Here is a 72089-nt window from a genome sequence, read left to right as displayed (position 1 = left end):
TTTTTTAAGGATTTTATTTATTTATTCATGACAGACACAGAGAGAGAGGCAGAGACACAGGCAGGGAGAGAAGCAGGCTCCATGCAGGGAGCCAGATGTGAGACTCGATCCCAGGACTTCAGGATCAAGCCCTGGGCCGAAGGCAGGTGCTCAACCCCTGAGCCACCTGGGTGTCCTTGAACTCTTCCTTTCTTCATGTAGGTTCAAGTTTCTGACCTATGTAAGTTCCTATCTGCCTAAGGAACTTTAACATTCCTTAAAAGTAAGGCTTTATAGCCATGAGTTCTTTGTTTTTATTTATCTGATAAAGTTGTTACATTTCTCTCATTTTTTAAATAGAATTTTCCTGGAAATAGATTTCTAAAAGCTGGATATTTTTTTCTTTCCACATTTTGTTTCATTTTTCTTTTTATTTAAATTCATATTCATCAACCAAGTATACACTTAGTTTTAGATGTAGTGTTCAGGGGATCCCTGGGTGGCGCAGTGGTTTGGCGCTTGCCTTTGGCCCAGGGCGCGATCCTGGAGACCCGGGATCGAATCCCACATCAGGCTCCCGGTGCATGGAGCCTGCTTCTCCCTCTGCCTATGTCTCTTCCTCTCTCTCTCTCTCTCTCTCTCTGTTACTATCATAAATAAATTAAAAAAAAAAAAAGATGTAGTGTTCAGCGATTTATCAGTTGTGTATAACATCCAGTGCTCATCACGTTATGATGTGTTTTATTTTTCTTTCAAGACTTTATTTTCCTTGTTTTTCTCCAAGTTTCTTGGATCTCTAGTTTTATGTCTTTCATTAATTTTGGACCATTTTTTGGCTACTATTATTTCAAATTTTTCTTATGTTCCAGTATCTCTCTTTTTCTTCTTCTGCTATTCCAATTATGAATGTGTTACAACCTTTAAAATTGTCCCATAGCTCTTGAATCTGTTTTTATATTGTTTTTTTTTTCCTTCTGGCATTTTAGTTTGAAAATTTTTTATTGCCCAATCTTCAGGCTTGGTGATTCTTTCCTCAGTGATGTCCAGTCTAATGATAAGCCCATGAAAGCCATTTTTCATTTATTCTAGGGTGTTTTATCATCTAGTATTCCTTTTTGATTTTTTCCTACAATATACATCCCTCTATGTACATCACCATTCTTATTCTTGCATTATGTCTACTTTTGCCATCAGAGCTCTTTTATTCCTCATGGCTTCTAAAAATTCCCTGCCTGACAACACCAACATTTGTGCCATACCAAATCTGATTATGATACATTTGACTAAATTAAATCTAAGCAATGTAAATGAACCTCAAAATTATTATATAAGACAAAATAATATATCTACAAAAAATACCCTAAATGATGTAAGTAAGACCAGCATTGACAAATCATATTCCAACCTCATGTTGAATAAAGAAGAGATACATAAAAAGGAAGGATGCAAAAATTTTGAATTAAAAAAGAATAGAAATAGAAAAACCATAAAAACATTATCCAAAGGAAACCTGTGTAACTTTACTAAGTTCCAAACAGCAATATCAGTTTTTGGTAATAGAAATCACATCTGTAGCTAACAAGAACAGTGATGGGCAGTAGAGAGGACTGTTTTGAATTCAAAGGAGATGAATGAACAGGTGGAGGTGAAACAAGTACTTTAAATCTTGGTTTAAGTAGTGGCTAACTGGCGCTTATTATCTTAAAAACTCTGAAAGCCATACACAAAATAAATACCTTCATATTGTTTTGTTTTAATTATCAACTCAAAGAGGGGAGAGAGAGAAAGGAGATAAAACTTCTGTAATTCTAGGGATGCCTGGGTGGCTTAATCAATTGAGTGCCCAACTCTTGGTTTTGGTTCAGGTAATGATCTGTGAGTCATCTCCATGCTCAGTTGAGATTCTCTGCTTGAGGATTCTCTCTCTGTCCCTACCCCTACTTGTGTACTCTCTTTCTCAAATAAATACATTACTTTTTAAAAATCAACTTCTGTAATTCTAAGGCATCCTTTAAGAGAGTGGAAGAGAAACCCAATGAGTGGGTAAATTATTTTACACCATATACAAAATTTAATAACCAGGGATATGAGAAATTCTGCCATCATACAGAAAGCCAAGCACAACCAAAACAAAAATAGGCAAAAGACTTGAACAATCCCCCCCACAAAGGAGTAATCCAAATGCCAATAAACTATAACAAGTTGTTTGACCTTTGAGAAGATTGTGAATTCAAAGCACAGTGATAAGCCATTCATCATTCATCCTAAAGAATGGCTAAAATTAAGACCAGAATATGAAGGAATGGAGTTTCACTTTTTGTAGGTGGGAAAATGCAAATTGATTCAAATAGTGCCTTAGTTCAGACTGTTATTTCAAAGTATCACAAACTTAGTAGCTTATACACAACAGAAATGCATTATCTCACATTTATGGAGGCTGGAGTCCAAGAACAGGATACCAGCATGGTGAGGTTCTGGTGAAAATAAATTTGGGGCGACTGGGTAGCTCAGTAGGTTAAACATCTGCCTTTGGCTCAGGTCATGATCTCATAGTCCTAGGATCAAGCCTGGCATTGGACTCCCCACTCAGCAGGGTGTCTGCTTTTTCCTGTCCCTCTGTCTCTACTCCCACTTATGCTCTCTCTCTTTCTCAAATAAATAAAATATTTTTAAAAACGGAATGAAAATAAATTAAAAAATACTTACATTTCATTTGGTTACACATTTGCACCAAATAATATCTAAGTTATTTAAGATCATCTGTCTTAACCCCCATACTTATTTATGTCACATTGTTTTATATTTTCATATTATCAATGAGACAATGACATCTCAGAGAAGATGTAAAGCTTTTCCAACAGCAAGGTACATAATGATGATATTTATCATTATTGAGTACTTACTTTGTTTAGTTTGAATGTGTCAATACCACCTTGCAGTGTCTTGGTTAGATATCTGTGATTATTACTCCTATTTTGCAGAGGTCGACACTGAATCACAAAAATAAATAAATAGCAGTTTCATGAGACATAGCAAAAAGTAGCAAGGCCAGTGTGTGAAGCCAAGTGCAGCTCCACTGCCTTGCTCTTAATTACTGTAATAATCTGTGTGCAAAGAAGTGTGTGTGTGTGTGTGTGTGTGTGTGTGTGTGTCACATGAATATTACTTCCTTCTAAATGAGCACCTGGCTGCAGTGTAGAACTGATTTGTGACTTTAGTTTGTGACTCGGCTCTTTGTAGTGGAGTATTTCTTTGAAAGTTGTATACATTTTCTGGTATTCAATTTCCTAATTAAAAAGATGGCAATGATTCTATTGTATCCTGACCACCTCACAGGATTGTTTTAAGAACCAATATTGATCCTGTATGTATTAGTATTTATATGTAAAAGGCTATAAATATAAACTAACATCATGAAAATAATGATCCCCTGATGTAAAATTATACTTGATGTATGGGCATACGTAGTGTATATACATCTGAAAGAAATACTCTCATAATATTAATCAATCATACTTTACAATCTTCCAATGGCTTCAGATATGATCATTACATTAATACGACATACAAGCAGTATACCTGTTGAGAAATAAAAATATTATTCATGCCTCTTGGCTATCTTTTTTTTTTTTGGCTTAATATTAGGTACTTTATTAATGTCTTGGCTATCTTTACTATGCATTTCACCTTTAAGATATATCTGCACCTTACAAATACCATTGCAACCAACATTTTAACTCTAGTAGACGATGGCTTCTGATTTAACTTCAGAATTAGAATTTTTTTCTTGATAATATACATGTTGAATTGTGATGGATTTTAAAAGAAGCTGCATTCATCTATCGCAATTTATTCTTAGACTATATGAAGTGTGTCATTCTTTTCCCAAGCAGAGTTGATTTTATTCAATGTAGCATATCTCAATGCTTTTAAAATCCAAGGGGAAATTATATTTTAAATTACTTAAGGGAAAAAAAGCAGCATTGCTTGACATCAAGGATTAACTGCTCCCACCTAAGTTAATTTATTTTAAAAATGTGAAATAATGTGCTGATTTTGGCATCTGACTTTACAGCTCAAATGTTACAGGTATATTTTGTGAACATTTTGCAAATGATGACCCAAGACTACTAAGCTGAGAGTATTTATGAAACAAACATAAAATTATTAATTAATTTATCTGATAATCTAAATTTTTTTTACATGTTAAACATCACGTTCTAGGAGATTAAAGCTGTTTCCTACAGTAATACTAATTACCAAAGGCATACATTTAAGTATCAATTGAAAATGTCTATATTGAGGCCCTTCTATATGTAAGAAGCTGTTAGACACCAAGAAGTAAAAAGATGTTCCTCTCCTCTAGTGGTTCACAGCCTAAAACTCAAACAAGGCAGGCTGTACTATGTGTCAACAGAGTTAAAACAAACTGCTCTGAAGATATAAAAGCATAATTCCAGCTGAGATTTAAGAAAGCACCATTCATTCAAACATATGTAATCTCTGTTTATTTTGCCTAAACATGTACATGAGTGACATGGATCATATGAATAGTATATGTGTTCACAGAATCCTTTTGTTTGTAAAATTATCTGGTTCCTTACCTTGATAAGAAAAAATGTCATCTGTGTATTCATGCATAAAATAAGTAGTTTAATTAGATGATTTTTTAGTTATCTTCCAGACCTTATATTCTTTAAAAATTAAACACTATTGGGGATCCCTGGGTGGCTCGGGGTTCAGCGCCTGCCTGTGGCCCTGGGTGTGATTCTGGAGTCCTGGGATGGAGTCCCGCGTCGGGCTCCCGGCATGGAGCCTGCTTCTCCCTCTGCCTATGTCTCTGCCTCTCTCTCTCTTTCTCTCTCTGTCTCTCTCTATATATGTCTATCATGAATAAATAAATAAAATCTTTAAAAAAATTTTTTAAAAATAAATAAAAATTAAACACTATTGCATGTTATTTGACATGAATAATTTATCCATGTTGACACTTAAGGAAACAATCTTATTGTTTTTTTTTCCTAAAATATGAAAAAAAATGCCAGCCTTATTTTTACATTAAGAAATTCTGATAATTATCTAAAGCTTATCAATTATCTTTGGAAAATAATTAGTACATAGAGATATGATATGATTACCATAAAACAACTGAAATAATTAAGAGGACTAATATATGGGTAATTGACCTGATTTTTATTTTTTGATAATCACCAGTACTACAAGAATGAAAATAAACATGCATTTGCATGGTCTTTCATACAGGAAACCACTAAATAAAGTTCAGTTTAATAAATGACTTGCCTAAGGACAACCAGATAATAAATGCTACAGTCACAACCAAGAATTCATTCTTTTGATTCCAACTGCCATGCTATTTCCAATCCCTGTGCTACTGCTTCATTTGTATTCATGGAGTAAGGCTGAAAATAAACTCAATCATACATTTGTTTCTAGTCACACTGATACAGATCTTTTACAAAAATATCAGTATCATACTTGTCATCAAAACCACTAAGTCACAAGTATTTAACAAACATCCATTATATGTCCTATAACTGGGAAAATAATTAGAAAACATCACCTAACTAGAACACAAGTCTCTAGGAAATTTGGAGGGGGGGTAGCTTATAAAAGTCAGAAGAGTTACAAAATATGTGAATTAAAATCCTGCAGAAAACCTCTCACAAATATATTTTTTTAAAGATTCTATTCATTTATTCATGAGAGACACAGAGAGACAGAAAGAGAGAGAGAGAGAGGAGAGGCAGAGACACAGGCAGAGGGAGAAGCAGGCTCCATGCAGAAAGCCCGACGTGGGACTCGATCCCGGGTCTCCAGGATCAGGCCTTGGGGTGTGGGACTGGATCCCAGGTCTCCAGGATCAGGCTTTGGGCTGAAGGCTGCGCGAAACCACTGAGCCACCCAGGCTGCCCCCTCACAAATATTTTAATTAGACTTCAGATCACAATGCTCACTCATTTTTGAAAACTAAAGAAACTAGATAAATAAATTACCAAGGGAAAGTGAGGCTGAACTAGAGGCAGGTATCTTTAAAAACAAAAACAAAAAAGAACACACAAGTGACAGCTTGCTGTTGCTGCTGGAATTCCATTAAACTAACTTTAACTAAATTGGGGCTGAAATGAAATACAAAACAGGGAGTAGTTATTCTAAAAGTACAGAAACGATGGACCATTTTGATTATTACAACATAGTATGATTGCATATATTTACTTTCACCATATATAGTATGAAATAATGCAAAACTATGTAGGGATTCTGAGGAAAACATTTTTAGGATACTTGAAAATATTGCCTAGTAATTTTCAAATGTAAAATGTGTATGGAAGAAAAATATTTTAGATAGTGTGTGCTTTGCACTTCCACTGAAACTAAGGAAAGCATAAGTTCTAAAAATTAATTTTAAAATGATATGACATCCTAAATATAAGACATGGAAAGGAAAAAAACAGTAACGTGAAAGCTGGAGAAAAATCTAGCAGATACCATCCTAACCAAGTGACCAAGGTTAACAAGGTTAGCATCACCGTAATCAGGCTGATGTTAAGGGCTTCCTGACATGTCATCAAACAACATGGTTTTCCCCAAAATATCATAATGCCAGTCAAATTAGAAGAAAGCAGACAAACCCAAATTGAGGGACATTCTATAAAATATCTGATCAAGTGTCTTTAAACTGTCAAGATTATGAAAAACAAAGGCTGAGAAATTGTCAAGATTGGAGCAGACTAAGAAGCCATTTACATTTACTTAATGTAAATCTGCATTAGATCCTGGAATAGATCAAAACAACTTAGTGGAAAAACTGTAAATTCCAAATGAACCTCCTAGCTTGGTTAATAGTGCCACACCAATGTTAATTTCTTAGTTTAAGTACATGTACAACGATTATATAAGACCTTACTATGGAGGAAGATAGATGAACAGTGTCCAGGGACTCTTTACAGGATCTGTTCAACTCTTCTGTAAATCTGAAATAATTTCAAAATAATAGTTAAAACATTTTTAAAAAATGACATGGAACTCTTCCCCTAAGTGGCCTGAGGTAACCTCTGAAAATAGTTTGCAATTCACTTGACCCAGAAAACCCTACAAAATCATGCAAATCAAGAGGTCCAAATTTTTGTGTTTGCTTTAAGAACACATGTGTAACTTCCCAGGCCATCAAGGGTATGCATATCTGAAAAGCCACCAACAAAGATGTCACTTGACAGAAGCATTGTGTGCCACTCTGTTGCACAGGTATGCCCAGGCCAAACAGTGGGGCTGCACATAGGGTCCGAGGCCAAAAAAGTGCTGAATTTTTACTGCACGTGTTTAAAAATGCAGAGTAATGTTGAACTTAACGGTCTAGGTGTAGATTCTTGGGTCATTGAGCATATCCAGGTGAATAAAGCCCCGAGGATGCCGCATAGAACTCACAGGGCTCATGGTCAGATTAACCCCTTTGTGAACCACAGAGATGATCTTTATTGAAAAAGAGCAGACTGTTCCTAAACCAGAGAGGAGGTTGCACAGAAGAAAAAGATATCACAGAAGAAACTGAAGAAACAAAAATTTATGGCCCAGGAGTAAATTCTGCATAATAATAAATGCAAATAAAAATAAAAAGAGAATAAAATAAAGACATAACATGGAGGAAAATATTGTGATAGTCGGTCAGACAATGAAGTAGACACCAAAGTGCACAAACCGAATGGAAAAAACATAGTAAATAGACTTAATCAAAGTTAAATAATTTTCTTTCTAAAAAAACATAGTTAAGGGGACGTCTGGGTGGCTGAGTGGTTGAGTGTCTGCCTTTGGCTCAGGGCATGATCCTGAGGTCCAGGATCAGATCCCGCATTGGGCTCCTTGCAGGTGGCCTGCCTCTCCCTCTGCCTGTGTCTCTGCCTCTGTGTGTTTGTGTGTGTGTGTGTGTCTCATGAATAAATAAATAAAATCTTTAAAAAAAAACACAGTTAAAGAAAATAAAAATGTGGTCCATAGACAGGAAAACTTTTTTGTAAAACATGTATCAAATGAGAGATGTACTGAATATATAAGAATCTCTTAAAATTAAAAAATATATACAAAAACATTTGAACACTTTCCAAAAGAAGATAAATGAATAACTAATAAGCACATGTAACTATGCCTAACATCATTAGTCATCAAGGAAACACAAATCAAGATCACATAAGATGCCACTAATACTAGAATGGCTAAAATTAAAAAGACTGATAATACCGAGAATAGGCTAGGAACTGGGCAAAATTAGAACTCATATACTGCTGGTGGGACTGCAAAATAGTACCATCACTTTGGAAAAAGGTATGGAAATACCTTACAAAGTTTATCACCCATTTGTCATATGATCCAGCAATTACTATCCAGCAGAAATGAAATTATATATCCACCCAAAGACGCTTATGTGAATATTCATTGCGACATTGTCATTATGGCTCTAAATTGGAAAAACACATAAACATCTTTCAACAGTGAATGGATAAACAAATTGTGATTAATGTATACAATGGAATCACTACACAATAATACAAAATGAAATATTAGGGTGCCTGGGTGGCTCAGTCCATGAGGCATCCAACTTGATTTCAGCTCTGGTTATAATTTCAGGGTCATGAAACTGAGCCCTGTGTCATGCTCCCTGCTGAGCAAGAAGTCTTACTTGAGACTTTTTCCCTTTTCCTTTCCCTCATCCTCTGCCCTTCCCCTCACTTATGTGCCCTCTCTCTCTAAAATAAGTAAATGAAATCTTTTTAAAAAGGAATATTAGTACGTGGAATAGCATGGGCAAATCTCAAAAACCTTAGGCTACCTGAAGAAATTAAATACAAAAGACCATGTGTGGATCAACTTATGAGAAATTCTAGAAAAAACAAAACTATAATGATAGAAAGTAGATCAGCATTTCAAGATGCTGCAGGTAGGGACGAGATTTTAGTATAAGCTTTTCAGTGCAAATGGACTATTCTAGATCTTAATTATGGTAGGGTTCACATAATTACATGCAATTGCCAAAATATATCTAATTTTATACTTCTAATTGACAAAATGTAAATAAAACCTTCATAATCAACAAAGAGGGATATCTGGGTGGCTTAATGGTTGAGCATCTGTGTTTGGCTCAGGGCATGATTCCCGTGCCCTGGGATTGAGCCCTAGGTCAGGTTCCCCGTAGGGAGCCTGCTTCTCCCTATGCCCATGTCTCTCCTTCTCTCTGGGTGTCTCTCATGAATAAATAAATAAAATCTTTTAAAAAAATATATGAAAAAAGATTATTTAAAAAATAATAATCAAAAAAGAGCAAAATAATGTACAGACCTCCCAAGAAAATTGATAAAGTGTAACCTGTCAAACAGTAAGCCAATAGGAACTTAAGTCATAAACATATTGACTATTTCTAGGAGAAAAAAATTGGATGTAGACAATTTCAGAATTGTCTCATTAATTCCATGATGTTGGATCCATATCTCTGCAATTCTTTTGACATCAGGATAGCTAGACATCAAACATCATATTCTCATACGGTTCAATAAAAATCAAGAAAAGGTATTATATTAGAGTCTGGTTGCTGCCATGACAAATTACCACAAATTTAGTAGTCTAAACAACACAAATGTATTATTTTAGAGTTCTACAGAGCAGAAATCTGATATAGGTTTCACTCACTGAAATCAAGATGTTGGGAAGCTGTCTTCCTTTCTGGAGGTTCCTAGAGAGAATCCTTTTCCTAGCTTTTCCTTGCTTCTGTGGAGGCTAATTTGTATCTCGTGACTCATGGCCATTTTCATCTTTAATGCCAGCAATGGCAGGTGAAATCCTTCTAAACAGCTACCTGTAGAACCCTTCCTTTATCATCTTTCTCTCTAATAATATGGGTAAAGTTTCTCTGATTTTGAAGACTTGTGATTAGATTGATCATTCTGAATAACCTAAAATAATCTCTCCACCTGAAAGGCATACACTTAATCACATCTGCAGAATTCCTCATTTAAAGTAACATATTCCCAGGTTCCAGGGATTAGGGCAGGGCCATTTGGGGTGTGGAGAGGATCATTATTCTGCCCAGCACAGGGGGGTTGCAATTTGATGATAAAGCTCTTTTACATTGCCTCTGTCCTTTTATTAGAGAGGAGAAATATTTCCTAAAAGCCTCAGGCAGATTTTCTTTTATAAGTCATTTACCAGAATTATGGATCTAATAACCTATTGCAAAGACAGTGGAGAAAGTAATGATCTGGCTTTTCCATTGTCTGTGGTGGGAGATGAGCAAGATGACTGTTCCACCACCACCAGCATCTGTCACATACTGCTTTTCCATGGTTCTTCATCTTAGGGGAAGATGACGGAAATGTGTAAAATACGTAAGTAGTGAAGCTCTCTTAGTTTTGTGGCATTAGAAAGATAAGATACATATGTAATATCTGAGAAATAAAATATCTACAAATTTATCTTGAATCAAAATTTTAAAAATGCACTTCAGCCAACTAAAAGATAGGTAACAAAGCTCAAGGACAAAACCTTACTACGTGTTGGCACTGTTCAAAGAAACTAATTTAGCTAACCCTTACCATAGTCTTATGAAATAGATGCTATGTCATTTCTAGACAAGAAAACAAAAATGCAGAAGTATTAAACAACTCCTTCAAAGTCACATAACTATTAAGATGATGAAGATTCAAACTCAGCAATACCTGCTCTAGAACTCAGATTCTTCATCACAAAATTATAATCTTACATAAAAGTGTGTGGTGACTATGAGATTATCAAATGGAAAGTTCTAGAAATTGGTTGGGTATATCCAGTCTGTACCTCAGAAGTGAGGTCTGGGCTGGAGATATAAAACTTGGAGGGTATTATGCTGAGTGAAATAAGTCAATCGGAGAAGGACAAACATTATATGGTCTCATTCATTTGAGGAATATAAATAATAGTGAAAGGGAATAGAGGGGAAGGGAGAAGAAATGGGTAAGAAATATCAGAAAGGGAGACAGAACATGAAGACTCCTAACTCTGGGAAACGAACTAGGGGTGGTAGAAGGGGAGGAGGGTGAGGGGTGGGGGTGACTGGTTGGTGGGCACTGAGGGGGGCACTTGACGGGATGAGCACTGGGTGTTATTCTGTATGTTGGCAAATTGAACACCAATAAAAAATAAATTTATTATTTAAAAAAACTTGGAAATAGGGAACACTTTGCGGATCTGTATGTCAGGGAATCTGGCAGCGAGATCTGGAAGGAACATAGAAAGGCAGAAGCAGGGAGGCACAAGTATTGTACTGCTGGTCACAGAAAACTAAGGGAAGGTCAGAGCAAGCAGAAGGCCTGGAGTAACAAGAGTTACAGAAAATCACACAGGATGGCTTGACAAGGCAGAAACCACCAGGAAATCTACAGTAACCTAAGAAACAAGCCCGAAAAATTGGGGGTGGAGGAAGTAGAGGAGTAAGAATCAATATCAGTAATTGCACTGCCTTACATTCGTGCAGTACTTTATGTGTTTTACAATTTCTGATTCTATTCCATTTTTTCTCATTGAGAAGACTATGAAATGGGAAATGAAAGCAAATGCCTCCTTGTTGTTTATTCTAGGAGCTTGTATCTGCTTCTCACAAGGCAGCAGTCTGATGTTCACGGGGAGAGTTGATTGAAAATGCCTCTCTCTACTGCCAGAATGGTGGCTAAATATGAACAATTCCAGAAATATACTTTTCACCATAAGAAAAAATTGGCAACATTTAAAGACATACCATTTTATAGCTTTTTGCTAAAGAGAGAGAAAGAGAGAGAGAGAGAGAGAGAGAGAGAGAGAAGAGAAACAAAAACTCCAAAAAAAACCCAAACCCTGGAGCTTCTATAAGTTGTTATTGCTGTTTCTGTTTTAACTGAATTTTACTTTGCATAAGGGCCAGAAATATCCTTTTTGTTCATTTAACAATAGAGTGTGGTCATCTCTCCATACCACATAATGTTGTTTCTTCTTTAATGAAATCAACACATCTAACTCCTTCTAAAAGTCCTACAGGAAACCCACTTTCATATCCTGGCTAATGAATTGAGAAGAGTAAGAACCAATCAGTTCTCAGTGGGCTTGCATTTGGGACATTTCAAAAACTCTCTGGACTTCTCTGCCATGTTTTATTAACATTGCATCCCAGTATTACATTAGAATAGATTTTATTTTCTCTTTATGTCAATTACATTGACTGACAGTCTGCAGTGAGTTTCCTGGTAACACCTAGGGGATGCTTAGGTTTCCTACTTTACTATTCTTCAAAATATTGAGAACCTGTCACTAAAAAGTCACTTTTCTTTCTTTTCTGCTGATGAAGACAATTTTACTCCTAACCTCACGTATAATTTGCCAAATTCAATAAGGTGTTTTAGATTATACAACTGCCTGACATCATGGATTTTTAAAGAGTCTCCCTCCAACCCCTTGGCGATAATCTTGAATTCTCTATGGGAGGTAGTTAAGATTTATTCATTAGTTTAATCATGGCTGTTTTCTCTGCCTACATGAAACCAAATAACCTTTTTTTTAAGTGTATATAGTAAATGATTAATCATGGCATTACCCTTAAAATGTTCTTTGGGCTTAGATGTACACTTCCTGGACATAAGATTAAGCATAGATAATTGATCTGTACAAATCTATAAATATTTACTCTGGGGGTGAGGGGAGCAGAGCAGTACACAAAGAAATTTACTTTGAAAATGATTTGGGATGTTAAACAGCAAATTTATCCCCTGGTAACCTTGAGTGTTCCAAGTAGGTATTATCCCTTTTCTCACAGTCTCAGTATCTGCTCCTCTGCAACCATCCCAGTATCCCTCTGCAGAGTTTACATGTGTTATCCCTTTCTGTTTACTTAATTGGTCTCTAAGACTCTATTCTATTCTGAACTATAGACCTTTTGTTTCACTAATATTCCCATCATTGTGGTAAGAAACCTCAAGGTTTAACCTCAGAAGAGGAAGGACTTTAGGAAAGGAAAAGGAAAGTTTATATAAAGTAAATGCATCGGGACATATATTTTAACTATTTTTGTTAAAAACATATTCAGATCTTCCTCAACTTTTTTTGCTGGGGTTAAGTCTCAATAAACCCATTCTACGTTGAAAATATGGTAAGTCAAAATAGATTTAATACAAATAACCCAGCAAACATCACAGTTAGCCTAGGCTACCCTAAACGCACTCAGAACACCTACATTAGCCTACAGTTAGGCAAAGTCATCTGACACAGAGTCTATTTTATATTAAAATGTTGACTATCTCAGATAAGTTATTGAATACTGTACTGAAAGTGAATAACAATAGGGTATAGAATGGTTGTAAGTCATCAACTGTTTTCCCTCGTGATTGCATGGATCACTGGGAGCTGCAGCTTGTTGTCCTGCCCAGCATCACACAGGAGTATTGTACTGCATGTCATAAGTCTAGGCAAAGATCAAAATTCAAAACTCTATAGAACGCATCTAGCTCCTGCACAGTTGTAAAGTGGAAAAGTCCTAAGTGGAACCATTGTAGTTGGAGACCATCTGTAATACCATACACACCACTAAGACAGGTTATTTCTCTATCAGTACTATTTCCTTCCCCCCATTTTAGTTTGTTTAATGATACAGAGCACAACTCTGAAGCTAGACCACCGAGTTAGACCTCACTAGCTGTGTGATTTTAGGCAAATTACTGTAACTAATCTGTGACTCACTTTTCTCATCAGAAAGATTAAGTGGACTAATCCCATAGTTTTTTTTTATGGGGGAATAATCTATAATTAGATTATAATACACAAAGAATTTAGGACAGTGTCTACCATATAGTAAGCACTTATTAATCCTTATTGCATGCAGTTCAAATAAAAATCATTTTTTTTCAGTCTAAACTATTCCAGAATAATTTCTTTTATTTTCAGAATAATTTCTCTTTTTAATTTCAAATCTATATTATTTCAAGCTTAATTTGACATTTTTGGCAAAAGGAGATATAGCTCTCTAATAATTTGATAGTTATATCATGATGTTAATATTATCATGATATGATAATTATTAAATTATAATCATTGGTTATTGTAAAACAATAAAATGCATGGGGTTTCACAATGATTGTGTTGTTTTCCATTTCTCACCTCTGTTTCTCAGCAGCATTCTACATCCTTCTCTGCCTTGCTTCATGCGAAAGGACATCCAATGCTTTAGAACATATCAACATATCAACTCATGACTCCATCATGAGTTGGCTTCCACTTGTGTTCAGCCAGTGGAAATCACCAGGAACAAGTCAGAAAAATGGAAGAGAGAGAGGTTCCTCCTTCTTCCTTTCTCCTCCTTCTTCCTTTCTCTAGTATGGTTTGGCAAGCACTGGTCCCATCAAGACTACAGTCTTGTGCTCTATTACTTTTGTTTCTATAATCAACCTGTCCTTGAAAGTTGTGCTTTCCCAAAGTTTACAGAAATTAACTCTCTGATTTGTTCTGCAAAAACAATTCTCCCTTGCCTGGAAGGTAATAAATCCAAATTGCTTTCAGAAATATTTGAGAAATAATCATTTCCCTCAGCAATACTAGCCCTTATTGTGACTTGTTTAAGAAATCTGGTGAGTATTAAAGTTGGTGTTCACTCATAACATTGCCTAAAAAGTAGAGGGAAGAACAAATGTATTTAGGACCCCTAGACCAGTATGTGGCACAAAAGAGGCACACAAAGAGAACTTCACATTTCTAATTACACACCAAGTAATTCTTATCAAATGAAAAAATAGGGGATGTGTGTAATTTGTTCTTCAAAGTGGAACCTCTTGAGACAGAAAGGAAACCCTATCCCTAATTACAGCAGGACCATAAACATAAACTGGGACTATTTAGAAAGCCGAGGCTCATACCCCAAGTAATGATAGAATTTTGTCTATAGATTTTTGTCTAGTTTCCTGTTCTATTCAACCAATCATGGAGGTCCCTCTCATTAGACAGAAACAAACCTGATGCATCTGTTTGGCATTTTCACCTGGTTTCACATCCCAGTTCTTGATTAAGTTTCTAGGCATGTATCCATGTATTACAGAACCCAACCACTTTGACCACACTAGGTTTATGAAAAAAATATAAAACTCTTACAAGCCAGTAAGAGAACCACTGATGATACTGAGAGATGTAAAGAGCTCTTTACCTGAAAAACAAAAACAAAAACAAAACAAAAACAACCTAAAAAAGTGTTTAACCTCTTTATATAATTCAAGCCCAAATACTGTGCTTCTTTCAGTCTTAGGTCTTGACCCATGTAAGTACACCTTCACGTGCTCTTCTCAGGATTTGGGGAGATACTTGAGATTTCAACGAAGGACTTTGAGGCTAGCTCCATTATAAAGTTTTGATTATACTAATTTTTGTATTATATACAATTTCTGTTTTTAATTTCTTCATTGTCACAAAGTGATGTAACAGAAAATGTTTAAACAAGTTCCAGTGCTATTTTTTAGTAGAGCTGAGGTTCACAAAGTGCAGTAAGTTAATACTCTTCAGTTAATGGAACTCTACTATCATTTTCTGTGTGTGTGAACACATTTACTTTTTAGATTCCTTAGGTATCTATGTATTTCAATTATGTCCTTCAAATTACTGTCCATCGCAGTGGCCATGGAAGTGCGTCACTGAGGTCTTTGTTTAGGAGAACATAGTGCAGGGAGCACAGCTGCCACCCCGTTATATCCATCATAACCCTCATCCCTGTATGCATTCCCTCAGGCTTCTTCCATCTACTAACAGAACACAGAGGGCTATTAAACCTGAACCATTCCCACCTGATGTGAGATTCCTTTAAATGCAGCACCTTTGGCTTGTTGACTGCCCATTTGCCTGTGGTCCAAGAGACTTCTTAAACCATTTTTTTCCCCTCACCTTTCACAGGAATAGAATTATATCACAGTATTACAACCCTCCCTGAAGACCCCTGCATACCCCTCTCATAATTTTCATAGATATTTCACCAGTAAATCCTGTATATCTTTAATTCCTTCTTGGTTTGTGCTTCTTGAATGATCACAACTGAAACTCAACAGAAAGAGGGAGGGAGGGAGGGAAAGAGACAGAGAGAGAGAAAGGTCCCTGAAAAATATTGTATTGCTTTATGAGCATTTAAGTTTTATTTTTATCAATGATATATTGTGATAAATTGCTTTTAGAATACTTTAATTTTTGTGCTGAATATTATGTTTTTTTGGGGGGATGAATGTCTTTTCATTTTTTTTCCTGACAAAGATGAGCTATTCTATCATAGGGATATATCACACTTTGCTTTTCATTCCCCTTTTCATGAATTCTTAAGCTGTTTTCGGTCTTTGCTAACATAAAACATGTTGCTCTAAAGACTCCAGGTAGCTTTTTCCTGTGAACAGGTGAAAGAGCTTTTCTGGGCTACTTGGGATTCTGGTTGTATAGTTAATTGTACAAATAACTGATTGCAATCCCTGTAAACATTATAAACAGCTTTTCCAAATTGTTGCATCAGCATAGCAAAGGTCCCCTTTGCCCATGTCCTTATTATCATTTGCCATTATTTTTCCCTCAATTTTTGCTACTCTGATGAGTGAAATATCAAACTGCACCTCTCTGATTATTAGTAAAGCTGAGAATATATTTGTAAGTATATTAGCCTTTTGGAATATCTTTATGTGAGCTACTTATTCATCCTCTTTTATAATTTGTTTTCAGCTGGATTTCCTATCCTTTTATACTTTCATATTTAAGTTTCTCCTTTTAAGTTAGTCTTTTTCTTTTATTTTTGTTTTTGTTTTTTAAAGATTGTATTTGTTTATTCATGAGAGACACACAGAGAGAGGCAGAGACACAGGCAGAAGGAGAAGCAGGCTTCACTGGGGAGCCCAATGCAGGACTTGATCCCAGGACTCTGGTGTCACCACCAGAGCCAAAGGCAGACCCTCAACCACGGACCCATCCAGGCATCTCAAGTTAGTCTTTTTGAACATGTTAATGTGTGCCTGCATGTGTACCCATGGCATTTTGAGGTTGTTTGTTACTAAGGTATAAGGCATACAATGTATTGCACATATATAAAATGTATAATTTGACAAGACTGACATGTATACCCCCATGAAACCACACCATAATCAATATGATAAATACATGCAACTTCCCTAAAAGATTCCTTGTGACTGTAACTCTTTGCCTCCACCTATTTCTGCCAGTCTACACTCGTTTTCTATAGGCAGCAAATGTCCTACCTTCTGTCATGATAGGTTAGTTTGCACATTCTTGCCTTTTATGTTAATGAATCATACATGTACTTTATTTGATTGGCTTCTCTCTCTCAAAATTATGTCAAGATTCATCCATGATATAGTATCTACCAATGATCCGTGCCTTCTTATTTCCAAGCAACATTTCATTCCTTTGCATATACCAGAGCTGGTTTTTTTCCATTCACTTGTTAATGGACATTTAGGTTGTTACTAATTTTTTTTTTTTCTGTCTTAAAGCTTTGCCAAGCATTTTTGTGTAAGTCTGTGTACGGAATACACTTTCATTTATCTTGGGTAAATACCAATGAGTGGAATGGCTGTGTCTTGTGATAAGTGTATCTCTAATTTTTAAAGAAACTGACAAACTACCATTTTGCATTCCCAACAGCAGTGTATAAAACTTAGTAACTCTGCTTACACCCCAACACTTCGTATGATCAGTCTTTTAAATTTTAGCCTTTCTAATCAGTATGTATCTCATTTTGGTATTAATTTGCATTTCCCTAATGACTAATAATGTTGAGCATAATTCATGAGATTATTAGCCATCTGCATATCTTTTTTGATGAAGTGCCTTTTCAAATGTTTTACCCATCTTTATTAGGTTATTTGTTTTCTTATTATTGAGTTTTGAGAATGCTTTATGTATTCCAGAGACAAGTCCTTAATCAGATTCACAAATATTTTTATCATTTCTTTTTTTATACCACTAGTTCACATTCCAAGTTTATTTTATCCTCTTTTTAAATTCCTTTATATGTTTCTCACAGTTCCTTTCTGAGAGAAATATATTGTTTAATGTTAATTTTGTTGAATATAGGGAGTATGTTTATTTAATTTCTTAGGATAGTACTCATCTAGGGTACATTCTCTGGGTCTATTTTTGTTTCTTTGTTTTGTTTTAAAGTATATCTTTATATGAGTTTAATTTATTTTATGCATTTTTTTAAAGAAGTTGGGAAATACCTATTCAGTTTTATCACTTGTCTAAAAACAAAGTGGAGGGGCGTCCAAGATTGCTGACTTAGCCAAAAGATTCGTTTTTTAATGTAATCTCAGAGCATTTGATCAAAACTTATGTCTTGACATGTCATATAGACATATACATCAATGAAAAAAAGTCGAGTTCAAGAAACCCATTTATATGATCAATTGATTTCAATAAAGATACCGGATAATTCAATGGAAAATAATTTTTTTCACCATAAACTGTTGGAACAGTTAGTCCAAACTTTTTTAAAGAAAAAGAAGACAAATAAATAAAAAGACAGACCTTTGACCTATCTTGCTCTACTCACCATACATAAACATTATCTGTTATTAGATTATAGACCAAAATGTAAAGCTTATGATTAATAGCATCTAGAAGATAATATGTAGAGAAACTTTGGATCAGGCAAAGTTGTTGTTTTTCTTTTTAACTTGATAGAAAATAAATATGATAATATCTTTTATATCTTTGTAAAATTTAAAAAGCAGTGTTGAGCTGAAAAAGATCTTTAAAAGACATGTAAAATAAAAAGGTAAGGCACAAATGAGAGAAAATATTTTCAAAACACATTTCAAAATGGACTTTTTAAAAAAATTTTATTTATTTATTCATGAGAGACACAGAGAGAGAGGGGCAGAGACACAGGCAGAGGAAGAAGCAGGCTCCATGCAGGGAGCCCCACGTGGGACTCGATCCCGGGACTCCAGGATCACTCCCTGGGCTGAAGGCAGGCGCCAAACCGTTGAGCCACCCAGGGATCCCTCAAAATGGACATTTTAATGAATATATAAAGGATTATATGTCTAAATACATTAATAATATACAAATTATTTTTATAATATAAATAAATGTATAAAGAATATATAGAGAATTCTTAAAATTAATAATGAGAGGAAAACAACTCAATAACAAATGGACAAAAAGTGTAAACAAATACTTCCCCCAAGAAAAAGATGGCAAATAAGCTCATGAAAAAAATGTTTATCAGTAGTCATTAGGGAAATGCAAATTGAATTCACAATGAGATTTCATACACATTTACTAGAAAGGCTGGGATTAAAAATAAAATGAAACAGGCAATACAAAGTGTTGGCAAGGATGTGACACAATTGGAACTCTCATACGCTGTTGGAGCAAAATGTGTTCAACAATAAAAATGAACCAACTACTGACATATCCTACAACATGAAAGAAGTCCAAAAAACTAAGGAATGAAGCCAGAACCCGGAAAAAAAATCTACAGACTAAATGTTTCCATTTATTTGGTATTTTGGAAAGTGCAAAGAATAGGAACAGATATCAGATCAAAAGTTGCCAGGGCCTGGGAGTGATGTAAAGGAGGTTGACTACAAGGGGAATGGGGTAAACTTGGGAGGTAGTGGAGGTACTTCTTAATTGTGTGGGTGATTATATAACTGATTGAATTCCTCAAACCTCATTGAAGTGTTAAAAAAAAAAAAAAGATGAGTTTTACTGATGTAAATACATATCAGTAAGCCCAAATGAATAAAAATGTGTTTGACAGTTGCTCTAGGAGCACATTCTTCCTCACCTCTTGATGCATTTTACTTCATATTCTTAAATAATGTTTTATTTGTTTTCCTGTTTATTGGTTAGTCTCCCCACTAGAATGCGAGCTTCTCAGAGACACTCCTTGTTCATTGTGATATACCTGCTGTGTAGAGTAGTACATGACACACAGGAGGTGCGTTGTGTTTTGTTCAATAAATTAGCACTTTAGATTTGAATTTTCTCTATTCAAATTTTTTTATCAACAACTACAAAAATGGTAGGGATTTTTTTTGTCTCCAACTTTCAACTTCAGAATTAAGGAAAAGAAAAAGAAATGAATAAATGAGTTACTTTTCCAGGATGGGATGGGGATTTCTTCATCAGTCCCACCCCTCCTCTCACACTTCATCTGTAGTCAAATATATTCTAAATGCTCACCTGTCCAGTAAGACATGACCTCTGGGCCCTCATGCAAACTCTGACTTTTAGAGATACCACCAGTTTTAGACATCTTAGAAGTGTGTTTTCAAGATTCTATTTTCTCATTTGAATAATGTACCTTTTATTACTTACTCTTCAGGTTCATGGAAAAGATTAAATAAAACAGGTATACAATAAGCCAGATACAATGATTGACCAGGAAGTATTATTCAGTACATATTTTTCTTCAAAATATAGTCAGTATATATTCTCTACTTTCAAAATTGACTCTTCTGGACTACTACTACTAATAATAATGCCATTTAAATATTAGAAGAGGAAATAAAGTATGTGTCCCGTGTCGATTTTTAAACAAGTAGAAAAGGTTATTATTCCCTTTCTCATGACTTTGCTAAACACAAAGTCTGATGTTATTTCTTCTGGTGTAATCAGATATTGTGAACAATTTTCTGCAATCAATTAATTGGTATTTTTCTTATATTATTCTTATGTTTTTATTCTTATGTTATTAATGATTCCTTTTTATAAATATATTCTACCTCCTGCTAACCTCCTCCAACCCCTTACTTCATGTTCTAAACTCCTGAAGCACAAGAGCCCTGCATTATATTTCTGTGGATTTTGACCTTAATATTGTGCATACAGTAGGTTCTCTGTAAACATGTTGACTTGTTAACTGAGCTGTGGGAAAGAGCTCAGTTATACTTTCAGAAATGGATGGCCACAAGAGGATGATATTAAAAAAAAACAAAAACAAAAACACTCTCACTACTTTCAAAGTTTACTTCAAAATTTGTCTGGATTAATTCATTTTTAAGATCACTTAGTAAGCATATCCAGAAAGTTTCTTCTGTAGTCAATATAATGTGTAAGTCCCCTTGACACTGTGAACAATTATTCATGCAGTGCAGACAGGTCGGCCTGTTGTTGGAAAGGGCAGCTAGCTCATTTTTCTTGCTTGCTTTGTCTAATGCTACTTTGGGCTCCGAGAATGAGGAATGGTCTTTTACAAAGAATGAAGCACTGTATATCCCCCCCAGCTCTACTATCGAAAAGTCCAAAGATTAAAGGGAAAGAAATGGAAATAAATTTTATCTTTCCTTCTTTTTCACTGTTCTCAACTTGGTCTTTTTTTGCTCTTGTTGTTTGTTTGTTTTTAAAGTTATCCTGGATATGATTGTAAAATGCTAAATTTCCGGAAATCAGAAACCCGAAAATTATGGTTGAATTTTATTCTCAGACTAATATTTTTTTCAAAATTTTAGATCTATATATATGATCAGTAATTATCTCTGCATTGCTTCTAGGAGTCCTATTATGCTAGGAATAACCTGTTTTGGCCATTATCCTTTTCTTCAAATGTGAGGTAAAGGTTAAAAAAGAGGTACATAAAATGTACCTCAGTCAAGTGGCTGGCAAGTAGCATTATTCAGTAAATACGCGTCCTTACTATTCAAACCTGTTCCTCTGCTCTGTCTCCTGGATGTCCTTCCTCAATTCGTATACGATCAGTACTCAAGTCATGTAATGGTGCAGTCTACTGTTATATCTACCCATTTGAGAAGCTAAATATACACAAAGGATAAAGATGACCATATTTAATGACAAAACTCTGACTGATATCTCGGCATTAACCACTCCAGATAGCCAAACCACAACTTCTATAGGCTACCAGCCCAGGGAGCCAAACTGAAACCTTGTAGTAATCAGCCAACAAAGTTAAGGACTTGCCAACTTCAATAATGTTTGCCCCAGTTTCCAACTCAGTACTATGGAGAGAAAGCCAAATGTGCTCTTCAATCCAATCACATAGAATGCCCCTTCTTGCTAGCCTGACTCCAACTCCCCATGCCAACAACTTCTAATTAGAGCATACCTGAAGCCTTCCATGTTTTTTCTTTTTTTTTCACTATAAAGATTTCTCATTTCTTTTATATCTTTGTTTGTCTGCCAAATGCTAGTGATAATGGCTGAATCTCTTGCTATAACAAGCTGTGAATAGATTTTCTTTGTTTATATTTGAGTGGTCTTCGTTTATTTCCACATATTCTTTCTTTGAAGTTCGTCATAATTTTTTTATCATTTTTTATTTTATTTTAGTTTTTAATTATTTAAATTTCAGTTAGTTACCACACATTTAAGACTAGTTTCAGGTGTACAAAATAGTCTATATTATACTATGCTCACCACAGTGGTGGCTAGCACTTGCCCCAAATGTAGCTATCACAGTATCATTGACTATATTTTTTATGCTGTGCCTTTTATTTATTACCATAACATTAATTCCAATAATGAAAGCCTGTACTTCCTACTCCCATTCACCCATTTTGTCCATCCTCCCACCTCTTCCCTCTGGCAGCCATTAGTTTGTCCTTTGTATTTATGAGTCTTTCTGCTTTTTGTTTGTTTGTTCATTTTTTTAGGTTCAACATATGAATGAAATCATATGGTATTTGTCTTTCTAAGTCTGACTTATTTGACTTGGTATAATTCCCTCTAGATCTATCCATGTTGTCAAAAATGACATGATCTCACCCTTTGTTTTGGCTGTGACATATTTCATTATGTGTGTGTCTATCTGTGTACCAATCTTCTGTATTCATTCATCTATTGATGGACACTTGGTTTGCTATTGTAAATAATAGTACAGTAAACACAAGCATATAACTTTTTGAATTTGGATTTTGAATATTATGATAACCTCTTACTTTTTTATTTCCTATTTTTGTTTTTCTCAATTCTTACATCATTCTGCCCTTGAAATAAACATCTACATTTTCAGCAATTTGATATTTCAGCCCTTAATGCAACTGTGTCAGTCTCTACTTAAATGTTTACCAATATTCCTAAGTTCCTAAAAAGCAAATACAGAATGTTTCATCTGAACATAAGACTCCATGATTTAGTGTCAGCTTAGTTTCTTTTTTCACTATTTCCATTTCCAACAACACCGAACTATTTAAAATTTCATGTTTATGACAAGATGAGCCAGTGTCTCCACTCCTTTTCGTTTGTTATATGTTTTGTTTCAAATGATTTCTCTTGACTTTCCACTAAACGTACTATTTCATTCTTTCATTCCCAGATCAATTATCATCTTTGATAACTTTAACTATTTTCTCCAAGCAAATTTAAACTCATATATGGTCTAGTTATCATCATTACAGAAAATGCCACATAATGTTGTAGTGGCTATTTAGATACTTGCTTCTTTTCTAGATTTCAAGCTTGTTAAAAGAGATTTCCTTTTCTCTTGACTTTTGTATTCCCAGCCAAGGACACTTCATAGTGCTCTGAAAATGTTGTTTGAAAATGTTATTTAGCTAATTCAGGTATTCAATATTCAGTGTTTGATAGAACCAATTGCTCTTTCCTTTTGACTATTTCCAAATGAGTTTAGATATATTTTAATATGGAGAACTCTATTATAAGTTGCTCCTTTTTAAGCACACAAAAATGGAAAGGAACAAAACCACATCATCTAAGTTTACTACACATTTTGACCACAACCAGATTTTCTAATATCCAGATAGATAGCATGAAAGACTAAGGAAGATGAGTCATATTTCTATATCTTTTGACATATAACTTCCTTTAGATCCAAAATAATATGAGGAATGGTGTTGGTTTGTTTTTCTGCAGTGAACCTAACCATAATCCTTTGGTAAGATTTTTTTTATCATATTGTAGATTTATTCCAAAACTGTTTTCACAGGGGAATGCCTTGCAATTCATTATGCTGAATTTAAAAGCAGTTAGCATGTTATGACAAAGTACTCCAAAACTGTTTGAGCACAAGTGTCATTAAAATTTGCAAATGGAATACTGAGTCTTTAGAGATATGGATGAACCATCTCTTCAGATTTCAAGAAGATTCTGTTCCCTTAATAAAAAGGCAAAATATGCAAATAATTTTTTTAAAAAAGCCTATGTGCATATGTTTGTTCTTTCAAAACACATATTGGCTTTTCACTCAAACAAAATAATGTAGAAAAGAACTTAAGGCAGACATGTTGATTTATAAATACCTATAAAATATCTAGGACAATCTATCTGGCAAGCAGAGGGATATTACAGTTTGAGACTTGAAATAAATGTTCTCCTTTAAAACAGAGATTAGTTCATTCTGGCAGAGAGGTATATTTGAAACTTTTGATGTGGTCACCTGAAGATAGTGTACAGATACCATGGGGGCCAGAAGAGGTTGGTCAGTTGTTTTAGACAGGGGGGTCAGTGAAGTTTTTTTGAGGAAATGATGTTTGAATTGAGATCTGCATGACAAGGAGCCTCCTTTGTATATATTTAAGGGAAAAATATCAGGCAGAAGGAATAGTTAATGCAAAAGTCTATTAAAGGATGAACCGAGCTATTTCAAGGACTAGAAAAAGAATGATATGCTGGAAGAGAGGAATAGGTTTTCCACCGCAGGTCAGAGAGGCAACAGATTCAGGTAGCACAGGACTTCATAAGCCATGCTGCATATTTATATTTAATTTTTTAATTTCAATAGATCACTTTAGGGGGATTTTAATTGGAGAAGTAAAAATATTTGGTTGACTTTTATTTTATTATTATTACTATTTTAATGATCAAACTGGCTGCAACTAGGTTGCAAGTGAACAGTAATAGAAGATAAGTGCCTCCCTGAGACTCGTTATTTAGAGGATGCATTGTCCAGAGCAGGGCTGATAGCAGTGGAAAATGTAGTAAACAATGATATTTGCAATATGTGTGACATACTTAACTAAATGTTGGAGAAACAAAAATTAAACAGATAGCCATATACTTGAAACATGTTTAGGCTATTGGAAATTTTTTTTAAAGATTTTATTTATTTATGAGAGACAGAGAGAGAGAGAGAGAGAGAGAGAGATACAAGCAGAGGGAGAAGCAGGCTTCATGCAGAGAGCCTGATGTGAGACTCAATCCTGGGGAGTCCAGGATCACTCCCTGGGCCAAAGGCAGGCGCTAAACCGCTGAGCCACCCAGGGATCTCAGGCTATTGGAAATTAATAGTGTGATGACTACTGTAATTAAAGGAATATAATTATATATTATATATGTATATGTAATATATATATTTAAAGTTGTGTTTGGGGGCTAGACTGTTAAAGTTTCAAGTCTACATCCTGCTATTTATTAAAAATTAGACCTCATATTAAGTAACTTTTTTTTCAGAGACTTTTTTAAGTTTATTAAAATGTATGCAAGATTAAATATTTTTAAGGCGTCAATTCTTCCTAACTTGATGTACAGATAAGAAAATACCAATCAAAATCATAAAAAGCTATATTTCAGATAATAAAAAACTTATTCTAAGTCTATATGAAAAGGTCAAAGACCTTGGATAGATAACACAGCAAGAAGGAGGAGGAAGAGGAAGGATGGAGGAACATGAAGAGGAAGACAAGGAATAAGAATAGGAAGAGGAGGAGGATGGTGAAAGAAGGAAATTAGGGAAGAAGAGAGAGGGCTCACATTGCCCAATTTCAGGGTTTATTCTAGAACTACAGTAATGAAGACACCATGGTTTGGTAGAAGAGTTGAAACATAGATCAATGGAACAGAATCCAGAACCTGGAAATAGGCACACAAATATAATCGAGTTTGACAAAGGATCAAAGACAATTCAATGGAGAATTGAAAGTCATTTTAACAAATGATGTTGGGATAATTGGAAGTCCATATGAAAATATATGCATAGATAAACCAACATAAACATACACCTGACACTTTTCACAAAAAGTAACTAAAAATGGGTGATAAACCTAAAAACAGAATACTAAAATGTCCAAAAGATAGCATGGAAAATATTACATGACTTTGGAATTGGTGATGAGTTTTTATATAGAAAACCAAAATCATGAACCATGAAAAAAAAGGTGAGTCAGAATTTATTAAAATGTAAAACTCTTCTTCTGCAAAAGACACTGTAAAGAGAATGAAGAAACAAGCTACATATTAGGAGAAAATATGTAAAAAATGCATATTTAAAAAAATGGCTTCTGTCCAAATTATGCACAAAACTATTAATACTGCACAAAAAAAAACAATTTAAAACCTACTAGCAAACATATGAACCAATATCTTACCACAGAAGATATACCAATATTAAATAAGCATATACAAAAGGATTGGCATCATTTGTTATTAGGGAATTTCAAATTAAACAACAGTGAGATAACACTACACACTTATTGGAAAGGCTAAGACCTAAAACATCACAAGATTCAATTGCAGATAAAAATACAGAACAATAAGGGCTTTTCATTCATTACGAGTGAGAATTCAAAATGCTACTCCTACATTAGAAAACACTTTATCCGTTTCTCATAAAACTAACCATAGTCTTGCCATACACACTAGCAATCACACACTCCTAAGTATTTACTCAGCTGATTTGAAAACCTCTATCCACACAAAAATCGACACATGAATGTTCATAACAGCTTTATTCATAATTGAAAAAAAAAGTAACTTGAGATGTCCTTCAGTAGATGTATGGGTAAACAAACTGAAACATCCATACAATAGAGCTGTGTTTTATTTAGCAATAAAAAGAAACAATCAGGCCATGAAAAGACATAGATGAATCTTAGACGCATACTACTAAACGAAAGAAGTCAGTCTAAAAGCTGCATGCTATATGAATCCAACTATATGACATTCTGAAAGAGGTAACACTACAATGATAGTATATTAGTCTCTTGTGGCTACCATAATACATTACCAAAAACTTTGTTGCTTAAAATGACAGAAATTTATTCTCTCAATTTTGGAGGCCAGAAGTCTGAAATCAAGGTTTTGGCAGGGCTGCACATCTTCCAAAGGCACTATGGAACAATCCATTCTTTGCCTCTTTCAACATTTGGAAGCATCTGGCTTCCAGTATCAGGCTCCAGATATCCCTTGATTGGTAAACATATCACCCGACTTTTTGCGTCAGTTATCACATTACTGCTACTTCTCTGTGTGTCTTCCTGCTGCTTGTTTTGTATAAGACACTTGTCATTGGATTTGGTGCCCACTTGTATAATTCAGGATAATCTCCTAATCTTTAAGTCTTTCAATTAATTACATCACCTGAACCCCATTTTGAAAATATAGCAGTATTCAACCCACTACGGATGGTAGTGTTGCCAGTGGATCAGGGAGAGTGGAAGAGTGGGTGGCTAAAGCATGGGTGATTTTTTAGAGCTGTAATACTATTTTATGATACTAAAGTGGTAGGTACAAAACACTATATGTCAAAAATCCATGAGTCTTTATACCACAAAGAGTGAAACTTAATATATGCAAATTAAAAAGAATCGTTTTGGAGACCAGAGAATTCCCAGATGGAATGGAAAATGTACAAATCAATTGAACTGTATTAAAAATTCAGGAAACAATTCATTAAAGGATATGGGGAAAATAATGCTGACCTAAGTAACTTCAGAAATGAGTAGAGTCTGTTAAACTAAAGGCATGTGGAACTGTACATAGCAGTGCACTCTAGTTGATAAAGTTGTTTTACATGGAGATATGGGTTAACAATGTGGATACCACTATGTGTATACTGGAGTTAAACAATTGTGTAAATGGATTGTGGACTGTGAGAGGCAGGCTTCTCACTATTGGTGTGGGACATTATAGATGAGCAAGGGGAAGATGTTCGACCGAACCATGTGACAATAGATTAGAATTGGAGATATCAGTTTGAATTTATGTTAACTTAATATAGGTACAGATGGTTACATAGAGAAATACTTATAGTTATGACTATATGTGCTTGCTAGTATATACACATATATTTTCTTGCCATGTTAGCTGAGATGGCATGGAAACCATGACACTCTGGCAGGAATGAGCAAAACCTAGTACTTACATTTTTAATTACTAAATCTTTTCCTTAACAATATGAATTGGGCTTCATTGGAGAAATGGCTGATTCTAGGATTAGGGCAAGAAATATACCTAGTAAGCCTGAAGCAAATGTTATATTTTTGGTTAAGTTTGCCATTTGTTTTCTTTTTGCAAGAGAAAACATGTATGTACATATAAAGTACAGTATATGTACTTTAACATATATATATATATATATATATATAAAGAAAAGTCCTGATATATGGAATAACAATAAAGGAACTTTCTATTATTATTGTTATTATAATTTATTATATACTTTTTATTGTTATTTAAATCTGTGTTGCTGTTGCCCAGCTGTAGCAAAGGCTCACTAGGGAGCTGTTACTTTTACACTTAAGTGTAATAAATGTGGTGGGGGACAGCGATGAGTGTAGCCAATTCATTGCTCTCATAAAGCTGTGATGGGACTTTACAAAATAAGTTTAACAAGTTGGAAGCTCCAAGTGTCATCTGTGTAGTGGGTTTCTTCCTACTGTGCTAACACTGAAAGATTCCAAGAAATAATTTCTCTCTGAAAATAGATGATGAGAGAATGATAGCATTTTATAAGCTTGGAAGATTTCTATTATTTTAAGAAACAGTTTTGGAAGTTTGACAAAGTGCCTTTTACACACAAAAAAAGCAGTTGCCTTTAATAAGGCAAAATATTTATTAGCACAGAGACCCTATAGACTGGAAGTATGAGACATTAGTATAGTATCTTATATGTTAGATGCATGATAAGTAACTTATATGAGAGTACCTAAAACACACTTAAATTTTTGTTCCCTGGACCAAAGAAATTCATGAATATAAGTAGTTTCTGTGAAACATCAAGAATCTGAAGTGTACAGGATGGTTTATTTTTATTTTAGGTATAGCAGGTAGATGATCATAATTATCATAATCATAATAAATTATGTTTGCATTTCCCCAAAATTTAGAAATAGTATCTCAGATGAATCTGTTTTTTTAAGCTTAAAAACAATTAACTTGCCCTGTCTCAATTATCCACCTTAGAAAGACCAGCAAGTATATAGCAGTTAATATAAACAAACGTATAATCGAAAGGACTTGAACCCAAACAAAATAAATGGCAATGATATAGCAAATCAGGTCGTTGTATCAGGTATAATTTTTATGTAACATACACACATGTTTTAGATGTGATACAGACTGGGAGGCAGAGACAGAGATGGAGACAGAACAGCTAATTAGTAGTGGACATAAAGGGGAAAAAATGACTTTCAAGATGAAGACTCAAGTTTTATTCTATAGCTAATATAACCTGCCCTCTCCCACAATTATCAAATCACACTGATCTTTTTTTTTCTTTTTTAAAAAGATTTTACTTATTTATTTATTCAGGAGAGACACAGAGGAAGGCAGAGACACAGGCAGGAGGAGAAGTAGGCTCCATGCAGGGAGCCCGATGTGGGACTCAATCCCAGGACCAGGAACATGCCCTGAGCCAAAGGCAGACACTCAACCGCTGAGCCATCCAGGCATCCCTCAGACTGCTCCTAATAGGCACACACATACAGTCATATGCACAAACACAGACATATATACCCATGAAGAAATTTTCATAACCTCTCCCCTCCCTAGAGCAAAGGAATACTTTCATACACTCTTACTTTGCTATGGATTAACATGTCATTTTCAAGTGTCCCATGGCTTATCTAATTGTGCATTTAAACATACAGTAAGTAGATTTACAAATACAACTACTTCTACTGGAAATTTGGGAGAATTGCTAAACCTATTTGTTGGATGTGAAAATCCTTTGAAAAGGATATGTTACCATAATTGGTTAATTTTCCTTAAAGACTAAGAGTAATGATTTTAAACCTGGGTGTATGTCTTATATTTTGGTGATCATGACCACTCTGAAAAATTGATGAAGCCATGAGTCCTATCTCTGGATACATGAGTACATACACATAAACCCTCACATACATGCTATATATATAAACATTCAGCGTGTTTATGGATCACCTGAAGCTGAGGGCCCAAAGACTCAAAATAAGAATTCTTTTCTAAAATGTTTCAACTGCCTATACTTCTACATCAGTGGAATATGGATGATATGCAAGGAGATTCATCCTGGATTCTAATATTCCCCACCTTGACCTTAGCTTCAAATACTCCTATTCAAAGGGCAATATTCAAATGAAGGATCACAGCTTGATCAATAATTTTTCAGCCTCCAGCTTCACTAACATTTTTGTGAAGATTTTGTGTTTCCCTTGACTGCTATCATTTCTTGGGCACTAAAAAAGTCACACAGGGCAGTTAACTTCAACACCTTCAGAAGTACAAGGAGCGGGTTTCTTACAAGCTATCTGTCTTTTTGAAAATACAGTGTATTCAACAAAGAGTTATTTCTTGTGAGTGACTCAACTGCTGTCCTTTCATTTCACCAGTACTTTTTTTCTCTCTAAAGTTACATGTGGTAGTCTGGAGACTGTATGTTGACTCGTGTCATGTGTAACATGGAACACAGTAGAAACCACTTAAAGATTTACAAAGCATTTTTAGAGCATTTTATCCTCTGATTAGATTTGCATGCATTCACATTTTGATTGTCCCAAATGTAATTAGCTTTTTCTGTTTACCAATTATCTGGGAAGATTTGCCAAATGCATCTTGACAGTGTTCTGACAGGAACTTGCAGCAGTTACAAATTATTCGCAATAAGTTCATTTACACCATAGTGTAATTCTATGCTACATGAAGAATTAACACTATTTATTCATGAGATAGTAGAAACACTCTAAGGGATTTCTGTCAGAGAGAATTGGGTCATTATTTGTTGGAATGAACAAGTCATTAGGAAATACAACACATAAATCTCAACCAAGAAAAAAAAAAGTCTTCCTTTCTAATTTCATCTCTGTAACTTTCAACCTAAGTTTTTTTGTTTGTTTGTTTGTTTGTTTGTTTGTTTAATCAATGCAAAGCTAAGAATGAGCAAATCAGTTCTTAAAAATTCACAGTAGTGGTGAAGAAAATTATGCTGATGTTTCAGAAAATGTATATACAGAGCTTTAAAGGTGGTATAAGGATATGTAATATTAATGAAATCTTGAAACCACATGGTAAACTCATCATCATCCTCTTTGCTTTCTATTTGATATAGAATATGCTAACAATTATTTTAAAATTAAACAAAAGCCGCTTGTTAAGTTTAATGGTTACCATTTTTTACTAGAAAATACTTTTTAGATTTAAAATGTATTGTATTCTTATAATAATTGAATAGTAGACACTAATTTTAAGTCAATAAACTATATGATTAAACAGAATGAATGACAGCAATATTTGGTACCCATATAAGGAGATATGATGAAATAGTGAAATGTGAATTGCCAGTAAACTTATTAAAATGTTCAAATTCATCAAGGACCAATAAAATGTTGGGATATATGGTGGTTGAGCATCTGCCTTCAGCTCAGAGCATGATCCTGGGGTCCTGGGATCGAGTCCCAGATCGGGCTCCCTGCAGAGAGCCTGCTTCTTCCTCTGCCTGTGTCTCTGTTTCTCTCTCTCTGTCTCTCATGAATAAATAAATAAAATCTTTAAAAAAAGAACCAATAAAATGCAAATTACTTCAACAAAGAAATGCCCTTTTCACCTATGAAATTGGGAAAGGCCAAAAGAATGATTAAATGATAGATCATTATTACCTACCTACCTATAGATCTATCTTACTCTTGATCTGTCTTAACATGGGATTTGAGAAAACTTAAAGGGAGTAAAATTTATAGAACAGTAATACCCATATGCACTTTCACACACTACACACACACACACACACACACACACACAGATATACACACACACCAGGAAACATATATCAGCCATATAGATAAACTAGTTTTTAAGTAAAACTATTCTGTAGTTTTCTGTATAAATATACTTTGTTGTTAGTACCCCTTGCTCACTCTCAAAAGCACTTCAGTATGAGCAACTCATATGATTATCCAAAAAAGAGTCTTTAATTGATTTTATTTATTTTTTTAAATTGATTTTAATGTGAAAATGACTCACTGGGAGGCTAAGAAGATAAGCAGAGGCATCAAGTGTCTCCAGGGACTAGGTTTGAATGTTTTGTGCCAACAAATAGGTTATTAAGTAAAGCTTCCATGGTTTATTTGGAACCCCTAAAAACAATAACCCAAGAGCATAGTCAAATTTGAAAAAAGTATGGCCTTTGCAGAGATAGTCTTTGAGACACTACACCACTATCTTCCCAGTGTTGGCCTCAATAAATTTCTTTCCATTTCACCACCAAAAAAAAAAATACAGCCCTCACAAGCAGTGAAGTATATATATTCAAAACATCCATCTGATTATCAGTATTGTTAGTGCCTCTAGCCATCTGCAAGAAGCTACTATAAATCTTCAAAGAGAGAATCCCAAGGCTAGCATAATTTTTAATTTTTTCACATATAATGTATGACACTCAATTTAAAAGGCTTATGATGAGACGTTATTAGTAATGAAAATCAAAAAACAACTAGTCACAATAAAGCCATAAAAATTAGTAGAGACCTCAAAATAAATCACATTAATAAATTCAAATTTTTTGAAAAAGAAAAACAATGCCATCAAAGAATGGGAAGCTATGTAGTAAATGGAAATTCCAGAATTGAAAAATATATTAATTAATATTAGGAAATTAATGGAAGAGTTTGGCAATAAATTAGATACAATTAAATAGAAAATTAGAAGAGCAGGGTTGCCTGGGTGGCTCAGTCGGTTAAGCATCCAGCTCTTGGTTTTGGTTCAGATCATGATCTCATGGGTCATGGGATCCAGCCCTGCCTTGAGCTCTGAGCTCAGTGGAAAATCTGTTTGAGATGTTTTCCCTCTCTCTTCCCCTTTACCCCTCACACATGTTCTCTCTCTCTCTCTCTTCTCTCTCTCTCTCTCTCTCTCTCTTTCTCTCTCCCCCCCTCTCAAATAAATAAAATTTTAAAAATAAAATAAAATTAGGGGCACCTGAGTGGCTCAGTCAGCTAAGCATCTGCCTTCGGCTCAGGTTATGATCCCAGAGTCCCTGCATTGAGCCTCATAATGGGATCCCCACTCAGCAAGGAGTCTGCTTCTCCCTCTGTCCCTCACCCTGCTTATACTCTCTCTCTTTCTCACATAAATAAATAAAATATTTTTAAAAAAGAAAATTAAAAGAACAAAAGACATATGATAAGAAAATAGGCAGAATTAAGTTGGTGGGATAAAAGATGGAAAACGAAAAAAGAAAATGACACAGAAGGGATACAGTAAAACATAAATCATATGTTCACTGGAGTTACAGAGAGAGAGGAGAAATATATGGAATAGTTTATATTCCTTATAAATATATCTAAAAATGTTAACAATAAAAGTTTAAAACAAACATAAAATTGATTTCCCAGGAGTAAGAATGAGACCAGAGGTTATGAAGCCAGAATTAATGGAATAAAATCTTCCAGGTTTTGGGGGTGGGGTCAAGCTCACATTCTAGACAAAGTAAAAAAAAAAAATTAGATGGTTGAAATAAAACGTTTGGAGACCAGTAAAACTTAGATACTTTGACATAAGAAGACACCCAGTGCTCATCACATCATGTGCCCTCCTTAATTCCTCACACCAAATTACCCCATCCCCCTATTCACCTCCCTTCCAGCAACCCTCAGTTTGTTTCCTCTAGTTAAGAGTCCCTCATGTTTTTTTTTCCTCTCTGTGATACTTCCCATTCAGTTTTCCCTCCTTTCCCCTATCATCCTCTGCACTACTTCTTATATTCCCATATGCATGAAGCCATATGATAATTGTCTTTCTCTGTTGACTTACTTCATTCAGCATAATATCCTACAGTTCCATCCACATCAATGTAAATGGTAACTATTCATCCTTTCTGATGGCTGAGTAATATTCCATTATATATATATATATATATATATACCACATCTTCTTTATTCTTTCATATGTTGATGGATATCTTGGCTCTTTCCACAGTTTGGCTATTGTGGATACTGTTTCTATGAACATTGGGGTGCAAGTTTCCCTTTGAATCACTATATTTGTATCTTTGGGGTAAGTACCTACTAGTGCCATTGCTGGGTCATAGGGTAGCTCTATTTTTAACTTGTTAAGGAATCTTCATACTATTTTCCAGAGTGACTGCACCAACTTGCATTCCAAACAGTGTAAGAAGTTTCCCCTTTCTACACATTTGTTGCTGCCAACATTTGTTGTTTCCTGTTTTGTTAATTTTAGGCAGTCTGACTGGTATGAAGTAGTATCTTGTGATTTTTATTTGTATTTCCCTGATGCTAAGTGATGTGGAGCATCACTGTGCATTTCATGTGTCTGTTAGCCATTTGTGTCTCTTCTTTGGAGAAATATCTGCTCATGTTTTCTGCCCATTTCCTGACTGGCTTTTTTTTTTTTTTTTTGGCTGTTGAATTGGATAAGTTCTTTTTTTTTTTTTTTATGATAGTCACAGAGAGAGAGAGAGAGAGAGAGGCAGAGACACAGGCAGAGGGAGAAGCAGGCTCCATGCACCGGGAGCCCGACGTGGGATTCGATCCCGGGTCTCCAGGATCGCGCCCTGGGCCAAAGGCAGGCGCCAAACCGCTGCGCCACCCAGGGATCCCGGATAAGTTCTTTATAGATCTTAGATGCCAGCCCTTTCTCTGATGTGTCATTTGCATAATTTTTCTAAAGTTTTGCTATATTAGGAAAATACAAAATTGTAAAGTTTTAAGCAGCTAGAAGTATCTCAAAATAAATGAAACAAATATTGTCAGAAATAAAGGAGAAATACATGAATCTATAACTTTTCTAGGAAATATTTATAAATATATTCAGTATTTAGCACATCAAGTAGGCAATATTACATTACTAATATAAAATATAAAATCTTTTCTTATCCCACTTAATAATGATTCTCTGATATTAAAACAAAAATAGGGATCCCTGGGTGGCGCAGTGGTTCGGCGCTTGCCTTTGGCCCAGGGCGCGATCCTGGAGACCCCGGATCGAATCCCACATCGGGCTCCCGGTGCATGGAGCCTGCTTCTCCCTCTGCCTGTGTCTCTGCCTCTCTCTCTCTCTCTCTCTCTCTCTGTGACTATCATAAATAAATAAAAATTAAAAAAAAAACAAAAACAAAAATATACATATATATTAAGTGCTTGTGAAACATTTCCATGTAGGTAGGATCTGCTTTCTATATATTTGAGAGCATGATTTTGACCATGTGGAAGTAGGGTAGTAATAACAATAGAAAACTAGAAAATACCCATGTGTTTGAAAATTAATAAATATTCATCTATATAGCTTAAGCCAAAGAAAGAAAGATACTAAAATTATAAATTATTTAAAGTAAATATTAATTAAAATATGAAGAACACGTGATAAAACTAACATGGGGATTTGAGAGAAATATGCTATTAAATAAGACAACATAAAGGAGAAAGACCCAAATTGTATGAGATAAGCAACCATTATAGGAAAATAATGACAAAAGAAGAAAACTAAGAGGGATCCTTGGGTGGCTCAACGGTTTAGCACCTGCCTTTGGCCCAGAGCATGATCCTGGAGACCCAGGATGGAGTCCCACATTGGGCTCCCTATATGGAGCCTGCTTCTCCCTCTGCCTGTGTCCCTGCTTCTCTGTGTCTCTCATGAATAAATCAATAAAATCTTAAAAAAAAAAAATAAAGAAAACCAAGAAAATATAAGGAAAATAATATGGACAACACCAGAGATTAATAAACAGAAAACAAAACAAAAAAATAAACAGCATAAATGAGGCAAATTTTCTTTTCAAAATGCTAATAAAGGGATCTCTAGGTGGCTCAGTGGTTTAGCGCCAGCTTTCAGCCCAGGGCATGATCCTGGAGTCCCAGGATCAAGTCCCGCATCAGGCTCCCTGGGTGGAGCCTGCTTCTCCCTCTGCCTGTGTCTCTGCCTCTCTCTCTCTCTCTTTCTGTCTGTCTTTCATGAATAAATAAATAAAATCTTTTTTTAAATGCTAATAAAGTTCATAAATGCCAAGCAAATCTGATGAACTGAAAATAGAGACTAAGACTGAGAACAAAAGCAAGCTAGAGAGAGGAAAGTAGAAGTGACAGGGAGCCAAAGAGAAAAGGAGAGAGACAGAAAGATACAGACTGAATAAGAGAGAACAAAAGAGAAAGAGGAAGGCACAAATGACCAATGTTGGGATTAAATAAAAGAGAGACCAAAAACAGAGAGTGAAAGATTTTTATGTCAATGAAGTTAAAAATTAAAATAAATTGAATATCTGGAAATTTTTAGACAAATATAGTTTATCAATTATATGTGGAATAATGTATGCTACCAAACTGGAAACAGTATCTGGAAATATAGCTTATCAAAAGTGGACATTAGAAGAATTTGAAAATCTTAATACTCTAATTACAAGTAAAGGAAGTGAAACTAATTAAAGTCCTTCTATCAATAAAACTCCATAGGGTTCCATCATAGAATTCTAACAGTTGAACAACCATTCCCTGGAAAATTACAGGCACATTTTAATCAGGAATATAAGGGCAAATAGAAAGATACTTTCATAAACATAAGTAGAAAATAAATGCAAAGGAAGTATATCAGGGAACTATGTTTTCCAGGAACCAAGTAACCACTATACACAGGAATGGTCATCCACTGCAGATATTGTCATTTGGACACTGCCACTGCACATTCCCTACTATATTGCATGACCTCATAGCCCTGGATGCTTGCTACTGTGTCAAGAGGCTCCTCAATCTATAGCATCTTTGTTATATTTTAAATTCCTGAGGGGAAGAATCTAGTTGATTATACTTAGATATTTGCAGAAGCTATAGTTTGCAGATGTTTAAAAATAAATTAATATGGGACTCTAGTCTTAACTTTTCTTTATCTTGGAATGCCACATAAATAAAAAGTATATTTAGATGCTGGCAGAAAAAGGAACAAATATCCCTTTAGCTGTCCAACATTTATATGAATCCATTTTATACTTTGGATCTTGCTCCAACACAGAAACACACACAAAAAAAATGTTTCCACTCCATATAATACAACTATCCCTTTTATGACTAAAAACACAGTCACTCTTCTCAAGGGAAAAAACTAAATTCTTATAAGTTACTGCAAACAATCTAGATCCAGAATTTCTAGATCATGTATATTCCTTTTTAAGTTCTATCATTCTTACATTCTGAAAAATCAAAGAGCAATTTTGTAGTTAATTATAAAATTAACCACCAAAATATATAAAATATTGAAAGAGACACAGTGGCAAGGATAATTCATTAAAATATATAAATATTCACATTACACACTCTATCAACTTTATTATTAAGAACATGTTTCAAATTGAGCATCCGTGAGCATAGAAATTTTGAGCACATTGTATCATTTGGATATAAGTGCAAATACAGCTTGGACAAGCTGAAGGACCCTAACTGGCACGAGGCTGTCTAGAAAGGTGGCAACTTAGGGTGTGATTCAGGAAATGCATTGGGAACAATCCCCTGAAATGTGATATATATTCTTCAAAAATCAATCAGGAGGTCTCTTACTTAGTGTTTGAGAACACAAGTTTACAGTATCTTTATCCACTCCCTTAGAAGAAGAAAGAACCTGGCATGTTGCAGATCTTTGGCCATTCAGAAAATTCTCTCTTACTTACTATTTCCTGTAATCCTGTTCTTAAAATATGTATCATTATGGGGTAAGTGGTTTGCTCAGTCGGTTAACATCTAACTCTTGATTTTGGCTCAGGTCGTGATCTCAGGGTTATGAGATCGATCCCTGGTTAGGGCTCTGTACTAAGCCAGGAGTGGGCTTGAGATTCTCTTTCCCTCTGCCCTTCCCTTCCCCCTCTGTATCTAATAAATAAATGAATTAATTAAAAAATACACACACACACACACACACACATATATATAGTATCATTATGTTGTGATTTATTTTATTGACCAGTTAAATGTTGAAATTCCTTGATATCTGAATTGTATTAAAGAATTTAGTTTGTCACATGGCAATGCAGTTTGTGAACTGCACAAAGGCACTGAGCTAGGGGAATGAGGGCTAACTGAAATCCAGTCTGCTCTCAGCTCACTCAGCTCTGTGCTCTGGAATGGGCTGCATCTGCCCCTAGGAAGCACACAAAAATATGTGTTTTATCAGATTTGTCCATCTCCCCTCAGAGTGCATATTTTCTAACTGTACTTCTCAATGTGCAGTTTTTTCTAATATGTCCACATAATGAAACTTTTTTTTTTCTCTAATTGAGGAAAAAAAGAAATAGAGTGGTGGTAGCCCTGGATATAAGTTAGATAATCCTGAGGCAAATGATACAATTTTACTACTGGGATTGCCGGGTAAAAGCAACCTTCTTGTGCTTTTTTATCTTATTGCAATGGAGAAAAAGTATTTGTCAGGTCAATAGCTGCTTGCCAGCTAAATTGATTTGTTCCTATAATCAAACTATATCTGGAAGAACAGCAGCATTGGAATGATGATATGATTAGATTTAAGATACTCCACTGTGTTTCTCCAACAGACATTTACCTTTTGCATCAGCCAAGATGAAACTTAAATGGGAATGTGGTAAGTATCACCATTCTTGCCTCTTTAAAATTTTGACATTGACTCTAATATCTGAAGTTCCCCCAGAATTTGTTTTTGCTTTTGATTTTTGTTTTTCCACCCATAATAGTCCTTACTTGGTGTGTCAGTGAGCTATTATGGTACTTCTGCTGGGCCCTAGGGATACATGTTCAGATTATACATTCTGTTTTACCAATCCTCTCATGAGGGAGATTAGGTCAGATCTCCTTTTATCATCTTGACTTTGTTTTCCCAATAATTGGTATTACCCAAAGGATGGTGTCCAACAGTATTTCCTTCATGTAGGCAAAGTTACCCAGTTGAGTTGCTATAGGCTTCTTTAAGGAAGGTAAAGAGGAACTCAGAGTATACAATCCTCATGCTATTGCAATATTCCTTCTAAAGATTTTTTTCCTCAAGGAAATTTTGGCTAAACGCAAAAGAAGATATTTAGATATAAGAAAACTTTAGAGAATATGTTTTGACATTGAATATCCCATGCAAAAAAAAAAAAGGAATTCCCCAGGCAGATAGGATATGTTACAATTTGGAAGTCTGTGTCTTTAAAAAGCATGATGAACATAGGAAATGTTATACCATTGGATAAATATAAACACTCATTCTTTTTTCTTTACAATTTATATGTATATTTATAATTTATAAGGTACATTCATGTAAAATCTATAATGACAGCATAAAGCAAACCTCTGGTGATGGGCCAAATCCAGCCTGCAGCTTCTAAATATATAGCCCTCAACCTAAAAATTGCTTTTTTTTCTTTACACTTTAAAAAGTTGTAAAAACAAAATAAAATAAAACAAAGCAGAATATGCAATGGAAACTATATCTGCAGTCTAAAATATTTGCAATTACATTAAAAGATTCCTGACGTTTTTATAGCAGAGTGATATTCCATTATATATTAATATATTTATGTATGTATATATATATATACACACACATATACACCATATATTCTTTATCCTTTCATCAATTGATAGACACTTGGGCCGTTTCCATAATTTACCTATTGTAGATAACACTTCTGTAAACATTGGTGTTCCATGTATCCCTTTGAATTAGTATTTTTGTATTCTTTGGCTGAGTACTTAGTAGTGCAATAGCTGGATCATAAAGTAGTTCTATTTTTAACTTTTTGAGGAAAGTTAAAGTTTTCTAGAGTGGCTACCTCAGTCTGCATTCCCACCAACAATGCAAGAGGGCTCCCCTTTCTTTGCATCCTTGCCAATAACTGTTGTTTCTTGTTGTTGATTTTAGCCATTCTGACATGTGTGAGGTGATATCTCATTTGCAATGACCTGGATAGAGCTAGAGAATATTATGCAAAGATCAGAGAAAGACAAATACCATATGATTTCACTTATATGTGGAATTTAAGGAACAAAACAAACAAGCAAAGGGGGAAAAAGAGAGAGGGGGTAAACACAGAAACAGACTCCTAAACATAGAGAACCAACTGATGGTTTTCAGAAGGAAGGTGGGTGGGGAGATGGGTTATATCAATCATGGGGATTAAGGAGTGCACTTGTTAGGAGCTCTGAATGTTTAATGAAAGTTTTGAATCACTATATTGTACACCCAAAACTAATATTATACAGTATTTTACATAACTGGAATTTAAATAAAAACCTAAATAGGGCTCCTGGGTAGCTTAGTCAGTTAAATGTCAGACTCTTGATTTTGGCTCAGGTATGATCTCAGGCCTGCACTGGGCTCCACACTGGGCATGGAATCTGCTTAAGATTTTCTCTTTCTCCTTCTGTTTCTCCCCTCTCTCTCTGTAAAATAAATTAATTAATTAAATTTAAAAAATGGGAATGGAAGGCCTAGGCTTCCAGTTGTAGGATAAATAAGTCACAAATAAACGGTGCAGTGTAGAAAATATAGTTAATGGTATTATAGTAGTAACATTGTATGGTGAGGAATGGTAGCTACACTTGCAGTGAGCAAAGCATAACATACAAAGATGTTGAATCACTATGCTGTAGCCCTGAAACTAATATAACATTGTGTGTCAACTCTACTCATATGAAAAATAAATAAAATCAAAATCTCCTTGAAAAATGCAAAACAAAAATTCTGACTTTGGCATACAGCTTGTTCTTAGCAGCAGTAGTTTATTAAACCTACATATTGTGAAGATTTCAACATTTTAAATCAAGTGTTATATTAATCCTAGTTGGACTGCAAAGTAAAGCATGCTTATTGCAAACTCTAGAGCAGTTACTTAAAAACACATGAGATTAAAAAATAAATGAGCTAAAGTATCAATAGGTAATTTAATATAGGTTATATACATAATTTAAAATAGAATTCCAAATAAAATATTTAAATAATCCAAAAGAAAGCAGAAAGGGAGAAATTAAAAGAGACTGACAGAGACAAAATAGTAAAAATGTAGACCTAACTCTAGCCATGTAAATAATTACTTCAAATAGTAATGGACTATCTTCCTGATCTTGAATTAGGCAATAGTTGCTAGATATAACACCTGAAAAATAGATAAATAGGACTTCACTAAAATTAAAAACTGTCTCACTGCAAATTATGCCATCAAGAAAGTGAAATATAAGCCAAAGAATGGGAGAAAATATTTACAAATCATCAATATCTTAAGTTGCTATTTAGAATATAAAGAACTCTCATTACTCAATAATAAAAAGACAAGTTATTCAATTTTAAAAATAGGCAAATTATCTGAGTAGATATCTCTCCATAGAAGATAAATAAGTTGGCCATAAGCTTATAAAATGATGCTCAATATCATTAATTACCAGGGAAAGGCAAATCAAAACTACAAGATACCAGTTCACACTCAATAGGATGGATATAAGAAGACGGAAAATAACAAGTATTGTTAATGATACAGAGAAATAAAAACCCTCACATATTGCTTATAGGGATATTAAACAAAAATCAATTGCATTTTATATAGTGGTAGCAAGCAAGTAGTTAAAAATAAAATTTAGGGGTGTGTGGGTTTTTCAGTCTGTTGGGCATCTGACTTTTGGTTCAGCTCGGGTCTTGATCTCAGGGTTGTGAGTTCAAGCCCCATGTAAGGCTCTACATTGGGCATAGAACCTACTTAAAAAACAAAACAAAACAAATTAAAATAAATAAAATTTAAAAATCAGTTTTATTTATAATAGCATCAAAAGACTTAAAATATCTAGTATTAAATTTAAGAAAAAATGAGGAAAACCCTTAAAATAAAATATAGCTGAGATAAATTTAACAAGGTATATGTAAGTAGAAACACATACTATTTTCATTAAATGGAAAATTCAATATTATTCAGATATTCATTCTACTCATTTTGCTTTACAGATTCAATGTCATCCTAAAGAACCCAAAACTTTCTTTAAACTTGATGGAATGATTAAAATATATATTGAACAGCAAAGAAATTTGAATATACAATGCAATTTTGAAAAGAAGTAAAACAGTCAGAGGCCCTATATCCCTTCATTTCAGAATTAACAATGAAGCTACATAATCAAGACTGTAAGATTAAGCCATAAATATTATGGAAAGAAGGAGAAGGAGAAAGAGAGGAGTCAATGTAGCACAATAAACAATCTAGTAATAGACACATAATTATATAATCATTTCATTTTCAACAAAAACACCAAGGTAACCCAATAGATTAAATTTTTTTCAGGAAATGATGCAAGAATAATTGAATACCCATCACAGAAAAAATGGAAAAATTAAAACTATGAAGAAATATAGAAGAATATATTTGTGACTTGCAGTGAGCCAAGTGTTTCCTATATAAGTCCCAGAAATCAGTAGTTATAAAAGCAAAAGTATATGCATTAGAATGTATATATATGTAAATATATATGAGTATATATTATACAAGCACAGAAGACTGGTACACAGAATAATACACTCACATAAATAATAAAAAAATGACTTATTAAAAAGGAGCAAAGGATTTAATAGACTCTTTGCAAAAGAAGATATTATATAAGTCATTAAAGAAATGGAAATTAAATTTACAACCTAACAAATGGATTGAAATAATAAAAAAGATTGACAATAAAAATGTGTTTGAAGATGTGGAAAAACTGTAATTCCATTTATGGTTTGTGGAAATGTAAAATAATACAATTACTTTAAAAACATTATGGCAGTGTCTTAGTTTCTTCCAAAACTGAACATACACTTAGCATATGTCACAGAAATTTCACTTATAGGTACCCACTCATAAAAAATGAAAACAGATATTTACACAAAAGTTTGTTATATACTAATATTCATGAGAATCTCATTCAGAAGTATCACAAAAAGAAAACAGCTTCCATCAATAACATAATGGATAAACAAACTGGGATATGTTCATGTAATGCAATGTTACTCAGCAACAAAAAGAAACAAACCTGTTTCACACAAAAACAAGAATCAATATCAAAAGCATCTGTTGTGTAAAACAATGCAAAAGAACAAACTATATGATTTTACTTATGTGGAGTTCTTCACTAGGCACAGTTGATTAATGGTTGGGAAGGATTAAAAGAGAGTTTGTAAGATGGGGTTTGACTGGGAAAATGCATGAGGAAACTTTCTGGAGTCAATGTAATATCTTTTATGTTGATACACATCTGGGTTTCACAGATGTAAGCATTTGTCAAAACTCAGCAAAGGGACACTTAATACTTATGTATTTCATTGTAGGCAAAGTTTGCATTGAAAGAAGAAAACCTGTAAAGAAATATTGGAATTTACCTAATGGGTTACATATTATAATTTCTAGGTAGAAGTATTCTGATGCCTGCAAATTACTTTAAAACATCAAAAACTACAATGTAATTTTGAATAAAGTATTGGATGCATGGATGTATACATATATGACAAAGCAAATGAAGTAATGTTAATGGTAATTACAAGTGGTAAATAGGTTGGCATTTACTATAAAATACTTCAGTGTTGCTATATGTTTGAAAAATCTCATGATAAGATTTTGAAGAAAATTTTTTTTAACATTTTAATTGTTTATTCACAAGAGACACAAGGAGAGAGGCAGAGATACGGGCAGCGGGAGAAGCAGGCTCCTTGCGGGGAGCCCAACCCCAGGACTCCAGGATCACGCCCTGGGCTGAAGGCAGCTGCTCAACCGCTGAGCCACCCAGAAATCCTGAGTAATGTTTTTAAAAGATGGGTAGGTATTATGTAGATGAGCATGATCAGATGAATTCTAGATAAAGATCCTCGCAGATGGCAAATATAAAAGATTAGTCAATGAACTACGGATCTTATGATTAAATATTCTAGAACTTGGGTCCTAAGTATGAAAACTGTTTAACTTTCAGCCCTCAGTGTGTGTGTGTGTGTGTGTGTGTGTGTGTGTGTGTGCATATATACACGGAGATATTACACTTAATGTCTTTGAGTTATTGTAAGCACTAAAAACCATAATGAACATGAAAAATGTTTGGCACATATTATATCCATCAATAATTGTTAGTAAAACAACAGGAGGAAAGATCAAGAATAAACTGTAAGAAATCCAAGTACTTTCTTTTAGCTGGATTACATGGAATCAAGGGGCAGATGTGGAAGTAATACCAGGGGAATAGGTTAGGGAACGCAGTAGGAAGAATTCTAACATAGCCTTCACAAATTTCCCTACTCTGATGCATATACCCTATATAGTCCACTTTCTCTGGGTATTGCAGATGATGAATATAATAGGATATCACACCCTGATTAGGCTATATGGCAAAGGTGAAGTGATTTCATAGATAACAATAAGGTCTCAAAGGGGAGATTATATTGAGGAGGCCTGACTTAATCAAGTGATAGATATCCTTTAGAAGAGGAAATGGGCTCCCCCTGAAGAGAGAATCTCTTGAAGAAGTGTTGAAGAAGTAAGCTGCCAATTTGTAAAAGGTTCACATGCCTAGGACATAAAGATAGACTCTAGGAGATGACAAGACCCCCACCTGAGAGCCACCAAGAAGTAAGGACCTGGCTCATAGTCACAAGGCAATGAACTATGCCAATAATCTGAGGGAGACTGGAAGATATTATTTTCCAAGTCAAGCCTCTTGTGGGACCCTAGACTCATTCAACACCTTTATTACAGCCTTGTGAGACCCTGAGCAGAAGACCCAAACTGTCCCTGGGCTCTGGACCCATAAAACTTATGTGATAAAATATGCTGCTTTTTCAGCAACTGAATTAGTGATCCTTTGTTATGCAACAATAGAAAACAAATAAGTAAGGTCATGCTTTTGGATGCCAATCTAAATATTCTGAACATTTAATGTTCAATAAGAAAAAGGAAGATCCTGAAACTTTGTAGCAGAGGAATAGCATGATCTGAGGCTTCCATTAGTAGGGAAGTTAAGAGGATTAAAATATCCTCTTAAAAAGAATAAAGATTTGTATAGAAACCCTAATATCTCAGTTTCTTAAGACAAAAAAAGGTTTATTTTTCATGGATGTAATAGTCTGATGTGGGTAGCTTTTTAAGCAACTCAAGCTCACTGTCACCCAAGAATCCTGGGTGATTTCATCCTCCAGTTCTATCATTTTGCTGTCCTTTGTCTCCCTCATGGAAAAGAGACATCATGGAAAATTCATACCCTTGTTCTTTCCTATGTCAGGCAAGAAAGAATATGCATCACTTCTGCTCAAACCCACTGGTTATAATGAGTCGTGTGTCCTCAGTTTACCTGCAAAAGTGACTGGGAAATACAGTCCATGGAATATGTGGTGAGCCCAAACTGTTTCTGCCCAGAGAGGAGAAATGCAAAGAGGGAAAAGACATTGTTACATTAGGAGTCTACAAATTATAACCAGCAGGGGAAATCTAGCCTGCTGCCTGTATTTATGAATAAAGTTTTACTGAAATACTACATGCTCTTTTCTTTTCTCTTTTTTCTTTAATGTGTTGTCTATGGCTGCATCTGTGTTTTGGCATAGAGTTTAATTATTGCTGAGACTATTTGTCTGGCAAAGACTAACATCTTTGACTCTTTTCAAAGTAGTTTGCCAGCCACATGATTAGAAAGTTAGTCATGATTTTTGAACTGTGAGTGAGTATTAAAGAACCAGTGAAGGAAGGAATGATAGGTAGATGAGAAAGCATATTACTAAAATAGATATAACTAACTCCTTCTAGAAGTTTTCTGATGAAAATAGAAAAACATGTTCTTGAACTTTGCTACTCATTTACCTATTTATTGGTTGTTTCTTATATTTTATTTTGTCAAATATTTATTTTGTAAAATGTGAGGATATTGTGATTAAACTCTGAAGGTGCAGGTACATGGTGAGATAATTAAGGAAGTAAGTCTCTGGAGCAGTCAGGATAGGATGAGACTATAAATGTCAGTGGAAGGACCAGCCCTGGTTAAGTATGACAGCATTAAAATCCCCCTAAGACAAATTTGAAAAGAGAAGAAAGAGATAAGTATATGGCATTTTTATAAATACTCTTTTTTTTCTGACTTCAAATTTAATTTTGGACATAATACAGCCTATAGAAATTAGAAAAAGAGAAAATGAATTTCTCCCATAACCATCTCATCATCTCATCTCCCCATGAACAATTGTTGATAAACAACATTTATTTTGTATATTTCTGGGCATACATTAACACACATAATTTGTTTATTTTTAATATAAATGGGATCATAAATATAAATTGTTATTTGCTTTCTTTACTATAATTTGCAATGATGTATAACATGACACAGAAGACCTCTTCTATAGATATTCCAAGTTCTAAGTTACCAAAGCATACTGATGTACATTTGTTTCTAATTTTAGTTATGAAGATACTGCAATTAGTATGCCTATCTATAAGCACTTCTTATTAATATTTCTATAAAAATATCAGAGGTGGAATCCATACTACTTTTTTTTAAAAGATTTTATTTATTTGAGAGAGAGAGAGGCAGAGATACAGGCAGAGGGAGAAGCAGGCTCCATGCAGGGAGCCCAACATGGGACTCGATCCCGGGTCTCCAGGATCAGACCCTGGGCTGAAAGCAGCGCTAAACCACTGAGCCACCCGGGCTGCCCTCCATACTAATTTTAATCCGAAAAAGAAATGTTGAAGGATTGTACATTGAATTGTGCTGATACTATCCAGTAAGAAGCAAGCAAATTCAAGAGCTGCCTATAAGAGAAAATGGCTCTGTTCAGGACTTGAAGAGAATGGAGAAACTCTGAAACAACTAATGCTATATGACACTAATCTTGCAATATTTTTTTCATATTATAGTACAATTTTATCCTTTTACCCCTAAAGCCTTATATAGCTTCTGATGTTCCACAACTAACCATAAAATGCATTTTTCATTGCCATAAGAATGCAATGGCTGACAGCAGAGCTAATATTGCCATAGTCCTACAGCCTTTTCTTTTTTGTTCTTTGGTCTGGATGCCATGTTAAGCTACTTTTAAAAGGTCTTGAAAAGAAGGATAGCACACCACAAATCTGAAAGTGTCTGATTTCTTCACATTGACTTGAATGAGGGAAGTATGAACTATTCAAAATTCTGTAGTTGGGTGACCTCCAGGGGGGCAGGGCAAGATGGCAGAGGAGTAGGGTTCCCAAGTCACCTGGCCCCACCAACTTACCTCGATGACTTTCAAATCATCCTGAAAAACCTATGAATTCAACCTGAGAATCAAAGAGAGAACAGTTGGAATGCTATAGAGAGAAGAGTTTGCACTTCTAACAAGGTAGGAAGGTGGGAAAAAATAAAATAAAAAAGAATCAAGTGGGGGGGGCGGCTGTGAAGACCCGGGCTAAAGCTAGGTGAGAGCCTCCTGGGACAGGAAAGCCCCTCCCTGGAGAAGCAGGACCTTAAAAATCCGCACCAGAATCTTCCCCCAGATAAGGCGCTCAGCAGGGAAACTGGGCAGAACCACAGGAGGGGCATTGGAGCCTCGAGGTTCCCAGAGTCACTGATAAAGGAAGCGTGCCCGGGGGAGAGTGCACCACAAACTGTGGGCTGAGCTTGGTAAAGGGCTGGGCGCACTTCCGGCAGGACCTCTAGGAAAAGCTGGTAGGTCAGGCGGGGACTCTGGGGAGGGGGCTGCGCCCTGCTGCTTTCTGGAGCCATGGTCCTGGGAGTGCAATTTCAGCAGCACAGGTTCCAAAGCCCAGGGCTCTGAGTGGACAAAACCCAGGATCCTGTAGTCCCCCTGGGACAGGCGGAGGTGGGGAAGGAACAGGACAGCGAGGACACTCCTGCCATGGGGGGGCCCCAAGCTGTGCAGGTGGGCACACACACCACCCCACCCCTGCCATCCCAGGAGCACCTAGGCCAATGCAGACTGGGACCTGCGGTAGTTACTGTGGGACCTGACTCCAGGACTGGAGACCTGGCTGCTGCCAGTGTGGTTGTTCTTCCTGGTGTCACCCTGTGCCTGGAAAAGTGCAGAGCCACCTGGGAACAGGGGCCTCACAGAATAAACAGCTCCCACTGAGCCCTGCACACACCTGAGAGTCAGCACAGCAGGACCCTCCCCCAGAGGACCAGCTAGAAGAAAAGGGGAAGAGCAAGTTCTTGGTGGCGCAGTGCTGTAAAGCTCCAGGGGAAGTCAAGGGATTTACAGTATATAGAATCAGAGGATACCCCTCCTTGTTTTTGTTTTTGTTTTTGTTTTTTCTTTTCTTTTTCTTTTTCTTTTTCTTCCTTTTTCCAATACTACTCATTTTTAGCCACTCTGCACTGAGCAAAATGACTACAAAGAGAACTCACCACAAAAGAAAGAATCAGAAATACTCACTGCAACAAAATTACAGAGTTTGGATTACAATTCAATGTCAGAAAGCCAATTCAAAAGCACAATTATAAAGCTACAGGTGGCTCTGGAAAAAAGCATAAAGGATTCAAGAGACTTCATGACTACAGAATTTATATCTAATCAGGCTGAAATTAAAAATCAATTAAATGAGATGCAATCCAAACTGGAAGTCCTAACGACAGGGGTTAATGAGGTAGAAGAACGAGCAAGTGACATAGAAGACAAGTTGATGGCAAGGAAGGAAGCTGAGGAAAAAAGAGGAAAAACAATTAAAAGACCATGAGTAAAGGATAAGGGAAATAAATGACAGCCTCAGAAGGAAAAATCTACATTTAATTGGGGTTCCAGAGGTTGCCAAGAGGGATAGAGGGACAGAAAGCATATATGAACAAATCGTAGCTGAGAACTTCCCTAACTTGGGGAGGGAAACAGGCATTCAGACCCAGGAGACTGAGAGATCCCCCCCCAAAAAATCGATAATAACTGTTCAATAACTTGACATCTAATAGTGAAACTTGCAAATTCCAAAGATAAAAAAGAAAATCCTTAAAGCAACAAGAGACAAGAGATCCCTAATTTATATGGGGAGAAATATTAGATTAACAGCGGACCTCTTCACAGTGACCTGGCAGGCCAGAATGGCTGGCAGGATATATTCAGGGTCCTAAATGAGAAGAACATACAGCCAAGAATACTCTATCCAGCAAGGCTCTCATTCAAAATAGAAGGAGAGATAAGAGAGCTTCCAAGATATGCAGAAACTGAAAGAACTTGTGGCCACCAAACCAGCTCTGCAAGAAATATTAATGGGGACTCTGTAAAAAAGAAAGAGGAAGTCCAAAGAAACAATCCACAAAAACAGGGACTGAATAGGTATTATGATGACACTAAATTCATATCTTTCAGCAGTAACTCTGAACGTGAATGGGCTTAACGATCTCATCAAAAGGCGCAGGGTTTCAGACTGGATAAAAAAGTGAGACCCATTGATTGCTGTCTACAAGAGACTCATTTTAGACATAAGGACACCTACAGCCTGAAAATAAAAGGTTGGAAAATCATATACCATTCAAATGGTCCTCAAAAGAAAGCAGGGGTAACAATTGTCATAGCAGATAAATTAAAGTTTATCCCAAAGACTGTAGTAAGAGATGAAGAGGGACACTATATCATACTTAAAGAGTCTATCCAACAAGAGGACCTAACAATCATGAATATTTATGCCCCTAATGTGGGAGTTGCCAAGTATATCAATCAATTAATAACCAAAGTTAATACATACTTAGATAATACAGAAATAATGTGAGACTTCAACCCGACACTTTCTGTAAATGACAGCTATTCTAAGCACAACATCACCAAAGAAACAAGAGCTTTAAATGATACACCAACCAGATGGATTTCACAGATATTTAAAGAACTTTACATCCAGATGCAACTGAATACACATTCTTCTCAAGTGCACATGGAACTTTCTCCAGAATAGACCACATACTGGGTCACAGATCAGGTCTCAACTGACACCAAAAGATTGGGATTATACCCCGCATATTTTCAGACATAATGATTTGAAACTAGAATTCAATCACAAGAAGACATTTGGAAGGAATTCAAACATGTGGAGGTTAAAGACCATCCTGCTAAAAGATGAAAGGGTCAACCAGGAAATTAGAGAAGAATTAAAAAATTCATGGAAACTACTGAGAATGAAGATACAAGCAAAATCTTTGGATACAGAAAAGCAGTCCTGAGAAGGAAATATATCGCAATACAAGCATCCCTCAAAAAGTTGGAAAAAACTCAAATACACAGGCTAACCTTGCACCTAAAGGAACTGGAGATAGAACAGCAAATAAAACCTACACCAAGCAGAAGAGAGTTAATAAATATCTGAGCAGAACTCAATGAAATAGAGACCAGAAGAACTGTGGAACAGATCAACAAAACCAGGAGTTGGTTCTTTGAAAGAATTAATAAGATAGATAAACCATTAGCCAGCCTTATTAAGAACAAAAGAGAAAAGACCAATTAATATAATCATGAATGAAAAAGAAGAGATCACAACCACACCAATGAAATGCAAACGACTTTAAAACTTACTATGAGTCAGCTATATGCCAATAAATTAGGCAATCTAGAAGAAATGGACGCATTCCTGGAAAGCCACAAACTACCAAAACTGGAACAGGAAGAAATAGAAAACCTGAACAGGCCAATAACCAGGGAGGAAATGAAGCAGTCATCAAAAACCTCCCAAGACACAAAAGTCCCAGTCCAGATGGCTTCCCAGAAATTCTATCAAACGTTTATAGAAGAAACCATACCTATTCTAGTAAAGCTGTTCTGAAAGATAGTAAGGGATGGAATACTTCCAAACTCGTTCTATGAGGCCAGCTTCACCTTAATTCCAAAATCAGAGAATGACCCCCACCAAAAAGGAGAATTATAGACCAGTATCCCTGATGAACATGGATGCAAACATTCTCAACAAGAGACTAGCCAATAGGATCCAACAGTACATTAAGAAGATTACTCACCATGAACAAGGGGGATTTATCCGTGAGATGCAAGGCTGGTTCAACAACTTGTTAAGGAATCAACGTGATAGATCATATCACAAGAGAAAAAACAAGAACCATATGATCGTCTCAATAGATGCAGAGAAAGCATTTGACAACATACAGCATCCTTTCCTGATCAAAACTCTTCAGAGTATAGAGATAGAGGGAACATTCCTCAGCATCTTAAAAGCCATCTATGAAAAGCCCACAGCAAATATCATTCTGAATGGGGAAACACTGGAAGCCTTTCCCCTAAGATCAGGAACATGAGAGGGATGTCCACTCTCACCACTGCTATTCAACATACTACTAGAAGCCCTAGCCTCAGAAGTCAGGCAACAAAAAGAAATAAAAGGCATTCAGATTGACAAAGAAGAAGTCAAACTCTCCCTCTTTGCAGATGACATGATACTGTACATAGAAAACCCAAAAGACTCCACCCCAAGATTGCTAGAACTCATACAGCAATTTGGCAGTGTGACAGGATACTGTCAGTGCTCCAAGTCAGTGGCATTTCATAATGAGACTGAAGAAAGAGAAATTAAGGAATCAGTCCCGTTTACAATTGCACCCAAAAGCATAAGATACCTAGGAATAAACCTAACCAAAGAGGTAAAGGATCTATACCCTAAAGACTACAGAACACTTCTGAAAGAAATTGAGGAAGACACAAAGAGATGGAAAAATATTCCATGCTCATGGATTGGAAGAATTAATATTCCGTGAAAATGTCAATGCTACCCAGGGCAATTTACACATTTAATGCAATCCCTATCAAAATACCATGGACTTTCTTCAGAGAGTTGGAACAAGTCATCTTAAGATTTGTATGGAATCAGAAAAGATTCTAAATAGCCAGGGTAATATTGAAAAAGAAAATAAAAAAAAACAGAGTAGGGCACCACAATGCCAGATTTCAGGTCGTACTACAAAGCTGTGATCATCAAGACACTGTGTTACTGGCACAAAAACAGACACATAGATCAGTGGAAAAGAATAGAGAACCCGGAAATGGACCCTCAACTCTATGGTCAACTAATATTCAACAAAGCAGGAAAGACTATCCACTGGAAAACAAGACAGTCTCTTCAATAAATGGTGCAGGGAAAATTGGACAGCCACATGCAGAAGATGGAAACTAGACCATTCTCTTATACCATACACAAAGATAAACTCAAAATGGATTACAGATCTTAATGTGAGACAAGAATCCATCAAAATCCTAGAGGAGAACACAGGCAGCACCCTTTTTGAACTTGGCCACAGCAACTTCTTGCAAGATACATCTATGAAACAAGGAAAACAAAAGCAGAAATGAATTATTGGGACTCCATCAAGATAAAAGGCTTCTGCACAGAAAAAAAAAAAAAAAACAGTCAACAAAACTAAAAGACAACCTACAGAATGGGAGAAGATATTTGCAAGTGACCTATGAGATAAAGGGCTAGTATCCAAGATCTATAAAGAACTTGTTAAACTCAACAGCAAAGAAACAAACAATCCAATCATGAAAGGGGGAAAGACATGAACAGAAATCTCACAGAGGAAGACATAGACATGGCCAACAAGCACATGAGAAAATGTTCTGCATCACTGGCCATCAGGGAAATACAAATCAAAACCACAATGAGATACCACCTCCTCACACCAGTGAGAATGGTGAAAATTAACAAGACAGGAAACAATAAATGTTGGAGAGGATGTGGAGAAAGGGGAACCCTCTTGCACTATTGGTGAGAATGCGAACTGGTACAGCCACTCTGGAAAACTGTGAGGAGGTTCCTCAAAGAGTTAAAATAGACCTGCCCTACAGCCCAGCAATTGCACTGGGGATTTACCCCAAAGATACAGATGCAGTGAAACACCAGAACACCTGCACCCCAATGTTTATAGCAGCAATGTCCACAATAGCCAAACTGTGGAAGGATCCTTGGTGTCCATTGAAAGATGAATGGATAAAGATGTGGTCTATGTATACAATGGAATATTACTCAGCCATTAGAAGCTACCTATAACCACCATTTGCTTCAATGTGGATGGAACTGGAGGGTATCATGCTGAGTGAATCATGCTAAGCATGCTATCATGCTAAGTCAATTGGAGTTGAACAAGCATTATAAGGTTTCATTCATTTGGGGAATATAAAAAATAGTGAAAGGGAATAAAGGGGAAAGGAGAGAAAATGAGTGGGAAATATCAGTGAGGGTGACATAACATGAGACACCTAACTCTGGGAAACGAAGAAGGGGTGGTGGAACAGGGAGGTGACCGGGGGTTTGGGGTGACTGGGTGATGGGCACTGAGGGGGGCACTTAATTGGATGAGCACTGGGTGATATGCTATATGGTGACAAGTTGAACTCCAATAAAAAATATATTCAAAAAACCCCCACAATATTCTGTAGTTGGGATATTGGTAAAATGGACTCACATTGCAAATAAAAATCTGGATATTTTTGCAGTGTTCTCTTAGCCTGCATTACTGATTATCTAACCATCAGGGCCAAATGTATTGATTGGCCTCACCAGTCTTTATAAAATAGACTTCCAACACTCAAATTGTAAATAAATTAAAATATATATTCAAATATTCAAATATTCAAATATAGCCTAATGCTAGATATTTTTAATAGTTCTTTGCTTTGTACATTTGTTCAATGGATGTGCTTTAAGTCTATGATGTACCAGGACTAAGCTAATGTGCTTAGAATACAAGGAAGGGCAAGAAAGCGCCTCTGGTGTCATGAAATGGTCAATCTAGTGAGTGGAAACACTGGAGATTAAACATGTTATCATAGAGGACGTCAGGGTGCCACTGGATTCAGAGCAAGTTTAAGCTGCTGTGAAATGACAAATTGGAACAAAGTGAAAGGAAGTATGGGTCTCTGGTAGAGCTATATCTATTCAGGAGAATTGGATACTAGGATTTGGAGGGAATCTTGTGATAGGGAGATGAGCTATGTAGAACAAAAATATCAAGACAAAAAGGTGACAGAATATGATTTACTTCCCACCTTATTTCTTCATGCAGAGAAGATATATAGATCTAATTCTGTATATGAATGAATTAGATTTATTTATTTAATTATTTTAAATTTCATTTATTTATTCATGAGAGACACACAGACAGAGAGAGAAGCAGAGACACAGGAGAGAGAGAGAAGCAGGCTCCATGCAGGGATCCTGATGTGGGACTCGATCCCCGGACTCCAAGATCATGACCAGCGCCGAAGGTGGTGCTAAAGCACTGAGCCATCCAGGCTGCCCTTGAAGATTTATTTAAATTTTAAACAAAATATCTTAAATTTGAAATTAGCAAAGAATTTATCCAAATTTTCCCAGGATGATAAAAATTGGTAGGAGGATTTTTACTTACATTTGGCATTCATAGGCAAATACATCAATATAATTTAGTTTTTATTCAGAATTCCACGGTGTCAAGAGAGAACATTGCAAAATGAATTACAAATCAACTGTTTCTTTTTCTAATGTCGTTGTTTAGAGAAGAACCTCCTTGCTATTTTCAAAGAACACACAACACAAAATTCAAAACTAATTAGGTACAGTTCACTGCCATTTCCAAGCCAATACTAAAACTACCAATACCATTAATTAGCATAAATAATTTGTTTGATTCCTATTGTTATCTCTAAGTATGAAATCTTTCCTGTTTATGCCTTTTGGATTTGTTAGGTGATGGATTGAGTGAAATCTTATGAAACAAAAGACTTAACAGCTGCATATTTTAAATATGCAGAGACTCGACTAAGGCTTGACTTTTGTATATACAGAAACAACGTATAGAAAGATTGCTAGCCCATTATGTAGTCATGATGATCGGCTTTACTACCACATTTTCCACCACAATGCAATTACATTTAGACCACTATTTAATCACATTTATCTATCTACTGTTAAACTGGGCATGACATTGTCAGTGCTGTAGAATCTTATGGCTGGATCTCAGCTTGCTCGTGGAGTTTGGGAATTGCAAAACAGGTTGAAAGCAATCTTTTCTATGAATTAATGAGGTACTCAGATCATCTGCACTCTCATCTCCATTGAACAGGTGCAAAAATGGCAAAGGAATAATTGTTTTAAATTTTGTTGTGCATTGTGTTAAAATCGTAGTCTACAAGCAACAATCTGAAAGGCTAAAAAATATTTTAAGAAGTCTAATACATGGCAGAATTAAAATTTTAACTCTTGGATGTGCACACATAACTCTTGAAATTGTTTCCAGTAGGTTTTTGTGCAAAATAAAATGGTTTTCATTATGAAAATAAGCATATGTATTCAACATATATTTATAGTTGACCAAAAATGTATTGAGTGGCTACTCAGTGGAAAACACTGTACTGGACCCTGGGAATGCAAAAATAAAGAACTTTTAAGGAAATAAAAATTTCTGTGCTGACTATACCCTACTTATTTTCTTAATAGTTTTTATAAGCTTTATGTATGTGTATTAACTATTTTATATTCTTTTCCTTTGCAAGCTCTATTTGATAATTTGGGGTATTTTTTTGGTAGGGTGTGGGAGACAGTGCTTAAAACAACAAAAATGTATTGTCTCACAGTTTTAAAGACTAGAAGTCCAAAATCAAGGTGTTGACTAGGTTAAACTTCTTCTGAAGCTTGTAGAACTTCATTGTCTCTTCCTACCTCTGGTGGCTGAATCACTCCAATCTCTGCCTCCATCTTTTTCTCTTAGTCTGTAGATCAATGTACAAATGTCTCTCTTCTTATGAGAACACCAGTCATACTAAGTTTGGGTTCATCATAATCCAGTATGACCTCATCTTAACTAAGTATGCCTTTAGAGACACTATTTCCAAATAAGTTAACATTCTGAGGTTCTTGTTGGGCATGAATTTTTGGAGGATGCTATTCTATGTAGTATGCTTGCCATAGGAGAAATGAAGGCATAGACAACAGCTGTATTAGAAGCCATCCTATTGTGATAAACATTAGGGACTCAAAGAAGTGAGTCTTAAACAATGGGCAATTCTCTTTCAGTATGAGCTGAAATAAAGGGTCAGGTATGTCTCGTGCTTAAGGTTGTTCTTCTGTTCTTTATGGGAAGGGTGAGCAAAACCTCACTTCAAATCTGGTTTGAAGAAAGGCTCTGTATTAATACACACTCTATTTTGTTCACCAAGTATACCTAACAGTAAGTAGATTCTCAAATTTTTTTGATAAAGAAGGAAGGGAGGGAAGGAAGGGAGAAAGGAAAAGAGGGAGGAAAGAAGGAAAGGAGGGAGGAAGAAAGGGGAGGAAGGATGGAAGAGTGAAAGGAGAGAGGGAAAGAAGGAAGGGAAGGGAAGGAAAGGAGGAGGTAAGGGAAGGAGGGAGGAAGGAAGGAAGGAAAGAAGAGGGAGGAAAGAAGGGAGGGATGAAGGAAGAGGGGAAGGAGGGAAAAAAGAGGGAAGGAAGGGAGGGGAGAAAGAAGGGAAGAGGGAGGGAAGAAAGAAGGGAAGGAGGGAAGCAGGGAAGGAGGAAGGAAGGATGGATGGATGGATCTGTTCAACGGGATTTTGTTAGAATTTTCAAAGAGATCTTTCCTGAAATCCAAGAGAATGTGTAAAAACAACATCTAGCCTAGTGTGGGAAAGATTTAGGATGTTTTCCTGAGGAGATAAAGTGTTGAGATTTTACACGTATGAAAATATATTTATTTAGCCATCACATTGCATGATTTTGCTAAGTATAAAGTTATAGGTTGGAGATAAATTTTCCTTACATTTAAAAAGATTTTGTTCCATTTTTTTATACCTTGGCATCTTATTGTTAATAAGTATAATATCATTCTGAAATTTAATTACTGGGTAATTCTATTTTTTTTTCTGAAAATATTTCAATCTTTACTGCCAAGAACTGTCTAGATAAAAAGTTTTAGGATGGTCTATTTTCTTCTGTTGTTTCAGGCACTTAATGTACATTTCCAATCTGTAAATTCATAATTCTCTATTGTAGAAGATATTCTTAAATGATTTATGTGATAATATCTTCCATTTCATTATAGTATGGAGTTGATACCACAGAATCTAGAGTCACAATGCCAAATTTCAGATCTGAGTTCTATCCATACTAGCTGTGTGGCTAGAGCCAAATGGCTTCACTTCCCTGTACTTAGAATTTTTCACCTATCAAATGGAGATTGTAATATTAGTATATCCTCATGGAATTGTTTCATCTTTGAATTATTTTTTTGCAAAACATTTAGAATAGTGACTGGCATTTAGAGATTACTTTAGAAAGTTCTCCTATTATTGATATTCTCTTTCAGAATGTTTCCTACATATTTTCTTATTTCCTCTCCTTTGTTTTCCGTATCTGTTTCTTTCTTTTGGCTGTACTTTCCAAGCAATTTCCTGAACTGTTCCTTCTAATCATTTTATTGAGCCTTTCATTTGTATTTTCATTCTTGAGCTCTTTCTCCTTCCTGGACATTTCTCTTAGCACACTGTACTTGTGTAATGATGCAATGTGTTCTATGATATCTCTGAGGGTTTTCATGAGAGATAATTCTGTTAATTTACACACAGTTTACAGTGAAACAAGGCTTATTAGCAAAAAAAATGTCTCCTATACACATCCCCATTTCTCACAACCTTAAAGTAACTATTTACAGTGTTTTTCATTTTTTTTTCTTATTTACCTGTGATAATGTACACTTATCTCTAACTAAGATATTCATACTGCTCTTTTTTTGTTTTAGAAATTACCGACTCAATTCCTACATATACTATAAAATTTCCTCCTCCATTTCTCACTGGACACACATACACACACACACACACACACACACAATGACCTCTATCCTGATGCAGTTATTATTTTGGTTATATTGGTGTTCAGTACATATATTGATATGGCTAAACAAATACTATTTATAGTTGAGCCATACAGTGCTATATAATTATTTTACTTTCAAGTAAAAATATTTATTCTCTATGTATCCTATACTTACTTATATTATTTTGGTTTGCTTGCTTGGTTAAACAACAGGGTTTTTTTGTGTTTTGTGGGTTTTTTTTTTCTTTTCTTTTTTTGACTTGTGACTGATCCCTGAACCCTCCTACCAGTTATACAAATCATTCTCCAACCTTCTGGACAAATCATACTTAGGATTAATTTGATCTTATTATAGACATCATTCCTGGAATCTCATGAACTATTCCACTCTGGAGATGTTATTCCTCAGGCCTGCTGCCATTATCCTGAGATCTCTCTTAGCTCCTTCCATCTCATGAGATCCATTCATCTTGCAGTGATTTCTTACATTTCAGAGTAAGGTCAGTTTCCTCTCTTTTACTTGAAAATAAGACCAACCTAATAAATAAATATATGCAGGTATTGTTCTTTAATGGAACAGTCAAAGTTAGTCAATTTTAAGTGATATCTTTTGTACCTGTCCAGGACCTCAGCTTTTCAAGCATAAATAAGTGGCCACATATCCCTAGGCATCTTAGAAAAAAGATTGTAACATGAAAGAAAAAGGCCAAAACAATAACCAATCAAATTTAGCTGGAAAAGAGACTAGGCAGAGGTAAAAATTTCATAATAACATCTTGAAATGAAAAATCAAGACATAGTAGTATTTGACTCAAGAATGGATCCAGTGGTTTTTTTGTTTTGGTTTTTGTTTTTAAGATGAAGAGTGTGTGTGTGTGCAAACATGTGCATGAGTCAGGAAGCAGCAGAGGGAGAGGGAGAGAGGGAATCTCAAAGCAGTCTCTCCAGTGAGCACGGAACCCAGTGTAGGGCTCAATCCCAGAACCTTGCATGACCTGAGCCAAAATCAGGAGTTAGAGGCTCAACCAACTGAACCACCCAGGCACCTCAAGAATGAATCCAGTTTTTAACATGGCTTTAAGATTATAATTCTGAGAGCTTCTCTTTAAGAAAAATAAATAAATAAAACTATAGATTTAAAAATAGATACAAAAGGGAATATTTACTTAGAATAAAAAAAAGAAGAGGACTTGCAAGGAGTTCATTCAAGTGAGAGGAATTGAAGCTTCATTATCATTAAAATAAATCGGCATCTGATGAGCATGCTATCTAGAGATATGGAAATACATAGCAAAATAAACATTTAAGAAGTCAAGTGTTTTCTTCTTTTAATAGGGAATGAGTGTTTGATATAATAAATCTTGCATATATACCTTTTAAAATTATGTGCGCATTTAATTTTTATGAAATCCTCTGAAGAAATGATCAGAAAATGCATTTATGTGCACAATAATAATGATACAAGGTAATTAACCAAAAGTGGTTAAGTCTATGGAGACTCACTGAGTATGGACTAAGGAGAGCAGTCAGCCTAAATGTTTTACAAGAGAACCCTGGTGTTACAGTCTGTTTTGTTTTACTTTAACCTTAATCTTTATTGACTGATGATGCTTTTAAATCCTTATCCAAAAGTAGCATAACTGAAGTTAGAGTCCTACCCATGCATCTGAAAGCAGAGTGTGTCCATATAAAAATCATTATAATGCATTTCTCCTGTTCTTGTAAAAGCAGACAAGGGTTCCTTCCCCATGAAAGAGATAAAAATGCAAACATTTAAAAGTCCATTTAAATGATAGTATACTATATGTTGAAAAAAATCTCTAAATTATTCCATTAGTGAATTGATATATTCGCTCTATAAGTATAAACCTCAAAACAGTTATTTATCTCTTGCCAGCCTGATTAAAAGTTAAAGAATTACTTAAATGTACCTTCACTGTTCTACATATGTAACCTTGAGAGGTTCAACTTTAAAATTTGATCTATTTCTTTTAAAGACATGAGTACAATCTCCAGTCCTAGTAATAACTTTTGAGGAATTTAGTGATAATTTTTATAACTTAGCAATAGTTTTACAGGCACAAATGCATGCTCTAATTTGCAACATAAAAACACATTTTCACTAAAGTATGAATGTTATATATTTCTAGCTGCACTTTATAAAATCACTCAGGCAGTGCTTAGGTGGCCGAGTAAGTCAATCTGACTCCTGATTTAGGCTCAGGTTATGATTTCAGGGTTGTGAGATTGAGCTCCAAGTCAGGCCACGCTGGGCATGGAGCCTGCTTAATATCTCTTTTTCTTTCTCTCTCTCTTTCCCTCTCTCTCTCTCTCTCTCCCTCTGTTCTTCCTTTCCTGTCCTTCTGACTTGATGGAGTCAGATGGGTGCAAACACAAGCTGACCAAACTGCATTTGGGGATGTAAGTCACAATGTTCAAAGGTCATAAGAAGTGTCATTCTAATTCAATATAAAAGCAACATAAAAAGAAGAAGTAGAGTCTTGCCAGGTGAGTCAAGTACAGGTAAGGAAACATGGAGTAAATCATAATTAGAAGTCTAGGCTGTCAGGGGATCTTTCTTCAGGGGATCTTAGTGGAGGTGAGCCCACTCATAAAGTGCCCTAAGGGAAGTAATTATACTGACAAAAATTGATATTCTGCTGTGTGATAGTATAATGGTGGACACATGTCATTATAAATTTGTCAAAACCCATAAAATTTAAACACCAACGGTTTGTAAATATAAACTATGGACCATGGGTGATAGTGATGTAACAATGTAGGTTCATGGATTGATAGCAAACATACCATTCTGGTGTGGGATTTGGATAGTGGGAAAGCCTGTGTGTATATGGGCAAAGGGGCTAGATGGGAAATCTATATATCTTCTACTCTACATTGCTGTCAATTAAAAACTGCTCTAAAAAAGTGTCTAGTTTTTAAAAAATCACACTCTGTTCTTTACAATCAAACAGTTCAGGAAAACCTGGGGGAAATGTAGGCATCTAGCAATTAATCCTATATTCCACATATAATTGTAACAAAGGATATTTGGAAAATCACACAAAAAGATTACGGTTATGAGCATGGACTTTCAAGCTAAATTCCATAACTCTGAATGTGGTGATTATTTCTTTTTTTTAAAGATTTTAGTTTTATGTATTCATGAGAGACACACACACACACACACACACACAGAGAGAGAGAGGCAGAGACACAGGCAGAGACACAGGCAGAGGGAGAAGCAGGCTCCATGCAGGGAGCCCAATGTGGGACTCGATCCCCAGACTCCAGGATCATGCCCTGGGCTGAAGGCAGGTGCTAAACTGCTGAGCCACTCAGGTGGCTCATACTCGGGGAATCCCCTGGTCATAATTTCTTGAATTGAAATTAAATTGAATGGCAACTGGGTGGCTCAGTTGGTTAAGCTTCTGACTCATGATTTCTGCTCAGGTCATGATCTCAGGGTGGTGAGATTGAGCCCCACTTTGGGCTCTATGCTGGATGTGGAGCCTGACTGGGATTCCCTCTCCTCCTCTCCTCTGCCCCTCCCTGCTTGTGCTCTCTCTCTCTTAAAAAAATAAAGTTTAAAAATTTTAAAAAGTGAAATTAAATTGAGAATATGAGTGGATCTTCAGATAAAATGCACATATTGAGTGAGAAAAGTTCAGTGGTCTCTGCTATTAGAAGGGAGGAAGGCAAAGTCAAGTGTAGATGAGAAAAGATCACTAACCATTCACTCTTCTCGGGAAAAGAACTGAAGGGCATAAGCTAAATATTGTCTGACAACAGTATATACCTTAGTACAGAGGTAATAAAGTCCAAATTTTTAATATGAAAAAATAATCATTAAAAATATTTTATAAAATATGCCAGGGTATTAGTATAATAATTGGAGAACCATACACTTGTTTTTGTTGTCTTTGTTTTTTTCCAGTGGGGGGAGGACTGAGAGGATTTTTTTTTTAAAGATGTGAAAGAGAGGAGTCAGATGGCTGTGATTTTCCTTTCCTTTTACACACCAACAGTTTTTACACACAGCAGAATATCAATTTTTGTCCGTATAATTACATCCCTTAGGGCACTTTATGAGTGGGCTCATCTCCACTAAGATCCCCTGAAGAAAGATCCCCTGACAGCCTAGACTTCTAATTATGATTTACTCCATGTTTCCTTACCTGTACTTGACTCACCTGGCAAAACTCTACTTCTTCTTTTTATGTTGCTTTTATATTGAATTAGAATGACACTTCTTATGACCTTTGAACTTTGTGACTTACATCCTCAAATGCAGTTTGGTCAGCTTGTGTTTGCACCCATCTGACTCCATCAATCCTTTGGTTTGGGGTACTATCTTTTACTTTTCATATATCAAAGTGGCTATGAGGAATATCTCTTGCCTGAATCTTGATATGGTCTTGAAATTTCAAGAGAACAGAAGAAAAAAATTATCATTTATTTTGAAACTAAGCTTACCTGGAATCTTTAGTATTTTATTTTGATCACAGAAAAAAGGAACAACATATATTATTTCAGTAATGAACTCAATGTATTTTATTGTTTGGCCCTTGTGCACTCTTCAAAGTTGTCTTATCCAACAGAACATAATATCATACAATCTTGGATTTGAGGGATCTCAAAGATTATATAGTTTCCTACATATGTGTCCCATATGAAGATATTGAACCTCATTAGTTAATGGAAGTTGTCCAACATCATTCAGTTAGTTGATGGCTATAGAAGGACCAAATCTTGGTCTCCTTTTTCAGAGTTTGGGTCTTTGTCCTGTGTATTACTTATATGGTACATGGTTTGAAAAAGAACAGGCATGGAAGGTCAAAGGACTACCTTTGACCTTTGAGCCTCATGATATTAACTCTGTTAAATTCATAAGATTAAAGTCTATGTGATTAGAAATGTATATTTGGCCTTTGTTTTTGGTTCCTTGCATACAGCTTCTAAAATACTGGGATGCTCTAGAGTGATGCATGTTTTATACACTAATGAGATGACTGGTGGCTGGGGACCACTAGTCATCTTTAGGACGAGGGTGGATCACGAGAAAGAAGAAGGCATGTTTAGAGGATTGGAACTTTCAGCCCCATCCCCTGACCTCCAGGGAGAGGAGAGTGCCCAGAGGTGTAGTTCAGTCACCAATGGCTATTGATTTAATCAATGGTTTCTGCATAATGAAACTTCCATAAAGACTATGAATGCGGGTATTTGAAAAGCTTTTGGATTGATGGATCCAATCCAAACATCTGCATGTAGGAGGATGGTGCACTCCAAATCCACAGGGATAGAAATTCCTGTGCCCCGGACCATTTTGTCTGCCCCATATAGCTCTTTATCAGCTATTTGTTTTGAGCCTTCATAATAAACTAGTAACAGTAAGTAAAACAATTCTCAGAGTTTTGTGCACAGTTATAGCAAATTATCAAATCCCAAAGGGAGGTCACAGGAATCTCTAATTTATGCTGGCCTTCAGAAGTGTAGGAGGCTGGAACTTATGATTGGTATCTGATGTGGAGGGCAGTTATGTGAGAATGAACTTAAATATTAAGACCTCCCCTTAAACTGTGGGATCTGTGTTAATTCCAACTAGTGTCACAATTGAATTGTAAATCACTTATTTGGGATTAGGACAGTTTGGAGAACTGGCTGCTGTGGGGGGAAAAACCCACACATTTGGTTTCAGAACTATTATAAATGAAAATGCAAGAGTCTGATTCTTAGAATTGCAAATTCAAAAATAAAACTTTATGAATATTCCACAAAAGATCACAGTGTATGATGGCAGACACAGGAAAAAAATTTATATGAGACAGGCATGTTGATTCCTTATAGTGGAATTTTCCATGACAAGAAATGGGTACTCTTGATCCAGGGTTTCAAAGCATTCTTATGTTGAAAATTTAGCAGGTTATTTTTAAATTATTTAAAAATAATGTATTTAGTGAGTGTTGATCAAAAAGTACTTTGTGTTTGCTTCTTTTAAAAAAAGTTTTATCATTTAAGATGCATCTAATATTTTCCACTTGAATAGACCCTTCATAGGTGATTTAACCCTGCAAGTAGAAAGAAAGAAGAACTTCTGGATTGTTGACTTGTTAATTGATGCCTAAATATGATACCCTTCTATATAGCACATCTGTATATGTAATGAGAACATTCTACTCTTTATTATAGAAAATGCTCTTTTTTGGACTAAAAAATAAGTAAAAAAGAAGACATTCGTGCACTCGTAGGTTTTGGGGAGGTTTGATGTGCAAAACCCTACTTAGAAGAATATTATGATTACTCCTTATTTCAAACAAAGGCAGTGTGTATGCACAAGTGCTAAAACTTCCACATGTCAAGTCTTCTTGCAGTAAATATTATAGTCAATGCAAGCTACTGAAAAGGGATGGTGCTATTTTATAATGTTTTATTTAACATTAATTATAATGAAGGATGAAAACCTTAGTAGTGTATATAGAAGCAAGATTTTATTAAAACCAAGTTCAGATTTATAGATAAGGGCACAATTGTGTCATGAGATTGCTTTAGTTTTTAAATGAACCACTGTTATTATAAATATTAAGTAAGATTGCATTCCTTTCTTGCTAATGAAGAACTCTGCAAAGGTTAAAAAAAAAAGATGATGTGTTTGGATAATTGATAATTATTTAGCTGACTCTCCCTCTGAAAGCTCTGATAGGAGATGGTACAAAATGCTGAATCCTTTTTCTATCCAGGCAAATTGTAGCAACAGATGTGCCCAGCCATTATTAAGAATGGAAAAATACCAATCAGTGTGGCATGCTTCCCAACTTGCCCCCAGAGCCAGCAAGGAGAACCAACACTGCCTAAACAACACCGTCTGTCCAACAGTCAGAGCCCACCTAAGATTTTGGATGGAACTAAACATTGTATGTGTATAACAGACTTTAAATAAGAAGAATTCTTCTTGAAGCCAAACCATTTGTCTAATAAGGTACTTATTAGACAAATGCCTCAAATGTTATTGTGAAAAGTCAGCTTCTCTTACATTAGTGACTCTGGCTGGTTCACATGTCCCAGCTCATTTAAGTGTCCCTGTCTTCCCTCTCGAGTGTTTTGTTTAAAATTAGAATACACTGCCAAGAAATGAACAGTAATTCCGTAATGATGGCTCCTGGCTCACTCTACCCTCACTCCCTCACTCGCTACTAAATCCAGTGGGTAAACCACACTGCTGTTCATGTGTTTTTTTTAAATGTATATTTGACCAAATTGATCACCTGTTTAAATTCTCCAGTGCCCCCTCCACCTCTCAGCCTTATTACACTTGTAGAAGATTTCACATACTTCAGCTTTGTATACAAATGTCATAAACTCGTCCTTACTTCTCAGAGATTTTAATATTCATTTGAAGAACAATAATATTAATTATTTACGGTTTATCTGCAAACACTGAGCCACAAAGACTCTGTCTTTATAAAACCTTTCTGTCTGGCATGCTCAGACAGGATTTCCATGGGTCTACTTAACCAAATGCCAGATGGACTGAAATTCCACTCATCTGTCCTTCATGTTTATCTACCTTTCTATCTATCTATCTATCTATCTATCTATCTATCTATCTATCTATACAGCTAACTACTTATTTTAAAATCAAAATATATAAGAATCTGAAATGTATCTATAATATATTATTGTTCTTGACTCCAAAAGTAAGTGGAATAATATAAAATGGTTTAAGAAAAACAATTTCCTAAATTATGTACTTTTGAACAAACAAGTACACACAATATATGTAGAAAGAATCAGAAGGAACACCTTGTGCACATTATCTGAATATCTGTTAGATATATAAATACAAAAATCAACATTCTATCTTATTTCCATGATCAGGTTACAAAATGATCCTGTAAAGAGATTATTAAAAAATATTCAAAACTTTAATACACTTTGACCCAATGATTCTATTTCCTATAACCTTTAATAAAGACATAATTCCAATACCAAAAGGTTTTATACACAATAGTATTTAATGCACCAAAAAATAATTGTATAACCATATAATAGGATACTATTAATTCATTAACAATTGGGAAAAGTATAATATCATTAAAGCACTAATATAATATTTAGTGAAACACAAGTTTTTAGTTATATATGACATATAATCTCAATTTTACACGTATATCCTGAATCGATTGAAAGAAATGACACTAAACTATTAACAATGGCTGCAGTGTAATGAAATGTGAAATTTTTCCTGATTTTTATTATGAATTGTTTCTCAAAGTATCTTTAAAGTGTGTACAACTTCTTTATTTGAAAAAAAACCTCACTTGAAGAGGAGAATTATGTAGAATTGAGGGAATGAGGCAATTATACATCAGAACCTAGTCTTCTCAAGATTATTCTTCTCTAAATTTTATTTAAACATTCTGGTTAACAAACATATCAAATGAACTATTAGGTCTTGTTAGATTTTACAGTTTCATTAGGTTAGAAACAAACCAGCTGGCATTTTGGTTTGGGAACATGTTAACAGCTGCCTTATTGGTAGGTAACTTATTAAAGTGCATTGGTAAATAATCTCCCAACAAATTAGAAACATACATTCTTCTCATCTATTAGAATTCCAAACATACACAGAGACTCCATCTTATCCAAACAGACAAATCAAAGGAATTTTTAAATTAATTTTTATTTTTCCCTTGAAGCTAAGCTTTGTTTGAACTTTCCACAATTTCTGAGATAATTGAGATTTTATTGAGCATTTTCTTATTAAAAATTGAAGAGATCATGTAATTTTGATATTTCTCTGCAGAAAATGTCTCGCCAACATTAGCAGTCAACTGTTATGAAATCTTTCATTTGAAAACCTAACAGTTTTGCAAATTTGATTCATTACCACAAACTCTGAGTGCTCTTATATAATCAGCTACTCCTCTCTGATTATTCAGTTCAGCTTAAAGTCCCAGTTAATATGGAAACAGATTATAAACAATTGCCCCTAAATGATCCAACAAAAAGCAAATTTGCAAAAGTGAAAATTATATATTGGGAAAAAATACCAAAGTTCAAAACCTTTGCCTTATCAATAAAAATAAAATAAAATGTCTCCAATCAAATCTTATGAAAACCTGTTCCTTTATCTAGAAGTGCATCCACATGTGTTTTGCTTTATATCAATAGAAGAAATATAATAATAGCAATGACTACTTATTGGGCATTTAGTGTGTCCTAATATTTATACTATTGCATTACTGATAGGTTTTAAAATATTAAGTGAAGTATTCCATTTAATTTTAAATAAATCTATTGAAGCACAACATATATACAGAGAAATACATGTCAAAAGTAAAGAGCTCATGATTTTTCACAAAATATGCACTCTTGGGACTTTTGGGTGGTTCAGTAGTTGAGCTTTTGCGTTTGGCTCAGGGTGTAATCCTGGGGTCCAAGGATCAAGTCTCACATCAGGCTCCCTATGGGGAGCCTTCTTCTCCCTCTGCCTATGTCTCTGCCTCTCTCTGTGTCTCTCATGAATAAATAAAAAACAAAACAAAACAAAATATGCACACTCAGTAACAATCATCAATATCAAGAAGTAGAGCATCAGTAGCACCCTTGAAGCTACTTAATGCTGTCTTCCAGTCATTAACTCCTCTGCCATAGTAACTACCCTTCTGATTTCAATCAATAGAATTTATATGATATATGATTGTGTGACTGAATTTATTTTTCATTCAACATTGTGCTTAAGAAATTCATCCACGTTTTTGTGTTTAGACATAATTTAAATCCTTATTTTTTTTAAAAAAAGATTTTATTTTATTTATTTATTTTATTTATTTATTCATGAAAGACACAGAGAGAGAGAGGCAGAGACACAGGCAGAGAGAGAAGCAGGCTCCATGCAGGGAGACTGATGTGGGACTCGATCGATCCCTGGACTCCAGGATCATGCCCTGAGCTGAAGGCAGGTGTTCAACCGCTGAGCCATCCAGGCATCCCAAATCCTTATTTCTACTAATACTTCACTGGATAAATATTACATAGGTTACTTATCCCCTCTCCTACGTGATGAACATTTGAGTGTTTCTAAAACTTTGACTTAAAGTAATAGTTTCTGTGAACATTCATACATGTTCAACTTTAGTAGATACTGTTAAAGGGTTTCTAAATGGTTGTAACAGCTTACACTTCCACCATTGGTGGGGACTTCAACCTTTGGTACTATTTATCTTTTCATATCAAGAGTTCAGACTTTTTATCCTTTTTTTTTTTTTTTTTTTTTTTTTTTTTTTTTAAGTGTAGCCTGTTCAGGTTAATAGCAATGTTTCCATTTACATACACACAGATATATACACTCTATGGCTTTCTATTCTTTGAATGTTATATTGTAATACATAGGATTCTTAGTTAAATGTAGTTATTTTTTTTTCATATTTTGGTATTATGGCTCTGAATTGTATCCTGATAAAGATGTCCTTACCTAGTTTAAGATCATGGAGATATTCTATTATTTTATCAAAGCTTTATTCTTTTACTCTTTATATTCTAAATGTATAATAGGAATTGTTTTTGTGTATGATGTAAAACTTACATACTCCATGATTTATTTTTATATGGAAAAATATAGATTGGTATGTATGGGGAGATATTGAAAAGGTCATTCTTCCTCTGTCCTATAGTTTTATATTAGTCACAAACCAAATGAATGCATATACATGTTCATTTCTGGACTTACTGTTATTCTCTTGGTCTGTTTATTTTTGTGCCAAGACCACCAACTTTATTGTTGTTTTATAAATTAGTGTCAATACCTACTCATGCAAACCCTCTAGTTTTGTTCTTTTTCAAGATGGCCTTTTCAGTTCTTGGCCCTTTATGTTAAAATTTTAGAATCAGCTTGTCAGTAATGATAAATTAACAGTGCTAGGACTTTGAAGGGTTTTCAGTGAATCTACAAAGAGATGAATCTAAAAAGAGATAATTTTCCAATATATGGGTGTGATTTATACCACAATTTGTTGACTTTTCCCTCCCTTTCAGTAATTTATGAGGATTTCTGTGAGGCAGTTTAGTATTCATTTAGGTATAATGTACATATATCTTACTAATTCTAGGTGTTTGAATTTTAATGCTACTAAAATAGTATCATTAAAAATTATATTTTAATTAAATATAGAAATTATATTCTAATTCGATGTAGCATGAAGTACTAAGTGTCCAGTATCATATACTTGTATATATGTATACATATATACATGTGTGTACATATACATGATACATATACATGCATATTATTCAGAAACATACTCCCACACTCACACATTTATATGAACTCTGAGTTCACACCAATTATGATTTAATACTTCCAATTGTAATTTAACACCACAGGAGTCTTTTGGATTTTCCCCTTTCAATGTTTATAATTCCTTTCTCTGACAATGAGAAACCTGGCTGATATGACTCACAGTTTATTTACTTAATTGATCAGCCCTTGTTGTACATTTGTCTCTACCACCACCTCCCAGTGAAGAGTCTTCCTCACATTCCTCAGGTTCTGATGCTCTGATCGGCATAGTACCCTTCTCACCTTGCTTTCATGCCAGTACCTCATATTGGACTACCGTTGACATTCCTGCTCCAGTAGGCACCTTTCTTCCTCACTCTGGGGCCTCGATATCACTGCTGCAACTGCCTTAGTCTTGTGCAGATATGCCCTTATTCGCTAGGTCTTTGATGGGTTCCTCTACTACTGCCCTCCATGGATGCCCTCCACACTGCTAATAATCTGTCCTGAGCTACAGACATAGACCTGGCAAGGTTTAGTCCACCTCTTCCTCTACCTTGTTTCGAGCATGCAGCCTTTAAGAAGTATTTAACCTACCATATTCTTCCTCTCCTCGGTAAGTCCTGAGCTCCACTTAGAGTGTCTGCCTCCCTTTTCTGCCTCACTTCCTTTTGGTCCTACCTGCCCTGAAAGCCCCAAATTCCAATTTCCACCTTCCCAATCTTGTGAAATTATCAAAAGTTCTGCCAGCTTTCTCCCTGGATTCTGAATCTCATGCCATTCTGTAATTAATTCATTGACTATTCCAGAGAGAAAATCAGCATGCAAGATTCAGGGCTCCTCTAAATTCTCCTCAATTTCTGTTTCTCAGAGGAGAAAAAGAATGGTCCTTCAACTTCTGGCCCATTTGGCAGCTTTCTGGTATACCCAAAGTATACACTTTTTATTCAGTTTCTCTAATTGTTCTTGGTGAGAGTGTTGGTCTGCTATGAGCTATTCCATCGCAGTCCTGAATTTCTACAAAACCTGATGGGATAAGTTTTATAGTACACATTTTAAAAAATAAGATAACTCAAATATAAGAATGCATTATAACCATGGTCACAATATCAGTGAATAGCAGATCTGGATCTCAACTTTAGTTATGTCTGATTTTAGAAGTATTGCTGTCAATTCTGCACCTTTTATCACCATGAGTTAGTGTCTCCAATTTACACTAGATTTTTAAGTAGTCTATGATAAATAGTCTGCAACTAAAGAGGAAGAGTTAATGAAAAGTGAAAGAAAGGGAGGAAAAGCCATTCATTTTGAACTGACTCAAAAACACAGGTAATGCACTTCCTTGCCTATCAGAGGCCTAATCTATGTCAATATTTTTCACTTAACTCTGTTGACAGTGGGGCAGATAATGCTTTGTTGAGAAACAACTAGCTTGTGTGCTGGAGGATGTTTGACAGCATCTCAGGCCTCCACCCACTAGATGCCAGCAACATTCCCTGGTTGTCACAACCAAAAATGTGTCTAGATAATGCCAAATGGCCCCTGGGAGATAAAATCACCGTTGGTTGAAAACTGCTGACCTTATACTAAGAGATAATTTTGAATGTGGTAGGTCATTTAAATCAAACTCCTAATATATTCCCTCTTTGTTGGTTGAAACTGAAAAGTGCAACTTAATTTGTTTTTCAAATTCCCACTAAATCTGGAGGACCATGAAACTTAAATTCAATAAGATACATGCAGTGAGATCTGCACACTCAGAAATAAGACAAAATAGATGAGAAATGGTGGCAAGTGCATTACTGGTTGTGTCCTTCTCTGAATAGAAATCTATAAAACAATAAATAAGCTGCCAAGTTCAGCATAGCCTAGCCTTGTCTTTCATAATTCCCCACAGTGTACTTAGAGGAAAAGAGTTTAATTCCTATTGAACTTTTATCCAAATTTAGTAAAAAGCAATATAAATCTTTCTCTGTCCCTCTGCTATTCCCCTACCTGCCACATCATCACTCTTTTGCTTGCTAGTGTAAAGAGTTTGGCTTTGTTTTCAAGAGGGTAGGAAGCTGTCACTTATGCTGCAATTATGAAAAATGTGCTCTGAATTCATTTCAACAAAGCAGGAATAGGATCCTGACATAGGCAAGAACTTTTCAACTTGGAATCAGGTCAGCTGTCAAATAAGTGCATGTAGCTCCTTTAGGACCTTGACTTTTGTTTACTCACCTTTTTATTTCTAACTCTAATACAGTGCCTAATATGTAGTGAAACAAATATAGTAGTCCCCATCACCTCCATCTGTGGTTTTGCTTTCCATGGTCAACCAGGGTCTGGAAGTAAGTGATACTGTTTCTGAGAAATTGTCAGAAGGTCCATAGCAGCTTAACACTATCACATGCCTGAGTCATTCACCTAACCTTCTCTCATCACAGGGGCATTTCATCATCTCACATCATCACAAGAAGAAGGGAGAATGCAATATAGGAATATATTCCTAAAGAGAGAGAGAGAGAGACTGCCTTCACATAACTTTTATTACAATATATTGTTCTGGTTGTTCTATTTTACTATTAGTTATTGTTGTTATAAATCTCTTACTGTGTCTAATGTAGAAGTTGAACATTATCATAGATATGTATGTATAGGAAACAATATGTCACATAGGGTTCAGTATTCTCCAGGATTTCTTTTTTTAGGATTTTATTTATTTATACATGAGAGACAGAGAGAGAGAGAGAGAGAGAGAGAGAGAGAGAGGCAGAAACACAGGCACAGGGAGAAGCAGGCTCCATGCAGGGAGCCCGACATGGGACTCAATCCCAGGTCTCCAGGATCACACCCCGGGCTGAAGGCAGCGCTAAACCGCTGAACCACCAGGGCTGCCCTCTCCAGGGTTTTAAACATCCCCTGGGGGTCTTGGAACACAGCTCCCATAGATAAGGGGGGACC

Source organism: Vulpes lagopus, chromosome 12 (assembly GCF_018345385.1).
Source record: "Vulpes lagopus strain Blue_001 chromosome 12, ASM1834538v1, whole genome shotgun sequence".
Taxonomy (NCBI): domain Eukaryota; kingdom Metazoa; phylum Chordata; class Mammalia; order Carnivora; family Canidae; genus Vulpes; species Vulpes lagopus.
This window is presented reverse-complemented; position numbering follows the sequence as displayed.